This window comes from Aythya marila (genome assembly GCF_965140915.1).
Source record: "Aythya marila genome assembly, chromosome: 1".
NCBI lineage: Eukaryota > Metazoa > Chordata > Aves > Anseriformes > Anatidae > Aythya > Aythya marila.
In genome coordinates, this window is record NC_139042.1 from 64,188,191 (window position 1) to 64,260,279 (window position 72,089).

General features: G+C 39.2%; 1 protein-coding gene across 2 annotated transcripts; it reads right to left on the reverse strand.

Annotated features, from left to right (window-relative positions):
- Positions 1-918: 918 nt before the first annotated feature.
- SLC5A7 (solute carrier family 5 member 7) lies at positions 919-28,900 on the reverse strand. 2 transcript variants are annotated; one of them, XM_082752048.1, is made up of 9 exons: positions 28,788-28,900; positions 27,648-27,870; positions 22,285-22,398; positions 18,995-19,150; positions 14,879-15,027; positions 9,685-9,828; positions 7,588-7,741; positions 6,249-6,466; positions 919-5,495 (listed from the first exon to the last, which is right to left on the reverse strand). In XM_082752048.1, exons 2-9 carry the CDS (start codon positions 27,823-27,825, stop codon positions 4,872-4,874), a joined length of 1,737 nt encoding a protein of 578 aa, XP_082608174.1. In that variant the 5' UTR covers positions 27,826-27,870; positions 28,788-28,900; the 3' UTR covers positions 919-4,871. The 2 variants fall into 2 exon arrangements, with proteins under 2 accessions (XP_082608174.1, XP_082608175.1); XM_082752049.1 differs by lacking the exons at positions 27,648-27,870; positions 28,788-28,900 and adding an exon at positions 23,085-23,146.
- Positions 28,901-72,089: the final 43,189 nt, after the last annotated feature.

Consider the following 72,089-nt stretch of genomic DNA (forward strand, 5'->3'; position numbering starts at 1 on the left):
TCAGGTCCAGAACTGCGAGGGAGACCAGAGCCCTGCAGCATCAAAGAAATGTCTGAGCTGTGCTATACTGTTTGAAATTTATAGGCTCTGCTTTGCTCCATGAGTGGGTGCCTCTGCCCTTGAAAGCATGCCAGTGCTCCTTATTTCTTCCATCCATGGGTGGATGGTATTGCCCACATATTTTTGTAAAGCAGCTGGGAGATAAAATACACCATATATTTGGCATATCATTAAAGTAACATTACAATAGCTATTGTGTCTTTGTGTACAGTAGATATTTGTGTCTTTGGACATTAAATCAAGATTTTAGTAGGAGGATAAAAGCAGAGCTTTCATTTTTAGTCAGCTAAAATTTTGATTTCTACATAATTGCATTCATAACACATTCAATGCCTATGATGACTTTATGCCCCTCTACAAAGGGCTCTTCCTCTATGTGAAGAATTGTCAAATCCTTTCTCCACTCCACTCTCATGAAAGGTGGAACTAAACCTGCAACTTCTAGGTACGTGCATTCCTGCTCCCATAGCACATTTGTGCTCCTTGTCAACCCTGCCAATCCTGTCAATCCTCATGTAGTCTAGTACAACACTTCCAAGAGAAAGATGCCTCCCAGTACACACTGTGGGAGGGAGTCCTGTTGGGCTTCAGCCCCATTTCTGTATTTCATGGGGCTCAGGGGTCTCTGCTCTTCGTCGTTGTGACAGTGAGGAGGAGATGAGCAGGGCTGTAGGGAGGCTCAACTGCAGCCCCACTGAACCCCCAGGCCAGGGCCAGATTCCTCTTGGCCAAGTTCATCTCACTTCTACTGGGCTGCACCCATGACATAAAACCTCTGGTGACGCTGAGTGATAATAAAATAAATGCCTTTATTTTTAATAGATGGACAAAACAGACCCCAAACTAGACATTATTTTCCTGAATTTCATGGGCACTATTGAATACAATACAAATGATGTTAAAACATATATATCTATATTATGCTTCTTATCTGTTTTGTTAGTTATAGTCTTTATATAACGTCTCTGACACAGACAAAAATATACTTTTTTATTTTTAACAACAGCCACAAATACTGCCCTGATTAATAGCAGACTTACAATAACTCACTGTTTAACTGCACATGGTACTTGATCAAATATGCTTGAAGGGCAGAAGGAAAAATTAGTAACATTTTTTTTTCCTACGAGACATATTTGAAATCCTAAATTATTGCACTATAAGAAAATAAAAGACTAAGTCTGACTTTTACTTTATTTGATCACTTAATGTTTACATTCAGTTCAGGTTCACAAAAGCATGTTTTATTTATAATACATATACTATCCCATATGGACAAATATAGATGAAATTATAACTTTTTTTTGACATCTCAGCTACGTATTAACTTTGATTTTATGAACACATTTCATGCAAAAGAGGTAAAAAAAACTGTCAAATAATTGTTATTCACAGATGTTAAGAATCCCAAAGTGAAATGTATGATCTTGATATGAGTATTTTATCTAGAAATCTTAGGCTCAGAAACAATAACCTCTGTGTCTGAAAACAAGCTGTTTACTTCACTAAGTAGATCCAATTTACTGCACACACTACTACTGTCTACAAATAGCAAAAGTGGAGAAGGAACATATGATGATTCACATCAAAATAAAGTCTACTTGAAGAATCACATTCTATTGGCATTTTGCTTGTAGAAACAACTTGGTTGTATTCTGTTCTCTCTCTCTCTCTCTTTTTTTTTTTTTCCTTTTTTTTTTTTTTTTTTTTTTCTGCAGCTGTCATAGATATGGCCTTTGGTTATATGATCAGCTTTGTATAAATCTAATAGTAGGATAGCTGAACTAAGGCAAGAAAACTTGAAAACAGACTTTGCATGGGTTGTTTTAGTTTGGATTGTGAAATCATCCAGTCCACAGTGCAGCCCACCAGTGCAGCCACTGCAGCCATTGTTGGACTCATGCAAAGACACCCACGGAGACTTGCCATGTAGAAAGTAGAGCTGAGGTCAAACTATGAATAGACTTCTGTGTTGCTTCTACCTTTTGCATGATAAATCTTCCATGGCTTGTAACAGTGCAATAACCTTTCAGTTTCCTTAGAGAGGACTGGAAAACCTTGTCAAAACCATTTTCTCCCAGAAAGTGTAGTTCCATCTAAACAGGAAATCTTTGCAAAATCACAGTGATCTCACAAGAATATTCAATAGGATAAGCAGCATAAATTATTCTGATTATGTTGAAAGCATCTGGGTTGAAATTTTTGGACCAACACATTTTAATTTTTCATTTGACATTTCATAGTAAATATTTCAAAAGCCTTTATGTTTTTATAGCTATGAGGGACTACAAGAGAATTAAAATACCTTAAAAGAGTCCAGCTGAATCCCCTTGCCCATTTCCCTCTCCTCCCACTCTTGAGAATTTTGAAATACATAATACAGAAATGCTGCTGACCAACATGCAGCTTCTCATAGTGAAATTTTACCAATTCCTAGACAAAAGAAAAGTAAGATAAAAAATTCAGGAAAATTTATAGGTAGCTGTAAATCAGGATCCCCTAACTTAATTTGAAACCTCAACGTAAAGCATTAGCTATGGAAACAGGTAAAACTCATTTGATATTTCCTCATAAAAAGGGATTCAGGCTAGTGGATTTGGGACAGAAATGGATAATAATTCAGCAGTGGCTCTGTTCTTCCCTCCCATTCTTCCATTAGATTCCTTCCTGTTTCTCTTTTCCATTGTTCAATAAGTAATGAACAGTCTGGGTTCGTGTCTGGTTTGTGAGATCTGCAGCACCCTGAAGTTCATCAGTATCTTGTTCACTCACCCCACAGGAACTCATCTTTTCTTTGCTATTTTGACTCTTCTAGGGTTTGGTTTAGATCTTGATTTTGTTTTCCTCCACCCAGAGCACACCCTAAACTTGTTAACACAGTAATACTGATGTTCAAAATGCATACCCAGAACTCAAATGTAGTATTATTCCTAATACAGTGTGTGCAGGAAAAAATAATATCTCTAAAATTAATTTTATCTACATATAAAATATATATATGCCATTAAAACTCCACAAAAGGAGCAAAAACATATCTAAGGATTCGACCTTGAGAAAGTTTATGTCAACACTGAATATACAAGTTGATGGCTTCTTCCTTTAGCAGCAAAACCTATTCTTACACTTTCTATCCTCCAGCATATTTCCTCCTGCTGTAGATGTTAAGAAATTTTCACCAGTGTCTAGCAAGAGGAGGATATCTGGATTTCACTTGAATGTTTAGTATCATGCGTAGATATTAAGAAGAATTACTGGAACATAACTCTTAATTGTACTAGCTATGAGATCTCCCATTGTGAAAGGCACGGTACCAATGAGGACAGACACAATCATCTCAGCTGTGGGCAAACGGAAACAAAATTGCACGTTCCCTGCTGGCCAGACCAAAGTCAGAAGAGGCTTAATCTTCCTACTTTGATGTTCCTAGCCAGCTTTACAATTTATGAGCGAAGTCTCACCTGTGCCTGACCACTGCTGGTGCTCCACGGAGGCACCAAGCTGGCCCAGGAGGATAGCTGTTATAAAGAAGTCCAGTCTATAAAGACAATGCTGTGTGTTTTGCTGTGCTTGTGGGTTCAGCTTTCCTTTCAGATCACCTCCAAGCTGCTGCTGCTTCTAGAGGTGGACACTTATAGATATGGAAAGCTCTCCACCAAGCTTCTTTTCCCATAGGAAATCATTTTTTTTTGGAGAAAAGGTGATTTTCCATGGAAAATTTCCTCTTTTCAGAGTAATCCCAGCAAGTCAAACCCAAAACACTTTTTGTTGTATTTGAGAATATATATATATATATGTTTTCTTTTTTAGTAAGTGAAGAATGGGCATTTTCCCCATGGAAAGCCCTTTAATCTTATTTTTTTTTTTTTCAAGCAACCTCCTTATTCTCTTTACTTTTCAATATTTGCTCCATTGTTGTGGTTGCTCGGTGTCAGACTGATTTGCTTAGTGTTCATTTTGACGATAAATCAAGATAAGGCTTCTTTCTACAACATTGCAAAGTTCTATTCAGTTTATAAAAATTCTGCCATTTTTCACAAGTTGAGTTTCAACTCCAATTATTGCTTTAAAATGGTTGTTATCCTCCATTGGTGACAGCCACTAAACACAGGAAAAAGAACACCTATAATTACATACTTTGATTAAGGTCATCTTGCATTAGGTATAACATCACTTTAAACTTGTGATTTAATTTGATTTTTTTTTTTTAAATGAATATATAATGTTTAGCACTCCCATAAGGAATTTATTAATATTTGCACATTTTGCTGTCTTATACAAATAATAAAATATTATATTTGTATTCTTTGAAACATTTTATGAGGAAAAGAATACCAGACCAAAAACCCAGGGAATTTATTTATCTGTCTACTCAGGCAACTAGCTCTTTAGTATTAAATCACTTATAGCTGTGACAATATCTTTTCATACAATTCCAATAAAATGTTGACTGATAGTATTTCAAAGTGACTGTATTATAATTTCTTCATATGATGTCTTAGCTAAATAACTGTTGCACTTTTCTGCTACTTATATTTTCAATTGTAAATATATATTTTTTTAATTACATAGTGTATAGTTCTGTGTGGAAAGAAAGGGATCTGAGTGTATCTTTCAGTAAACAGGCTATGATCTTATCCAACATGTCAGATAACACCAGATAAGAGTTCCTCCCATGGCTCATAGAACCAACTTAAAGAATTGTGCAGTGGTATTTTATTCTAAAGTTTTGTTTTTCTTCTGATAAAATGCCTCTGACTATTCTTTGTAGAATACCCTGCTTTGCATTGCTTTGTCTGTGGGTATAGGACTTTTTAATTATCTTCAGTGTTGGACAGCTCTGGACTTGAATCAACATAATTAAAGGCTTCCTTGTTTGTGAATGTTGAAGTCAAAGTCAGACTGTGTCGTGGATTTACAGGTGCAAGTTCGTTTAATACAATATTGTCACTTTTTACAAGAGTTGCTTTGTCCATGTGTTCTCTGCTGTACCTCGCAACCACAGCATCAAGGAAGTCCAGCTTTGGTGGTAAAGTCCCACTCTCAAATAAGTATTTGGCTATGTAGGAGACTATAATGTTGGTAAAGAAGGAGGTAAGCATTGCAAGTGTTTTAAATGGGAATCGCTGGATATAGATATTGTTTTCATCTGGATAGCAGCCAGGATAGTAGATCAAGGGCTGAAGGTAAAGGTACGGTTCTCCTCCAGTTATTCTGAGAACAAGGCCAAATAAATATCCTGCAATGGCACCGTAGGTGTTGGTTCCTTTAATAAATAGCACACAGAGGAGCTGAGGGAATATGATGATATAAACAAGGTCAGAGCTGAGGTACCACAGGCCGTAAACAGACGAAGCCAGCAGTGCCATCGCTGTTGCTGATGCTCCAAACAGAAAAACAGTGATTCTCATGACCCACACGATTTCCCTGTCTGAGGCCTGGAAAGAAATTGCAGTGTTAGGTGTTTTTTTTTTTTTTTTTTTTTTTTTTTTTTTTTTTTTATGGTAATATACATATGCTTTCATTTATTTCCATTTCTCTCTCTATGTCTTAAGCACAGAAAAAAACAACAACAACAACAACAAAAAAAAGGGGTGTGGTCGTCAAGTTATTAATCCTTGTGTGTTTGGAAAAATTTGGCAAATTTGATATTGTGTCAAAGAAAAATTAACAAGTGAGCTGTAGAATAACTTTTAAAAATAACCACAATATGGATCAACAAGAAAAAAAAAAAAAAACAAACCAAAAAACCAAACAACTCCATGTAAGAATATATTCTTCTCCATTTCCTAAGAAAACCTCTGACTCTCTAGCCCATTTTGTGCCTTTCCTCTGTGTCAAAGGATTTCCTAAGAAATCAGTAATTCAGAAAGATTCATTTCATTAAGTAAGGTAAAACTTATGGTTACAACACTAATTAAGAGCTGTTTAGAATAAACTCCAATGCCATGAAAACACTTGAAAGCTGCCTACCCTGATCTTTTTCAACTGTGTCATCAGTTACAACCATAAATATTTCGTGACTTTCAGTGCACTCAATATACTGTTAGGAAAAAAATGTTATACTTTTTCTAGTCATAGGCAGGAATGTGGAGGAGGTGTTTCATTAAGAAATGACACCCTGTGCTTTACCTAGTAAAGGTCTCACCCAAATTTTTCCCTAAAATTAAAAAATGGAAATGTAATCTCACATTTTGCCGAAATGAGAGCTGGTAAATGTTCCGAGCAAACATAGAACTTGCTGATAATATCGAAGAGTCAGCTGATGACATGACAGCAGCAGATACCGCACCAAGGCCAAAGAATGAGATATAGACTGGACAAAGGTACTGGAGCACAATAGGTAAAATCATATCCGCTTCTTTTTTAGTCATGGGGTCAGGGACACCATACTCAGTCTGATTCCAGGCTGCAACATGGAGAACAGTGTGTTGTGAGAAATGCTAGTAGTCACCAGCTACAGTACAGCTCGACTTCATATACAGTAAAATATTCATACTGCCACATTTTCTTTCGTATTCAGTGACTGAATTTGCTAGGGCTGGACCTAAGCATTTGAGAGAGGCACAGTCTCACTGATTTCGTTAGACAGATTTAATTCTTCTGCTCAGCATTTTTCCTTACCGCTAAGCTAAGTTTGACCACATCCTGTGGTAATGCTCTAGAATGTGTAATATTAAATCTACATGACTCATAAACACCATTTTCCTCAGTAAAACCAACCTGAGATCCAAGTTCATTTGTGATGTGTTTAACTACTCTCTTGAATTATTACTGGCTCAAAGCTCAAAGCCTGGTATTAAACATTTTAATAGAGCATTTCTAACAGCTGAGCTACATGGTCACTGCAATAGGGACAACTCTCACTAAGTCAACAAAAGTGACAAGGGTGTTTTGATCAAGACAACAAATTCCTGATAAACGACTTCCCTAAAACAACTAGAATAAAACCACAGTCACTTTACACTTATTACTGTTATGATGAAATAAAAATACTAGAATCTCAAGAAAATGTGAGAGAAGCAGCCCTGCAGGTCCCAAGGTCAGTGCAGCAGGAGGGCTGGAGGTGCTCCAGGCAGGCAGCAGCAGTTCCCCTGCAGCCTGTGGAGAGGCCCCTGGTGGAGCAGGCTGTCCCCCTGTAGCCCATGGGTCCCACATGGAGCAGATCTCCACGCTGCAGCCCATGGAGGAGCTCCCGGTGGAGCAGGCGGATGTGGCCAGGAGGAGACTGCAGCCCATGGAGAGCCCCTACTGTAGCACTTCTTGGGGGAAGATGTAGAAGAGGATGGATGAGGATGGGGGAAGGTATTTTTAGTTTGCTTTTAGTTTCTCACTGCTAGTCTGCTAGTGATGGGCAACAAATTATATTAAACTCCCTGTCCTGAGTCTGTTCTGCCCATGATGGTAACTGTTGAGTGACCTCCCTGTCCTTATCTCCAACCATGAAATTTTTTTTCCTTAATGGGAAAAACTTAAAAATGTAATGGGGTTTTCACACATTTATTATACTACACATTTTTAATTCTTTACCTGTGGATGCTCCAATTGCACCAATGAGTACTGCAGGAAGAGCCATCACAAGACAGCCAAAAGCAGCCAGAAATGACAAAACTTGAGCATATGTGGCAGATGATGAAGAAAGAACCCGCTGGAAATATGCTTGCCATGGGATTCCTCCTAATGTCTGCAAAAACAATGAACAACATCCTGTTATTGAGGGCTGACACTGGATTTCTTTGCTATCATCACATAGAGAGCAAAGAGAAACATCTCTTGAATACTGAAAGCTGTGATGCTGCTCTTTCATTTATTTATTGAATACATGTCAGTTAGTAATAGCTGTAACTTGCATTCTTGCAAGTAATGTTAAACCTTTGTAAGACTACTAAAATCCCACTCTTTTAGGCAAGTTTTCCTTTGTACAATTAGCAACAAGACTTCACATTTGTGTAGTTCTGCAATTTCAAGGTACTGTGAGCTGCATAAATATTTGATAAAGCCTTACAAAAAATTATAAAATAGTATTGGTATATCTCATATTTGGAGAACTTGGCTTCCAGCACCCTTCTCTCCTCAAAATTAGATTAGTTGCTGATAGGATTTGAAAGCAAAATTTTATCTTCCACTATGAATACGTGACCATCTAAACAAGGCAACAAGATATGTGTACATTCAGCCTGAGAATCTGAAAATAATTTTTCCACTGTCTTGATCAAATATGATACCACTATAAATTATGGGCAAAGCAGTAAAAGAATATTTTGTTTTATGGTGGTAACTCTTCTCTTGTTTTGGGTATATATAAATGAAAATCCTATTTAGACTTAAAGTTATACCTGCAAAATATGATATGAAGGAAAAGTTATGCCTGCAAAATATGATATAAAGGAGTCTTATCAAAGGCTGAAAAGCGAGTGCTAAAATTCTGTCTTCAGAACAACATTTGAATAGTGTCCACTAAATAAGTGGACACTTATTATTATAAGTAAATAATTATTATTATTATTATAAGTAAATAAGTGCCTATGACTAAACAGTATGGAAAGAAAATAAAGCAAATTGCTCACTAAACATGAACAGTCCAGTTCTAAACACTGAATGAGGCAGGAGGCATTTGGACCTAATAGTGTGTATCCAGGTGTTTTATATATGCTTCATGCACACACAGTGATCAAATGAATGTCTCACAGGCAACTCAGATTTTGGCATACTATTTTTGAGTGCTTTCCTTTGTGGTATTAATAACATTCCCCTAACAAAGCTTTCAAAGTATGTGTAAATTTCCTGAGCTCTAATAAAACAAACAAGATGAAAAGGAAGTGTGTCACAATTTTGCAACATCAGAGCTTTCCTTTGTTCATCAGCAGAGATGAAACCTTCAAACTTTCAACACAGAATTCAGCTACTTGTGCTAATGTCATACACCTGCTCTCTGAGAATGTTTAAAAAAAAATAAACTGAATAAAACAATGCATTTTACTAACTCTATTGTTAGAAAACGCTGAAGATTTTTGGCTGAGATTGATTAAAAAAACACAAACAAAGAAATTGCAAACTAGAGTATGATAACGTGCTGTAGAGTTGCTCAGGGACACTGAGAATGGAAAATGTTTTCTAATGGAAAGCACTTAATAACCACCAATCCCATGTGTAATATATGGGTGTTAAATAATGAAAACCCTCAGTTCATTCTGGCATGCGTGTGTATGAATTCATCCATCCATCTCTGCAAACCTTCTTCTACATCGCCTACACCTTAAGGAATATTTAATCATTTGTGTAATGTATTTATTGCCTTCTGCAATGTATAAATTCTTTTGCCAAGAATGACAACAGTTAAGTATTAGCCACACACTTTTAATTAATTTTAGTATAAATCAAGTCTTGCAGCCTGATGATATTTAAATTGCATTCCTGGCACTGCTGACTTTGACAGCCATGCTACAATATTGTACTGATATTTCACTGAACTCATTCAAATGTGCAGAAATATTTAGCAGGAGTCAAGAGGTTAAGAGTTTTCAGGTTTCTGGAAACACAGATAAACTTTTTTTTTTTTTTCAGCTGTAACAGTAACACAGTGTGAGCACTTAGATGGTTCATTCCTTCACACAAGCCATCACTTACCAGTAAAAGAAAATTGTCCAGCCATGTGTAAATGTCAAGTGAGTTGATAGATCCGAGCCAAGGTGCTTGGTGCACCTGGTGCACAGCTGTGAACCCAATGTCTGTTACTGCAGGATGGGACATCGCAAAGGGTACACTGATCCACTGTAACCAAAGAGAAACACTTTGTTCAATTGTAATGTAGGCATGATAAACCCATGAAATTATATTAAATTTGGTTTGTTTCTCTTCTTCTTGCATGCTGCTAATCAAATTACAAGTTGACTTGCAGAACAGTCAGACTATGTGCCAGAGGAAAATCTCCAAAATCTGGAGAGTTTGGTAAGAGATGGCTTACCTCTGTCCTGAACAGTATGAGTGTAAGGAGAGGATTAATCAGTGTAAATCATACCACCAGCAGGAAAGACACATTTATATATTTTCATTACGTTTTCCCTAAACTCCGCATATAGTCTTCACACCCTTTCCTGGACCACACTATAGAGCAATATCTACATATAAAAGCATGCAAAAGCATCAGGATTTCTCAGTATAGGGGGACAAGACATCACAAACACAACTGAAGAATTGGAAATTTGTTTCTAATTCAACAAAAGCTGTATCATAACAAGAGAGGGGTGCTTTTGGTGAATCCCCAGATCTCCTGCTTGGAAGGGACCTCAAAATCATCTAGTTTCAACCCCCCTGCCATGGGCAGGTTGCCACCCACCAGATCAGGTTGCCCAGAGCCTTGTCCAGCCTGGCTGTGAATACCTTCAGGAATGGGGCATCCACAACTTCTCTGGGCAGCCTGTTCCAGTGCCTCACCACCCACTGAGTGAAGAATTTCCTCCTAACACCTAATCTAAATCTTTCCTCTTTAAGTTTAAAACCATTCTCCCTCATCTTGTCATTATCTGTCTGAGCAAAAAGTTTCTCTCTATCTTTTTTACAAGCCCCCATTAAGTACTGAAAAGCTGCAATGAGGTCTCTTCAAAGCCTTCTCTTCTTCAGGCTGAACATCCCCAGCTCTCTCAGCCTTTCTTCATAAGAGAGATCCTCCAGCCTTCTGATCATCTTCATGGTCCTCCTCTGGACCCTCTCTAATAGATCAACATCCTTTTTATGCTGGGAGCCCCAGACCTGGATATAACACTCCAAGTGGCAGAGTGGAGGGGGACAATGACCTCCCTTGACATGCTGGCCACTCTTCTGTTGATGCAGTTGACATTCTGGGTTGCAAGCTTGCACTGTGTGTCGAGCTTTTTGTCCATCAGAACTCCCAAGTGCTTCTCTGCAGAGCTGGTCATAATGAGTTCTTCTCTCTGTCTGTACTCATGTCCAGGATTGCTCTGACCCAGGTGCAGTACCTTCCACTTGGACTTGTTGAACCTCATTAAGTTCACATGGACCCCATTTTTATAGCTTGTCCAGGTCCCTTTGGATAACATCTCCTCCTTCTTTGCTATAACTGTACCTCTCAGCTTGGTGTCATCTGCAAACTTGCTGAGGGTGCACTTGATCTCATTGTCTATGTCATTGATAAAGATATTAAACAGCAAGGGTCTCAAGACAGATCCCTGAGGAACACCACTTATCACCGGCCTCCACTTGTACATAGAACCATTCACTACCACTCTCTGGGTGTGGCCTTCAAGCCAATTCCTTATCCACCCTTCAAATCAAGTTTGGCGATTGGGATGTCATATGAGACTGTATCAAAATCCTTACAGAAGTCCAGGTAGATGATATCAGTTGGTATAAATACACACACACACACATATAAAACACACACACATACACATATAACATATAATAGTACAAGATGCGTTACAGCACTTTTGTACCTCAAGAACAATTTCAGTCTGGGCTATTCACTATTTTCAGTTTCTCTGTTTTTGATCTGGGCTAAAAAATCAGTTGTGAAACTCTTCCCGGAAACAGTTTCTGCCAGAAAATGGGTTTCCTTCACCAACAGACTTTTTGTGCAACTCAACCTTTTCCAACTCATTTTTCAGTGGTATCTCAGTAACTTATGTTAAGAACATGGTAGTTCTTAACTGAAATGAAAACCAGTCTTTATGTTCTCTGGAACAGACCATTGCAAGCACAGCATCCTTAAGCCTTCAAAGATATCCAAATACAAGCAGATTACCACAGTCCTAATGATTAGATTTAAGTGTATGGAGGTGCAAGGAGATGGGAAATCAAACATCCTCCTCTTCTTTGTTGCTCACTAATTGCAACCACTTGTGATGAAGGCATGAATTATTGCTATGTTTTGCAGCTCTGCCTATTAATTGGGATGTTTATCAAGTACAGTTTCTCAGTTACATTTAAACTTTGCCAGTTAAAGCACTTGGACGGAAAATCCAAAATCCATCCTTTCTCAATGTCTGCTTAGGCTTTTCTGGGAAATATCACCAAAATGTTTCAACCAAGACATTTGGAGGAAAAAATAAATATATTGCCAAAATGATGAAAGGATGCTTTTTTTTTTTTTTTTTTTTTTTTTTTTTTTTTTTTTTTGAGAAATTTAGAGCAAACAAGGATGTCAAATGGATTTATTGTTCTTTTTGAATCTTAAGTCTCATACATGTCAAAGTGATGATCTTCTGAGTAGTTTACTCATACTCAGATGAGATTTTCATGAGGTAAATTTCTGAAGGTCCATATGCAGCCTCCATGTCACAGCCCAGGATTTAATAGGGACTGTATTGCAAACACATTATGAGCTTTTGTAATCCATTCTGGATCCTGACAGCAACATAGTTCTTGGTGATCTCAAGGACTACTTCTATATTAGAATATATAACAAGTCAAGGCACTTTATCTGGCCCTGCAGTTCACTGTCAAGTCACAGCTCACATCTGTACATCTAGGTTTCCTTTCCCTGCTGAAAAAGACAGCCCTGAACTGCTCCTGGGAATTGCCTGGGAAAGCACTAGTTGGCATGGGTCAAAACAGTACCAGAACTGTCAACAATTAAATAGATGATCTTGTATTTTTACCTAGGCACTCTTTAGCTTGCTAACACAGACATAATCCTAAATTCTCTTCTCTTGCCCAATTTATTCTTTGAGCTCTTTCTAATGAGAGTAGGAAAATCACTTTTTTGTGATTTTGAGCAGAAATAAAACAACAGCTTGTGGAAGTGAAGTAGAAATTGGGACTTTATGTTGTGACTAGGAGCTCAGGGGTAGAAGTAAAAGGTAGCTAAGGACTTGGAACTTATGGGACTGAAAACACAGAAAAAAATGGACTTCTACATGACAGCTAGGAGTTTAGAATGGAGAATTAATAATATAGGTGAGATGAAGAGGCAGTAAATAATGTGGGTACAGCACAGAATCAGGGAATGACTGACTAGACAAGGTAAAGACACAGACTGGAGCAGAGAATTGCAGTTGTGGGTACAGGAGAGTGAGAAGGGAAGGAGAGAAACTACATGGGGTTGTATGGAGAAAACCAGGGAAGTACATGGGGTGCCTGGGATGGGCCAGTGTTTACAGCGGCATAAGGAAGAGGCTGTGCCTGAAATGAGGAGACAGCATAGCTAACAGAAGTGATTAATAACAAGCATCGCCTCTCTGTTAAGGAACAGGCAGTAGAGGAATAAGCAGTAAAGCTCTATGCCAGTGGGAATACAAACTGCTCCAGAGTCTGTAGGGGAACCTGGGACATTGAGCCTGTAACATCTACTGTGACACTTGCTGTGAAAGTGTCCCATCTCATATAAAACCATTATAAAACCAAAAGCATGACCATTTAGGTGCTATCTGAAGCTTCCAGCTTCTCATGACTCCTACGGTAATGCATGTGATTTCTTCTACATGACGTTATTATTTCATATTTTAAATGGGAAATTACATATAGTGCCCAACCTGGATTAAAAGAGCACTATTAAAGCTACAGAACCAACCATATAGAAGACTGCCACACAGCCTTTGTTTGTCTTCCCTTCCCTGTAAGGTTCATGCTGCCTTTAATTACAGGATCTCATGTTATTCCCACAGGATGAGGGTCTTTAGTAGTGCATGAGTGATTTACTTTAGTTTGGGAATTTATGTAATGTACACCATCTGTGGAACCTGAATGGTTTGCAGATATTAACATGCACGTTAGGGAAGGAGTCAGTATTCTCCCCACTGTACAGGTGAAGAAAAGAAGTGTGAGAGAAGAAGCTCTGGAATAACTTCTCATCAGAGGTGGCCAGCTGGAACTTGGATTTGTTTTTTTCAGAGTATTTAGCACCATTCCCATGCAATCAGTTACAACTGGGAGTGCTTAGCACTTCTGCAAATAAGGCCACAGGCCTCATGATAAGACACCACAGAGTGAGGACTCACACAGGGTTGGCTACTGGCCACCTGTGCAAGCAGTGGCTGAAGCAATTTCCCTAGGGCTGCCCAGGAACTCCAGTGAAAGCAGAGAAACAACCCTGGGTCCCCCAAGGCAAAATTCACCTTGAGCCACCCTTTTATTTCGGCCTGTCACAGTTCTCTGCACAACTGTGACAATCTATTACTGGCACTGGCAAGCAAAGACAGCAGCTTCTTTGATTGCAGCCTTATGATCTGACCCCTGGTTGCATTGCTATTTTTCAGAGTAGAGTCAAAGAACAGTAGTAAAACAGGAAAAGGCTGCCCACAAACATATCATTGATAACTGATGGACAAATCATACCATCATATTTGAACAGCAAGGTCCTCTGGTGAGACTCCCCAGACCGTGGTCTCCAAGGTCAGTGGAGAGAAATGAGAGAAAAACCCAGTAGATGATTTAAAACTGGAGATTAACTAAGTTGTGTGAGTAGGTGACAGCAACAGGAAAGAGAAGTAGGAGAGTATCAGCTGCACGGGTCCAATTCCAGTGTTTCTGGACTGTTTTACTGACTGTTCTCTGCATCTGATGTCTCCTTCCAGTGCCTGTGATATGGTCTTATAGGCAGATAGGGAAGGAATCAGAACCATTACTACTCTGAGTTAGATGCTCAGCAGGAAAATTACCTCTTGCCAGCAGTATTGTCAGAGTATGGGCTGTACTTTGGTGTAAATACAGATTCAAAAGTCATTGCTCTGTGAGTGGAGATATTTTTTCTCTGCACTGTCAGTGAAGACACAGTTCCAAAATCTCTGCTGGGCAACAGGTCTCAGTATTTGTCATAATTCTCAAGGAAAAATCTTCAACAAAGGGGAAAAAAAGCCAAACTTACCAGCCCCAGGAAGATGCAGAATAGCTGAACAACATCGGTGTAGGCCACAGAATAAAGCCCACCCACAAGAGTGTACATAGTTGCAATCAGGGCAGAAACAATGACTGATATATTGATATTAATGTCAATGATCACACTTATGGTGGCACCTGTGGGGAAAAAAAAAACAACAAAACACTGTGTTAGTGTATGTCACAGAATGATGAGAAGGTTCACCTCTGTCAGGTTGTGTATACAGGTACTGGTCTGCTATCCATTCTGACACTGCAAAAGCATGAAGACATAACCCCCTCTATCTTCTGAACATCCCTCTGCACCTTTGATAGGAGTGAGAAAAGGAAGACTCCTGTTGGTCTAAATTTAAGATCTATCACTTTGCAGGTTCTTACCAAATGGAGAAGGATCCCAACAGCTTTTCCTTACAGAACTGCTCAAGCTCTGCAAAGACTACAATCTTCTGCGTGTGGAAAAACCACATATAGACACTGGAAGCCTCCCTGGATGAGTTACAGTTGCATAGGAACAAGTGTATAAATGCAGTAAAGATACTGTTTTGTATCTCACTTGTGCTCTGAGCTGTCCCCTTTTGACCAGGGAAGAATCATTCATTGACTTTTCTAAAGTGTCTTTGAACTATTTACATGGGAGAAAGTTGGGTTTCTTTGCAAACTGGAGAATACAACAACCATAGTTGACCTAGAAAACAAGCTTTTCTGCAAGTACCATCAAATAAGATTTCAGTTGTAGAAAACAGACCACAATGTTGAGCTTGCCAGTCAGTCTCCACAAAACAGCTTGTAGAATCAACTTCATTGCCCTCTAGGACTTTCTGGTCCTTCTCTTAAAAGTTGCTTTCCAGCTGGTCAGTGCCCAGCCTGTACTGGGGCATCAGGTTGTTCTTCTCCAAGACTTGGCGTTTCCCTTTGCTAACCTTCATGAGCTTCTTGGCCATTTCTGCAGTCTGTTGAGGTCCCTCTACATGGCAGTATGACCCTCTGATCTGTCAGCAACTCCTCAGAGTCTTATTTTCTTCAAACTAACATCCTAGTGAGGATGCACTAGGGCCAATCATCCAGATCGTTAATGCAATTATGACAGAGCACAGGACTCAGTATTAAGACTTGAGGAACTCCACTGGGTGAGTGGCCATCTCAGCTGGATTCTCAGAAGTCACAGACCTCTGAGACTGGCAGCTCAGCTACTTTCCAGTCCTCCTCACTGTCCACTTTCTTACTATGTACTTCATCAGTTTATCTATATTATGGGAGACAGTGTCAAAAGGTCTTGCTGGAATCTTCAAGATGCACTGCTCTCCCTTTTTGGATCAGGCCAGTCAGCTCATCATGGAAGGAATCAAGTTAGGCATTTTTCCCCTTCATAAATCCATGCTGACTCCTCCCAATCCTCCTGTTACCCCTCATTTGTTTGGAAGCATTTTCCAAGTTTGTTTGCTTCATCACCTTCTCAGGGATCAAGATGAGGCTGACCAGCCTTTGGTTCTCTGTGCCCTCCATCTTGACCTTCTTGGCGGTGGGAGTGGCATTTTTTATTTGTATTTCTTCCAGTCTTCAAGAACTTTCCTGATCACCACAATCTTTAGAATATTACTGATTGTGTCCTGGCAATGCCATCAACCAGCTCACTTAGCAATGCATCTTGTGAAGTCCCACAAACTTGTGTCTGTTCAGTCTATTTAAATGTTTCCTAACCTGATCCTTTTCCAGCAAGTCTTCCTAGCCCCGAACTTTCCTAGGGTTTTCAGGGTCTGGATATTCCTGAAGGTTGGTCTGAACAGCAAAGAACGAGGCAAGAGGCACTAAGTACCTCAGCCTTCCCATATCCTTTGACCTCAGGTCTCCTGTCCCATTCAACAGCAGGCCTACATGTTACCTAGTTTATGTACATTTAGGAACCATTCTTATTGCCCTCTATTGTTAGATTCAAATGTGTATGGACTTTGGTGTTTCTAAACCCAACATGCTCAGGTAACATTTCAGTATTCCTTCCAGGTAACTTCTCCTTGCTTCTGCATTTGAATACTTCCTTTTTATGTCTGATTCTAGCCAGAAGCTCCTTTTTCATCCATGCAGGTCTCCTGACACCTTTGCGTGTTTTCCTGATCATCAGGGTAGACTGTGCATGGAGGAGGTGATCCATGAATATCAACTGGTTCTCCTGAACCCCTGTTCTCCCAGGTGTCATCTCCCATGGGATTTCTCCAAGAAGAACCCTGAAGATACCAAAATCTACTTTCCTGAAATCTGTTGCTGTGATCCTGCTTTTTGCTTTGTTCCTTCCTTTCAGGACCCTGAATTCCACCATCTCCTGAATACTGCAGGTAAGGCTACCTGCAGCCTTCACATCCCTAACTATTTCTTCCTTGTTTGCAAATATCAGGTTCAGCAGAGCAATGCCATTCATCGGTTCCCTGGTTATTTTTGCCAGGGAATTGTCAGTGTATTCCAGAAATCTCCTGAATATTTTGTGTCCTCCAGCAGTGTCCTTCTAGCTGCTATCAAGGTGTTTATACACTTGCCTTAGATGTATTAGCTATTTCAAGTGATTGAAGTCTTTTAACACCATGTTTAAAATTCCCTCTCTTTCTAATTAGGGTACCTTATATTAAGTGCTTAGCAATAACTTTAAGTTCTTGCAGATACGGCAGGTGAATATTCTTGACCACATAGGTGGAAAAGTTCTGGCAGTACAACACAGCATGATGTATGGTATATGAGAGTTGCAGAGAGCCAACAGGCTTTTTGTTCTACATTGAGTCTTCAAGATTCATGTGTCATAGAATTACAGACTTGAACTTCTTTCACAAACTGAAAGTCCTGTCTTTCCCTTCTATAACCCTGCCAAGCAAGGAATCATGAGAATCAACAAGTGAAGAGTACTGGTATTAAACATTCATCAGTGAGGACAGATGTGCAAATCAGGAGATATAATATAAATACATCTATTCAGATAGTTAAAATTTTCAAAGACCTTTATTGTCACTGATAGTCTTTAGCTGTCAGCCGTTAATATAAAGCAACTAGAAAGGCATTCACATCAATTGCTTTGAAATATCACAGATTAGCTTGTCCTCAATCAAAAAAGAAAGTATATTCCAAATACTCAGAGAGTTCTTCAAGCTATTCAACTCCTATCACCTCAGCATGTAGTTTGTTCTTAGTCCTTTAAGGGTTTTGTGATGAAATTGTGGTAAACAAGCTCCCCATTGCTTTGCAGTTCATCAGAGCACAGTTGGAGAGTACCTTCAAATTTTATTTTCTGTTTAAAATAGCTTGTGCTAGAAAGCATTGCCACATGCATGTGCACTATGAGTATGATTAGCTGGTAAAAGTCAACTGCTGGTGCTTCAGCTCAAGGGCTTTCTCACTTCTTGAAGGGATTGCTAAATTCAAACCTGAAATATAATTAAAAACCCTGGAAACTGATTTATTTTTCAGGACTGGATGAGAAGTTACATGATTTTCTATTGAGTCATAGTTCCACTAATTCTCTGTATCCTTTCTTGAATCATAAATATTTTCTTCATTTTGTCTAGTAGAAAGCCATGTCAGCAGATAGAATAATATTTAAATTTATTTACCTGCATCTTGATTTACTTCTATTATTTGTGCTATGGAAAGTTGTCTTTTTTTTTTTTTTTTTTTTTTTTTTTTTAATGTAAAAGATTATTTTGTTTAGATGCATTGTCAATGGTGTTCCACATTTTTCAGGGAAATTTTAGCTTTCTCTTGTGGTCTCAATGGTATAAAAGAGAAGCTCAATCAGCTTTGACATAAAAGGTATACTTGCAATGACTCATGTCACCCTCACTGTTAAGGGAAATTTGTGTCTAAATCTTTCCATGCTGCTTTGAGAAGGGACCACTTAAGGATACCTGAAAATGAATAGATATCTTGCATGTCTTTCCATTACCAAAACAATCAATGGAGTGCCATTATTAGTTTTGACTACTGGTTACCATAGGACCAAGACAACTTCCACACTCTTCATCATTTAGTTAGGATAGTTAGCATTTGAAATCAGGCTTTTTATATATTTCTGATTTTCTTAATCATTTACAACCATTACAAGTTATTTTTTATAATGCTAATTCCTTACCTAAGGCTGAGAAGATGGCAGCAGCCCAGAACATTTCTCCCATTAAAGCTGGAATAAACAGGAGACCTCCCATCCTTTTTCCATAAATCTGTTGAAAAGGGTCTAGCATTGTCACATAGCCTTTGGATCGCATGGGTTTTGCAAAAAACAGACCTCCTACAAAGAAAAGTAGCAGAAGGCTGCAGTGAAGAAATGTGTTGCTATTAAAGGGTAAAACATAGAATTTGAATTAAAGGTACAAATATATATATACACACATATATGTATTTAAGAAATAGGTACAATTAAAATATCTGCTGGGAACTCTAACTTTACATCTATCTACAGAGTTACATAAACAAACTCACACTATTCATGTCTATAGTGTGATAATGAACAATTAGTGTTTTAATTTGCCTGGTTCAGTTTACTCCATCTGCCACTATGGATGCTGTCAGGGTTTTGTGTAATTTTGTATCAGCCTAAGGAAATGTTTTTTTTCTACCTAATTCTGTTCATACTTAGAGCTGAACCCAGCATGACTATGGGTCTGATTTCTTTACATGAGGCTACTCTAAAAATAAAACTGTCCGGGATTCCTGGATCAGAAATATGAGTTCACACATGGTATAGTATGCACACAGCAAGTATGATTCTTCCAGAACAATTCAGATTTATAATGTATGCTTAAATCAACCCTACTCCACCTGGAGGGTAGGTCAAACGCCTTCTGGGCTCTGCAGGTGTCAGGCTCCCTGAACATTCATCATTCACTTATTTCTGTGCATGTTCAGAAATGTTGATATATCACAGTTCTTCTCTGCCTGGCTTGCATATGCGCTGTATATGTACATAAATGTATAAAGTCCGCATATTTCTAACACATTTCTAATATACAATCTACAAATTCCTTCTGGTTGGGAGTTAAAAAAAAAAAAAGAAAAAAAAAAGGATACATCTCTGAAAAGCTGAAACAGCCATTAATCTGTCTTGCTAATACTTGCACGTCTACAGCTAAGTAGACTTCTCTCACAGTAAAACTGCTGAAATACAATATATAAACTACATTTAAAAAACTATAAGATGAGGGAGATCCTAATAAGATCAACTGTCCAGTATTTGGAGACCTTTAGTTAGGTTCTTCATCACAATATATGTGATCCATTGTATTGTCCAGAAGATTTTCTGAATTTCTCTGTCATACCTTATACCATTGATATTTCTTCATTTCATTAAGTTCCCTGAACTGAAGGTACTTGCTTACCAATCACAATATATTTATACCCCTTGTGTTACATTCTTTTTAGACAGGTAATTTGCAGGCAGAAAACCTCCAGTTGTTGGTTTTTTTTGTTTTTTTTTTTTTTTTTTTTTGTTTTCTCTACTATTGTTGCATTGTTCATGAATCCCATTCCTATTCTACTTGTTATATCATCACTACAAAATACAGCTAAAACAGGAAAAAAAATCACTGGTAATATAATCTATTAGGCCATTCAAACATCTGTCAAAGGTAATAGGAGATATGTTAACCTTTAGAATTGAATTGGTTGAAAAATTAGAAAAAAAAAGTATACAGCAGAGCATTGAATTACCAGGAAGATTGATTTAATCTTAAATCCTTCAGTCTGAAACAATAATATTTCTTCTATGGTTCTATTCTTGTATTTATAATTTTTTAAAGTGTAAACAACTCTTCCTCCTGCCCCTAAATTTTCACGTACAGATCATACCTACAGATATGCTTTCTTTGCTGTGCTCTGCAAAGGGATGTGTGGTCACATGATGCAGACATTTATTTTTTTTCTCTGCAGTGGCCTACACTTATCAGTTCAGGGAAAAAAATATGGATTTCATTAAAAAAACAACAACAAAAACAGCTGGAAATGCTGGAAATGCAAAAAGGGAGCGTCTAACTCACCCCCTATTATTAATTTTGCCAATTCTACAGAGGTTATGAGCCTGGAAAATGCTCGCGGCTATGATCTTAATGATCACTTAATGACACAGATCGATCATGACCCTCATGACCTCAAAGTGACATCAACTGATCTTCAAGCAGACATCTACCATTATTGTTTGCCTTACAGGAAATAACGCTGCTGCCAGGGATGGGAACTACTGTTGGAACTAGAGCTGGCCTGCATACACCAGGGAGGAACATGCATCATGTGGAAGGTTTCTGCCTGGGAAGAGAGGAGAACCAAGACAGGCCATAGGAAAGCACTTCCAAGGGGAAAATGAGTTGTACAGGAAGAAATGATAGGGGCAAGAAGAGCTGGAAAAACAACTAAAAGGAACATAGGGACAGACTAGCTGGGAGGACCATGAGAAAAGGCTTGAAATAGACTGAGAGGCTAAGTATTGTTAAAAGTCTAATATACCAGTAATATTAATAGAAGATGAAAAGCAAAGGATCATTTTGGCAAACATATTCTTTCTAAGCAGTTGCACCAGCACTTCCCTTAGGGACATGATCTGTTCACAAACAGAGGATACACTTGACAGCTTTGTGGAGCATTCATCATGGCTTACAAGGCAACATTTCTGTTGTGAGCTGCTCCATGCAGTTGAGACATGATTAGAGATTTTTTATTGATATTAAGAAAAGTAAAGAAGGTCTGAGACTAAATTTGGGGAGTTACAGAACACAGCATTAAAATTACAATGTTGCCTGTATCTTATACACCAACCGTACACACAACAGGATTCAGTATTTACATTTTGGCACATGATTTGGAGTTTTTTACTACAATTAAAAGGACATTTAACAAATTTTAATGCAACAAGCTGGTTGTGCTCCAGGCTACCTGCCTAAAATTAAGTAAGTTATTTATACTCTCATTGAAGATTTAAAGACGTAAGTAGTTCTGTAATATGCAAGTATATTTGCCACTCTTGAAGTCCAAGATTTACAATATTATCTGATAGTCTGAAAATCAGTAATCTGATATTATTTTCCAGATTATATAGGCTCTTAAAGAAAACATGAATATATAAAACCAAGCACATATAACTAGCACATGCCTAAACAAACAAACAAACAAAATCCCTTTCTTATTTTGAACCCCATAGATCACTATGGTGGTCATAACCATCTAGGTCTTGATGAGACATTCAGGGTACTGGAGATATCGAACTACTCAAAGTGATTTCCCACTTGTCCTTTTAATAGCCTAAGCCTATCAGCAAAAGGGATCTAGTTTACCTCAGTGTCCTTATATCAGACCCTAGTGGTGTCATTTCAAATGATGGTCTTGTCATCAGAACTGTTTAAAATCAGAGGCTGTTAGCTTCAGTTGCTTGCTTACCTAAAACCAGACTAAGGGAATAACCAATAGGTGCCTGAGCCCAAGCTAGACCATAGCCTGGGACATATACAGCTTCTGCTGTCCCGTTGATGTAACCTCCTCCAACCCATGTGGCTGAAAAAGAAGAAAAAATATTTAATGCCCACAAAGAAGGAAAACCTCCCATGTTGTAGAATGAAATCATCATCACTTATAATATTGCGATTTTTTATTGTGTGTACTGTACAAGTCCCAGACACGACAACATTATATAGAATGTAGTCCTAATCCAAAATTTTATAACTTAAAACATATGAAAGAGAAACCAGATGGACTCTGCACAGTCAGTGAAAATGTGAGGCCCGAGTCCCTCACTACTTTTTTTATAATGAATGAAGCATATCAACTCATTAATCATTACCATTTTCTTTGTGTTAGTCCAAATGAAGGAGGGAGAGCAGAGGAAAAACAATAAACAAAAAGAAATGACAAAGTCATTCCAGCTGAGAAAACTCAGAGCATTTAAACTAGACAAGAGTTTAATTCATCCATCTTTTAATAGGGATTTTATGAAAAAAGTGCCTTTAAAATCTTACTAAATTTTAAGTTGTGGCTACATGAAGCATGTTTATTAAATTCTGATTTCCCTGAGTAGAGAAATCCTTATATAGAGCTATGATGGTTTTGTACTGCTATTTAAGTTCTGAAAGTTTTCTCATTTATTTTTGTGTTCCCTGAAGATATATTCCAGAAGTGAATTGTACGATCTGTAGTATTTGTGAACATTTGTCTAAGAAACAACATTATTTTAGAATACTGACCTCAGACCCTTAATGAATTGATCCTCTGCCTTCAAGACAAGTTTCTACATTTGAGAATTTTGGATCTACAAAATTCTGGCTGAATTTCTGGTCTGTAAGAAATTCTCAAACACAGAAATTTATCATGGTTGTACTTGCAAAAATCATTCATAATTAATTCTGTAGTGAAGTAATTTTCAGAATTCTGTGTCTCAGATAAAGAAATGGAGTTGAACACAAATGATGAAGAATTAATTAGAATTTCTAAAGAGCTTTAATGGCAATCTAGCTGACCATTCTTTTCCACTTAACTGTTGTACCTCTCTATTACTACTTGATGCTAACTGCACCATGGCTTTAGAATCAAAGACCTCTGGAAGCTGCAGCATTGCAATTGTCTCCCCTCCTGCATTTTGAAACAGGAATAGACAGAACTGTTGTTGGAAATACTGTAATGGACTTGTACAAAAAATGTGTATGCAGAGAAAATCTGTAACAAAAGGAGTGACGCCATGCATTGGTAGATGTTTCAGTATTGAGACCTGCTGCACATTACAGAGACAAGTGAGTGATGCCCATGTGGAATCACATGGAGAAGATGGGTGACCACTGATCCTTGACAGGAAGATACAGGGGTACAGAATCTATATAGAAAATCACGAGACATTTGGGATTTTGTGCCTCTTAAGAATGCGAATCTACTGAAGTAGGTGGGAATATGGGTTACTGAAGTCAATATACACATGGGATGTGTGTTGCCTATTGAGTCTCAAGCAGAATATACTTTGAGAATATGTTTTAAGCACCTGCACGCTGTAGCAACTTACTGAATAAATAATTAGAAAAATATTTGTATTTGTCTCCCTCCCTGGAAAAAGTATGAACATGAATACTGCATGAATGATACCCACTTCCAGACAGGAAAAGATACTCCATAGCCAAGGAAAAATGTTTAGCAGATCTGCAGCTGTGGTGCAAGAAGTCTTCAGCATCCAGCATTGATTTGCCTGGTGCAAACCACTGAAAGGGTGTGTGCTCTCCAAGGAGATCTTGGAATGCTGTACCCAGCTCCCTAGCTTTGGCCTGGAGGGGACAAAGACACTTCAGTTCTGTAGGATTTTGCAGGGGTCATTGCCCTTCCATGCCTGGGGACAGGAATGCCACCCTATGGACGGGTAGGTAGGTAGGCTGGCACGGAGGATTTAGCTCTCATTTTCTAATTGATTGACTTCATTTATTGATTGGGAGTTTAAAAATTAGCTGCTGATCAATTTTTGTGTGCACTTTACTCCTCTGGGACACTTGCCAAAGACCCCAGAGCTTTACAAAGGTGTTACACAGCTTTTTGTCAGGGGGTTAAAGGGTATACTTTTATCAGTAAATATATTAGAAAGAAAATAATGGGATATGATAGGAGGGGATTTCATCCCGAGATATTAATGTTCTGATCCTCAGTTTGCTAAGCCACATTTTGGTGAAATTCTCTTTTTTTTTTTTTTTTTTTTTTTTTTCATTTATTTTTTATTTTTCTAAATCAGACAAAAGGAATATAAAATTTAATAATCTATAGAAACACTCATGTGGTAATCCATTTTAATCCTCTCTGCCTGACATCTGAAGGACCCCAAACCACAGCAAATACCATTTAAAATAAACACCCTCAAAAACAATCAGGCAAATACTAATGATATGCAGTGTAATTCTGCACTTAGTTCATTTGGGTAACAAAGAAAAGAATCTCAGAGTTCTTTAAATATATTGATATATATTAGCAGGTCAGATTTTGTGGTACTTCTTTGTAAATGATTGCTTGTCTAACCGTTCAAATTATTGAATCAATTGTCAAGTTCTATAAGATGAAATTCCTGATCTAGTGATTAAAAAGCCCCAAAATATTGATAATATTAATATTATTTCTTTTATTCTTGTGGAAGAATACAAAGCTCCATCCAAGTAAAATGATAATTACATTAATAGATTATGACATTTTTAGTGGCACTTGTAAGGATTTTAATTATGTCATTTCAAATATTTCCTTTGGGGTTTAATCTCAATCACCAAAATCAGGATAGACTCAGATTTGTCACAGGCACCGTTAAAGAAATTCACCCATACAAATTAAAGAATGCTAATATTTAATCCAACGTTTTAATTATATTTATGTAAAATTATCCTCATGTAAAAATGATACACAAATTAAAATCATGCCTATTGCAAAACTATGTTAGATCATTTTAATATGAGCTGTTGTGATCCATCCAGAATTCAAGATTTTCCCTCCTGTTTTGATAGCTGCAGATACACTCCACTTTCAGTCGAGTGCCAAGCAACCTCCATGTTTAAGCATCTTAGTGGGTAGCTGGTATAGCTGTTTCTTCAGGATCATAGTCTGAATCCATGTATGTCCATAGCCATTATTCATAGGGAGTACACTTGCTTTAAGGCTTTTAAATGCCATTTAGAAAACAAACTAAATACTCAAGAGTCTCTAGTCCATCCTATGAAGTCATGTTCCTTATGCTCTGAATGTTTTAAATGTATAGTCTAAGTCCTGTCATCCTCCCTTCTAAGTATAGAACATGGTAGAGTTTGTCTCAAGCAAGAAAGACGGAATTAATCGTAATCTGAAGTGTTTCACACATGTATAAATAATATCCTTTCTATCCTTCTTCTCTTTAAAAAAAAATCTAGTCATAGGTAGGCATTGCTTTTTAATTCTTAGACAACTAAAGCTGTAAAATATCACAGTGATTTTGTTATAGCTTTACAAACTATATATCGCAATCACTCTCACTGAGACAAAACTTTAACTAGCCTCTGATTCCATAGGCTTGTGTCCACACCTGGATCTACGTGCAAGTTGTGGTTCCCCAAAAGTGAAAGTGGAATTTAGTTGGCATCTCAAGCTTTAATTGCCATATTTATGGAAGATGGAGGTGAGAAAGTGTGTAAACCCTGATGTTTAAACCAGAGTGTTTTACCTGAGCAAGGACTTTAGGATACTCTGATATTCTACTGCAGAGATGATATACTACATAATTTCAGGAGGTTGCATGAAATAGAATGAGCATGTGTGTGTGTGAATTGTGGTAGTTATAAAAGTTGCCTCTTATACAGCAAGACTAATATCAAGTCTCATCTCTGCTTCAGCTGTTACTAAAACTATTCCTGTAAGGTTGGATTAAGGAGACCAGAATTTGTGTTTTCTTCCACTGGCAAGGCTCTTAGTTACAGCCACCTGTGTGGGGAATGTCTTGTTTCATCTCTACTCCCCCAATTTAATGATTACGGTTTTGTGGCAAGCAATATCTCTACAAAATATTCTGGTTTTGGTGCTCTTGAAAACATTTAATGTGGCAGAAAACAGTCAAACCAGTTTCTGCTGTAAGTAGAACCTTGTCATATCTAATGCCTCAGTAGCTGATGGATATATGACTACTGAAGCATCAGATGTACTCCAGGGCATTATAACGAAGTGATAACAGTAGAACAACTGCCTGGCTTCAAATGTTAACAACTTTTACAAACATCCTTTACTCTTTATCCAAATATTTAATCTTTCAATGAGGAAAATAACTCTATGAGAAGATGGGGATTACTCCCGATTAAAGAACACAGAAGTTTGATTCAAGTTTTTATGCAACTCTTCCTTATTAAGTAAATGTGAAACCACTACAGGGCAGAATGAAAACTCCCATAACCTAATAAATCGAATTTGAGGATTGAAAGGGCTTTGCCAGAATAGAATTTAGAATATCAAAACAACGAAGCATGCTTAAATAAAATTAAATTGCTTAAATAGAAAGGGTGGGCCAATTCATTCTTCTTATAATGTAGTTTTGTTCTGATACCACCTGTTAGCTGCAAAACTTGAGATTTTGGATCACATTGTGAAACACTTGTTTACCCACATACTTTATCTGGTTCAATTGGCTCTGGGAGTCAGACTGCACTGCTTACAAAATTAGTGAACTCATTCTTCACCGAGGCTTTTCCTACTGATACTACTATTCACAGCAATGTCTTATTTTGTCAAACTGTTAAAAAAAAAGAAAATCCAAAAGAATCCACAAAGTAAGTTTGCTTGTAAGTCAGTGGACATATGAATTTAGATTTATGCCAATTTCCTTTTAGAATCTTATTCTAAATTGATGCTGACACTCCCTCCCTCCAACCTTTTTCCATATAAACTTTGCCTTACTCAGATTAAGCAAAAATAACTCATGAATTTGGATGGCTTCAACAACAATAACAATGATTTTAAAACTGGATTTCTTATTAATCTATAGAACTCCTATATTTCTGTCACAAACATATCTGTTCTACAGATGAATATAAAAACAATGAATATGAAATATAACATGTTCTTCCTGTACTATTTTAAACAATTTGTTGTTTTTATCTAGATATTACTTGGCTGTTCACTAAACAATATCAGCAGCAATAGGAAAAGAAAGTATAGATATTTTCTCCATTTTGTATTATTTAACATACAAATTATAGTTCTCTTTCATTCAGATGGAAAACTGACAAACTGCACAGTGGTTGGAAAAAAAAAAAAAGAGAAAAATAATTTTTACATACCAGTCATTGTAAATCCGCCAACTAGCAAGCCAATATCTCTTCCACCGACTATAATAGCTTCGCTGCGATCTCCTTCGCTGCCGGTGTTCTTGGTTTTCCAAGCAGCCCATATCCCAACTGCCAGGATAGCCAGGTAAAATACAACTATGGCCACCAGCCCTTCCACATGGAAAGGCATGTTGAAGTCCTGACTGTTTCCTTGATCGCTATTTCATTAAGACCTCTGGAGAAAATGCAATAATACATCTGCATTTAACAAATCTGCTAAGATGCTTTTTAGAATCAATACACAAAGAAAACTCAGTTGGTTATTAAAGAGGCTGTTCTGGTGAATTTATGAAATGAGTCTTTCAGATGTAATTGAAATTAAGTTTACGTACCAATTAAAACGCCTGTGGAGCAACAACCAACAATTGTAACCAGTGATTACGATGGAAAATGAATGATGTGGCTAAAAGCTATACTGGTCTTAGAAATCAGTTAGAGAACTCAGAATTCTTTTAGTCACCAAGTTCCCAGTGCCAGGGAACTCTTCAGTCAATAAATGGTACATGGAATAGGATAGAAGATTGTGGCCATGAGGGCTGTTATGGAAGCCTCCAGTTAGAAGACAAGCCACTGAGCTGTTTCGAGTGATATAAGAACTGTAGAGAAGTAATAAACACAACAGCAAAAGACGTCTTTGGAGTCTATGTGTTGGGATGCCGAGTCTTTTCCTCCTCCTGACATCTCCCACATTTAAAAATCTCCGCTTTCTCTTTGGTGATTTTCCAGCGGGGAAAAAGTATTAATCAATTCGCGCTCGCACTTTCAAGTGGAAAGCGTGCAAGCTGTCGAACAGCAGAAAAAGGCGAGGAGGGCGAACCGCGGCGGGGGCGAACCCCGGGGCTCCCCTCTCCCCGGAGAGCCCTCAAACCGGAGCCCCCTTCACCTCTCCGCTCCTCTCCCGCTGCCACCCCGCGGCGCCTCCGAAACCCTCCCGCACCCCGACGGCTCCGTGCGGAGCCAGCCCTACCTGCCGGGGGGCTCCGCGAGGCTCCGCGGGGCTCCGCATCGCCCTGCTCGGCCGCGCACCCCCCGCCCGTCCGCCCCTTCCCACCGCGCCGTCGGGGAGCGGAGCCCCCCGGCCGCCCGCCCCACCTGAGCTCTGGCTCCGCGCTGCCCCGCAGCCCCTCGGGCACAGCCGCCCATCCCCGCGAGGTGGCGGAGGGGGTGAGGCTCGGGTGGCTGTGCCCCCGGCCCGGGTTTTGCCGCGGGGGGGCGAAGGAGTAAAGGTGGGAGCGTCTCTTTCCTTCCCTTCCCTCCCCACCCCGCCCCCGGAGGTGCCGGCGGTGCACCGAGAGCTGAGGCTGCGGCGGGGGGCTCGTGGATTAAAAAGAGGAAAATGTCTTTATAAAGGAGGAGGGTTGAGTGGGGTGAGAGGACCGTGTCCGTCAGAGCTGGGGGGAGGAAGGGGGAAAGACGTCAGAGTGCTAGGGGACGTTGTGGGTAAGTAAGGATGACTCAAGGGAGAGTGATTGTCGTGCCATGGCAGGGAAACAGGGTCAGGAAGTAAAACTGGGGTGAGAAAACAAAAGGGAATGAGGGGAAGATGGGAAGTAACAGGATCGTGTGGAACCAAAGGGGAAGAGAAAGAAAAGAAAGCTGATCAATAGAGGCATGCTGAAAAGAGGGATGGAGAAAGGGGAGAAAGCAGAGATAGGGAGAAGGAAGCACTCTGTGCTCTCTATGCCCTCCCTGGCACCCTTCCTGCACTGCCCTTGGACCCAGCATGGGGCAGACTACAGGGGGCTGGTTGCAACCATTTTTCCCCACAGTTCCCTTCCAAACCTGTTTTGCAGCCATGTTTCCCACCAACAGGACTGCTGGTACTTGGGGGTCTCCCATTTTTCCATGCCTTTTTTAAAGCCCACCTGCAGAGCAATGGTAATGTCAGATATTCTGTGAAAGACCACTTGGCCTCTGTCTCCAAATGATGTCAGATCAATGGGCTCCTAAGGGCTGAAAATGAGGGTACACATGGAAAGAGGACCTATACGTGCTGTTGCCCCAGTTTTTACCAAGGGAAGGTCATGTTGAACTTCACCAGTCGCTATCAGCCTGTGAGAGGCAGGTAACATGGTTTGTTGGCCCAGGCAGGATAGAAAAGTAGAGATGAAATGTCCACAGGAATAAAGAGCTGAGAGTGGTTCAAGTCAGAGCTAATATCAAACAGACTGTATAAAATCATCATAGACTCAAGAAGGAAAAACATGATCTGGGAAGATACAAAAACAAGAGGAAGGTGGCAGACCAGAAATGCTCAGCCCATGGCAATGAACGACATGAGAGCTGGCTCTTTCCTGCTCTCTTCCAACAGTATGGCCAGCATAGAGTCAGCTGCCCGCTCACAGGCTGGTGAGCCCATCACGACAAGGAGCATGTTAGCCCCAGCCATTTACTATGTACATTCTGTGCAAAGAATTAAGATTGCATATTTGTAAGGTGTGCACGTAATACTGCTTTCTGATCTCTTGGCTTGGTTGAAGAAGCCCAAATAAAGGTGACCAACAAATCATATGCTATAAAAGTTACTATATTTGTCAGCCAATCATCTCATGGACTGTTGAGTGACGCTAGTGATGCAATGCTTGCTTTGGGAGACTGCAGTAAAAACTCCTCCCTGCAAAAGGCAACAGAGATGCACTTTAGACACAGGGGAGCATCATGGCACCTTCTCAACAGATTGTAGGCAAACATAACATCAATAATAAGTAGAAGTCAGAGACGTTGAAAAAATGCTAAGGGTGTCTCAACTAGAATAATAAATGATAATTTAAGTAATTCAAGTAAATACATGAACTCCAGCAAGTAAAAAATGGAAAATGGTTGGATGCTAAAATGCTATTATTAGATTAAATTAGATTTATGGAAAGGATTAATTACCTTTTATGTTGTTTTACTGCATCTCAATACAGAGAAACACATGACAATACAAGAATGGAAAATTCTAGGAAAATGTGTTAGCCAAAAGTCTTTCTTAGGCACATTCAAAAAATGCTATGTGATGACAAAATAGATAAATACATAAATAAATATTTCTTAGATTGAAGTCTAGCTTCAGTCTTCACTGAAGAGTATGGTAGAATACCCGTTGTCCTTATTGTGCTTAATTGACCACTATTTATGGGACTGAAGTATGAAACATTATTTTTTATTCATTTCTAAAAATTAAATAATTTAAATTAATTACCTTTCAATGAAATTCATTAAAATGAATCCTGAAAAACTATTTTTTTTAAAAAATTTGCAATGGTTTACAACCTTCCAACAATGAATCAACTGCAGTAGCCAAGTTTTACCTTACACCTGTATCTATTCCTGTAGTGATTTAACCACAGATAAACTAAATCATACATTCTCTCTCTCATGAGACATTCATTTAAAATACAATTTCCTTAAGCTGATATGGCTTTGAGTTTTTATGCTGCCGTTGCCTGGATTTAGCTTGGAAAGGCTGAAACAATCATTCTTGGTGAGATGTGAACATGAATTGATTTAATACTTGAGTATCCCTTCTTTGCTCTTCAACTAGTACCAGGTGCTTATCTTAGGGAAGGACCCTGTTACACTGGATCCCTGTTTGCATTATGCAAGCTGTACCCCACCAGCATCCATCAAACAGAGCCATACGCAAGGTTCATTTCTCATATCTGAGGGTATGCACAAATGGGTTCCAGCAAATTTTATGGCTTTTGGGAAAACATGCACTGAGGTGCCAGACTTACTAACTTCCATACTACACCTGACCACATTTCCACATAGATTTTCTTCTGGTATAGAAACACTTAGATCTGAGATCCTATTTTCCAGGAAAGAGAATCAGGCAGTCCATTGGCACTTTGTTGTTTTTAAAATAATAATTCCTTGCATGAACATTTTTTTTTTTTAATATACCTTGCAAAACACACTATTCAAACAGAAATCTTAAAACTTTGTTTTCATAGTTAAGAAAGTTGGCCTATGTTTACTCATTTCACATCACATTCAAGTCTTTCTATCCATGTTGGTGGTTTGTAGCTGCCCGTCACCATAGGAAGCCCCTGCCCAATGCAATAATCCTGTTTTGAACAGTGACAGCACTGAACTCCAGCATGGGGCAGTCCAAAATTGGAAGACGGGGTGGGTTGGCAGATTGCTTACTGCTCTTTCCTTTCAGGTTAAGTTAGCTGAATCAATGTGAAGCACTGAAGAATATGCTGATGAATATGGTTATCTCAGCAAACTTTTTTTTTTTTTTTTTCTCAAATTGCTTCAGTCTACTGCAATCTTCCAAAGTCTCATTCTGTGCTGGGCTATCAGTTTTACCTTCTAGACTCTTTTAAACACCAGCAAAGGGCCAGATTTTACTTTAAATAGTCACAGTGCAAACCTGGAGCAATGCAAACTAAGTTACTTGAATGCACTTGAGATTAACCAATTATTATTATTATTTATTTATTTTTTTGGTGGCAATTTTCTATCGATATGGATATGGAAATGGATATTTACTTCAGTGACAGTCAAATCCTTTGGATATTTTTCTGGGGAGCATGTACAGGGGCAGAATAGCTATAAAGGAGCAGAAGACTAAAGGTATAGGGCCCTACTAAGATTGTTTCAGAACTCTTTTTCATCGCAAATTAGATGGCTTGAGTTTTCAGTTTTTAAGTCAATCCTTGTTACCCATCTGTGTGTCATGCTCTTTCCTCCTTCATTTCTTTACACAGAAAATGATGGAAGTTAGTTTTCATGTACACTGTCATTTTTTAAGCAAGCATGTTACAATATTTCCAAAGATTTCCTCAGCCTACATATAGTTATTTGAACTCTTGGTATCAGCAAAGATTCCATTACTGAGACTTTGCTTAGAAAAAGATGAAGTTGGTCCTATTAAAAACCATCTGGTTATGGCCAGGGAGGCTAATCGCCACCTAGTTTATTTGTCTTAATGCTTCTTGCTAGTTGGTCTTTGGGAGAAGTCTGAACACTGGGAAATGTGAGGGACAGAACCTGAAGTCTAACCAGAGTGAACATTTATGATAAGGAAGATAATTAATAGTATTTGATCTGATGCATGTTTAAGTCATGATATAAAACCTCTAAGAAATAAATATCTGCTTGTCTAAGCAGACTTTTGAGGTAAAATTATATTTTCTGGCAGATTTCTATGTTTAACTGTTGCGTAGTGTAATGATGTCGTTTATAAAATCAGACTACAAAGTTACTTAAAAAAACACACTATCTTTCTTAAAAAACAACAACAACAACAAAAAACAACAAAGCAACAATAACAACAACAAAAAAGCACAAGGTTTTGATAAGAGTTTCCTTAGTAAGAAATCTTTTGCTACAGCTTGGTGTAAACCCCGTAATAAAAGCTTTTCTGAGACAGACACTACAGAAAGGTTTATGGTAAATTTATTTTAAAAACGGGCCTCACAATGAGTTTGTGGTTTGAGGGATAGCATCCATCTTAGATTCCCCTGTGCAGCTTCTTTATTAACCATGGAGTCCCCAAAGAAATTATCCATCTATTTGCTCAACAGCTCAGAAAAACCACCTGGATGAGAACTCTTTTGGAAGATATATTTTGAAGATATTAACAGTCTCTTGTTACCCTGAGGGAAGACACAGATACAGCTGCAGTTTTGAGATTTCAGGATTCCAGACAGTGCAGCTCACTGCTATGACAATTTTGATTGTGAACTGGATAAAATGTCAAAGAAAAAACTCTTTTTCCTTCTGTGGTGAATACCATATGCGACATACTATTTAATAGTGTGGCTTAGTTTCTGTTAATCTATAGTGTTTAAAAAAAAAGAAACCACACACACACAAAACAAAACAGTGAAGAGTGACCAGACTGCAAAGTTAAGTACTTACAAACACTAGAAAAGTAGAGTTAAGATAATGTGTGAAATATTAATACAGTTCTCTTGTCTTAATGATAGTCTTTAACTTCACGAGAATATACTACTTTTTCCCTGAGATGACTGTCTCTTTCAATGAGAATAAATCTTCACAATTTTAATTTATCTTCTTCTTTAATCATGTGGCCTTACATATTGCACTTCATTCAGACTTTATAACGAAAACAAAATTGGTGATTTCCTCCAGGTGTTTCTTCAGTGCATGGTATTAGTGCTTCACAGATTCTGATAATTTTATTTACATAGTATGATAAGGGAATGGGTGGCATTTTTATAGTGTTATATATTTTAAATTTGGTTCCAGTCAATTTCTGTTACTTCTTTACTCCATGTTTACACCAATCTCAGAAGTAACTAAAATTGTTTTTCCTGAAATGCTGAAGAAAAGAAAATCAATATTCAATCTAAGTCAGACATCTGGCATGAAAAATTTCAGGTGGTAACCTGATCCCTGGCAAAGTTGTATGCAGTTAAAAGTAAGGCTTTAATTGTGAGAAATTTCAGGCAACCTGAAGTAAACTAGCTTTTCAACACCTGTTGTAAGAAAGCTATCATAAAAATTAGAAATGAAGAAATTAAGGGATCAAAAGAGAAAGCAGAATGTGTTCATTTTTTGTTTCATTGTCTTACACCAGCTGTACTGCATTTATTTTTATTTTTATTTTTATTTTATTTTTATTTTTATTTTTATTTTTATTTTTATTTTTACTTTTATTTTTATTTTTATTTTTATTTTTATTTTTATTTTTATTTACCTTAGAGTAAATAAGAGTGAATCAGATCATCAGATCTGAGATATACAGTGCCTTATGGTAAACCGTTATATTTGAACTGTGCAGAGTATATGATTAAAGAGAAGCAAGGGAGGAAGCTGTATATTGTTATCATTATTTAATGTTGATATTGCCAGCAGTCCCCAGAAACCAGTCACATCAAAGCTCCATTGTGATAAGTACTATGTAAACATACGGTGAAGGGAAGAGCCTGACAGAGGAACTACATCCTGTAGGCCTTTCTGCATTGTACATCAGCACCAGTGAACCACATGAAGAGTAAGAAAAATAAAATAACTGTAATGAAATAAAACTATAATACAAATTAGTGATTTTTAACATAGGACATAGTACAAAATAGGTATTTGGCAAGCTATTTGGATGCAATGCTTGTCATTCTTTTGATTTTTGGAAAAGATGCTGAGCTGGGACCAGGAAAAGGGAACAGATATACCAAGGATCCACCTTTTTGGGGGTGTCTTGAACTAGGTAAGACCAAGATGATTGAAATACTTATTGGATTTCTGGGAAACATATTCCTGAGCAATAAATCTGTCTGAAAGGAGACCTACCTTTTGTTAAGCTTACAGTAAAAGGCCTTTGAACTTGTGGACAGTTGCATAGGAACACACTCAGCTGGGCTAGCACTTGTGCTGTTTATAATTTGAGTTGTATGATGACTTATAGTGTATCAGTGGCCACATACCTGAGAAGGCAAGAGGTATGCCTGCCTGTATATTATGATCTTTAGACGACATTAGAGCCTCATATCCACTTAGAAAACAGAAATCCAGATATAAAACAAAAGCTGAAAAAAGTGCTTGGTAAATATCCTGGAAGCACAACACAGCCCTGAGAAAGCAGTCTAGGAGGTTTCTGGAGAGCGTGGAAGATAGCTTCCTGACGCAGCTGGTTAGTGAACCTACCAGGGGTGGTGCCCTGCTAGACCTTCTCTTCACAAACAGAGATGGACTGGTGGAGGATGTGATTGTTGGGAGCTGTCTTGGGCAGAGTGACCATGAAATGGTGGAGTTCACTATTCTTGGCGAGGCCAGGAAGGGGACCAGTAAAACCGCTATATTGGGCTTTCGGAGGGCTGACTTTGAGCTGCTCAGGACACTAGTTGGTGGAGTCCCTTGGGAGGCGGTTCTGAAGGGCAGAGGGGTCCAGGAAGGCTGGGTGCTCTTCAAGAGGGAAATCTTAATGGCGCAGGAACGGTCTGTCCCCATGTGCCCAAAGACGAGGTGGCGGGGAAGAAGACCAGCCTGGCTCAACAGAGAATTGTGGCTTGATCTTAGGAAAAAAAAGATTGTTTATAGTCTTTGGAAAAGTGGGCAGGCCACTAGGGAGGACTTCAAGGATGTAGCGAGGCTGTGCAGGGACAAAATTAGGAAGGACAAAGCTCATCTGGAGCTCAATCTGGCTACTGCCGTTAAAGATAACAAAAAACGTTTCTATAAATACATCAACACAAAAAGGAGGACTAAGGAGAATCTCCATCCTTTACTGGATGTGGGGGGAAACTTAGTTACAAGAGATGAGGAAAAGGCGGAGGTGCTCAATGCCTTCTTTGCCTCAGTCTTTAGCGGCAATACTGGTTGTTCTCTGGATACTCAGTACCCTGAGCTGGTGGAAGGGGATGGGGAGCAGGATGTGGCCCTCACTGTCCATGAAGAACTGGTTGGTGACCTGCTACGGCACTTGGATATGCACAAGGCGATGGGGCTGGATGGGATCCACCCATGGGTACTGAGAGAACTGGCAGAGGAGCTGGCCAAGCCACTGTCCATCATTTATCAGCAGTCCTGGCGATCGGGGGAGGTCCCAGTTGACTGGCGGCTAGCAAATGTGACACCCATCTACAAGAAGGGCCGGAGGACTGACCCGGGAAACTACAGGCCTGTCAGTTTGACCTCAGTGCCAGGGAAGCTCATGGAGCAGATCCTCCTGAGAGTCATCACGCAGCACTTGCAGGGCAAGCAGGCGATCAGGCCCAGTCAGCATGGGTTTATGAAAGGCAGATCCTGCTTGACGAACCTGATCTCCTTCTATGACAAAGTGACACGCTGGGTGGACGAGGGAAAGGATGTGGATGTGGTCTACCTTGACTTCAGCAAGGCTTTTGACACCGTCTCCCACAGCATTCTCCTCAAGAAACTGGCTGCTCTTGGCTTGGACTGGTGAATGCTTCGTTGGTTTAAAAACTGGCTGGATAGCCGGGCCCAAAGAGTCGTGGTGAATGGAGTCAAGTCCAGTTGGAGGCCAGTCACTAGTGGCGTCCCCCAGGGCTCGGTGCTGGGGCCGGTCCTCTTTAATATCTTCATCGATGATCTGGACGAGGGCATCGAGTGCACCCTCAGTAAGTTCGCAGATGACACTAAGTTAGGTGCGTGTGTCGATCTGCTCGAGGGTAGGAAAGTTCTGCAGGAGGATCTGGATAGGCTGCACCGATGGGCTGAGGTCAACTGCATGAAGTTCAACAAGGCCAATGCCGGGTCCTGCACCTGGGGCGCAATATCCCCAAGCAGAGCTACAGGCTGGGAGAGGAATGGTTGGAAAGCTGCCAGGCAGAGAAGGACCTGGGAGTGATGGTGGATAGTCGGCTGAATATGAGCCAGCAGTGTGCTCAGGTGGCCAAGAAGGCCAACGGCATCCTGGCTTGTATTAGGAACAGTGTGGCCAGCAGGGCTAGGGAGGTGATCGTCCCCCTGTACTCAGCTCTGGTGAGGCCGCACCTCGAGTACTGTGTTCAGTTTTGGGCCCCTCGCTACAAGAAGGACATCGAGGTGCTTGAGCGGGTGCAGAGAAGGGCGACGAAGCTGGTGAGGGGCCTGGAGAACAAGTCCTACGAGGAGCGGCTGAGGGAGCTGGGCTTGTTCAGCCTGGAGAAGAGGAGGCTCAGGGGCGACCTTATCACTCTCTATGGGTACCTCAAGGGAGGCTGTAGCGAGGTGGGGGTTGGTCTGTTCTCCCACGTGCCTGGTGACAGGACGAGGGGGAATGGGCTTAAGTTGCGCCAGGGGAGTTTTAGGTTAGATGTTAGGAAGAACTTACTTACTGAAAGGGTTGTGAGGCATTGGAACAGGCTGCCCAGGGAAGTGGTGGAGTCACCATCCCTGAAAGTCTTCAAAAGACGTTTAGATGTAGAGCTTAGGGATATGGTTTAGTGGGGACTGTTAGCGTTAGGTCAGAGGTTGGACTCGATGATCTTGAGGTCTCTTCCAACCTAGATATTCTGTGATTCTGTGAAATGGAGGATGTCAGAGCTCTACCCCAGTTAATAAGGTCACCAATTCATGTGTGAACTGATGCAGAAATGGGCCACACGTCTGTTTGGAGACACTCAACTGCCTTATTACACCAAAGATAAAGCCATCAAAGGAGGGTGAGCAGCTTCAGAAACACATTTGATGTTATTACTGACTATACAAATATTCTTAACATGTGCAGAAGATGGTCTGTAGTCCTAAGTTTAGCACACAAGAAAAAAAATATTTTTTTTTTTAATGAAAAGATTAGCAGGTGCGTTTCAACCACCTTCAGCTGTGGTTTCAAATATGCTATGTTGTCCCAGTGCCAGTCATGAAGGATTTGTATTAACTTGTCTGAATTCAAATCGTTTATTATTTACCAGACAATTTCCTGTTGCTGTCCTGGTAAAAAAACACAGGAACTGAGAAAGGTTTTCAAAAGCATCCAGTTTACAAATTTCATTTTAGAAAGGATTTCTCTCTCTGTGTGTGTGTGTGTGTGTGTGTGTGTGTGTGTGTGTGTGTGTGTGTGTGATAGCATGGAGATGGTCTTACAAAGGCAGTTTCAGAAAAATTTACAGGTATGATTTTTCTGTACCATCACTGAAATAAAACAACAACCCATCTTTATACTTCTCAATATTTATTCTAATAGAGCTTCAATATTTAGAGGGAATCTGTGAAAATGTTTTGTAATTCTGATTCCTTTCATAGATCTGCCACCTTCTAATAAGAAATCAGAAAGCCAACTGAATTCAATGCAAAAAATATAGTAAAGTTGATGAGCACTAAATGAAACCACACATAAATTGCATTTTGTTAACCATGAACTGAAGATATACTTTAAGTTTTACTTTAAATGATACCATTATTAATGGGTGCGGTGCTTGATATCTTACAAAAGACACTTTTAAGGAACGTTTTTTTTTTTTTTTTTTATTGCATAATTTTGACCAAGTAGGAACAGACAAAGAACATGGAAAAAAAAAAAAGAAGAAAATCCCCTTGAGTTTTATTAATGGGAATTTCCTTGAAAACATCTAATGAAGGCAATGTGACTCATTACCAGTAAGTGAAACTAAACAATATAAATTATTTTATCTATGGCAGTGGGTAGACTGATACATCAAAAGCTGGTGCTGTTTGGTTTCAACTTCTTTACACTCATGCCCATACATTTCAGCTAAAGAATCAATGATTTCTTGATGGGAAAAACTGAAAATATTGACTTGACTCTATAAGGATTTTAGGATAAGGTAAATCAAACTTTTCTTTTTTCTTTTTTTTTTCTTTTTTTTTTTTTTTTTTTTTTTTTTAACTCATTAGGCATGGTATCTCAGTGCTTGTTCATACTTCTAAAGCTTTCAGAATAAATGAGACCTGTCTTCTGCAGAGTTTTAAAATTTATTCTGTCTTGAAAGTTATCCAGTATCTCTTTAAACAGTATTAGAGTATTAGTTCATTTGCTCCCTGTTCCTTTCCTTTAGGAAAATTATTGTATTTTCTTATCAGTATCTTAAAAAGCACACACAAGACATAATGTATGGGCAAACAGAGGAGAATCAGAATGGTAATCCTTATTGTAGAAGCCACTCATATTACAAAAAAAAAAAAAAAAAAGTGTCATCTTCTCAGTGGCCAACCAGATGCATACAGCCATCAGGACACAATTCAGTCATTTTCAGAATTCTGTGATCTAATTTCTAAATGATCTATGAGAAATATAATTTAGTCTTTTCAAATTAAATCATCTGGCTACATAAAAATGGAAAATATCTCATTTCATTATTGTTAAGCCAGAGAACTTGAAATAATATTTACAGCTAAAATGAAAACAAAAAGTAAAATGATTCTGATTTTATCCTCCTTGAAGTCATCCTTCTCATCACATTCATCTGATATATGATTTTATAAGCACATCTACTTCTCTCAGGAATTTGCAAAGAGTGTTTGTAATTAGTGTGGGAAAAGAATATCATGGTAGATATATCCTTGGAGGAATGTGAAGGAAATGTGGTATTTAGAGTGTTTAGGAATTTATAAAGGCACTGTTTAACTATAAGTTCTACAAGAGTTAGATGTTAGAAAGATACCTTAAATTTATGTAAAACTGTAAAATTGGAAAACTTGCACATTTAATGACAAAATTCACAAAGCTAATACTTCTAGTCTAAAATGCTATCTATTTTCAACAGGATAATCTTTTATGACCACAAGTTACTATTCTGTGATTGCTGAGTGATCTAAAACTTTTCAGGAGAAGTACATTGGTTTGTATTGTTTCTTTTACTAATGCACATTCATAAATGTTGTCTATCAGACTGTCATAACACTGGGCTGAAGCTGAATGGAGAATATCCATTTCTTTTAGAACGTGTTGGGTGAAATTCATGAGGTAATAAAAACAAACAAAAACACACCTTAAATTTCAAGAGCAGAAAAGTGTTCCCTTTGAATTCATAGAGTAATTTCAAAGGATTTGGAGCAGAATGGGGAGACAACTGGATTACCATGTTTTATTTATTTATTTATTTTTAATATACAATGTAAAAATGTTTATTTTAGTTTAAGAGCTTCAGTAAACCTTAGATACTACCTGGGCTGGGCATTTTGTAGGACCCTGTACATAGATAAATTTGGCACAGAGCATAATTATTTATTTATTAATCACTTTGTTATTTTTTAAAACTCTTTACTGCTTCCTTACCACATCTTTGTTTAAACTAAATATTATTTCTGTGTTTTGGTGTCCATTACTGCTATTTATGAACCAGGCTCTGCTATCAGTTATTCAGATCTTCCTATGGATATCTAATTGTTAATCAGGCTGATCCTGTAGATTTCAGTGGTTCCAGTAATGGGTTTACAAATTTTAAATGAGAAATTCAGCTACTGCAGATATTTGAAACCAATAAGTCAAAGCTAACTAATACTTGCAGTAGAATGTTCTTAACAGTTGACAAAAATATCCTCTTTATCTTGAGAATGTTTTTATAAAAAAAAAATAAATGATTTTTTTCACCCCTTTATTTCTCTGATCTAAGCTAGTACCTTAAATGCAGGCAGAAAATATTTGGCATCCAAATCTGTATTGATAAAATTCTGAATAATGTCTCTTGTAGCTTCTATGTATCAGTAAGTGCATAATCCCAATTCAAGGGGGCTGCTTCAGTGCCTGGCAGAATTATGGTCATTGACTTCAGTGAAACTTGGATCAGTATGTAAAAAATGGGTGAATTAAAGAAAAAAAAAAAAAAAAAGAGTCCTCAAATGCTATAGATTTATTACAGGAGTCTTAGTCTGCAGAGCAAAATGTAAACGGCAAAAATGATTCCACATTGTGAGATACTTGATAAAACTGCATCTGATCACAGCAAGAAGGGTTTTGAAAGAAGACTGTGATTAGAATGTCTAATACAAATCTTCTGAGGTACCTTTGAAGCTAATAGGATAAGATCAAATATTGGCCCAAAAAACCCTTTATACCTAGAGCTACTCCTTGGTTGTGTTTGTAAGGCATTCTGGGGTCTCTGTGTGCCTTCATGTCAAAATAGAGCCCACTTCATAGTCATAATTGCTGTCATCTTAGTATACTCAAGAAAAGACCAGGTGAACTTTTAAAATCTATGGTTCCTGCAAACCTGAGTCACAGCAGCACAAGTAAGTAGAAAACTTGCATAGACATGCTAAAACATGTTTATAGATCTGTAAGAAGCTTAGGTCTCCAATTTAGAATACGTAATTTTTACTAAAGCAAAAATGTAACTGACACTAGCAGAACAATTTTCTTTGACAGTTTTGAATAATTCATATTCTAATTAGAATAGTTACTTCTATTGATTTATTTATGGAAAAAAAATAACTATAAATAAATGAGTTCACATTTGTGAAATAATCCTTAAGGTATTATTGTTTTGACATATTTGGGAGGCAAATGCAATAGCATGAAATCTGGTGTTTTTCAATGATTTTTTTGTTGTTCCTTGAACTTGAAACTGGGAAAATGTGAAATTGAAGTGAACCTGGTAACAGTTCTGTAGATGCATTTGACTTGGGGAATTTACTAAAAAAATGTGCTTTGGAGCATAATTTTGGAAAGGGCTCATAAATTAACAGAGGTGAAAAATTAAAAAATGAGAAAAGAAAAGAAGCTAGGCTTCATTACCCCTTACATCAGCAGATTTATTGAGAAGTCACACTCTCAGCTAGTGTTTTTATAACTTAAACAAATTACAAGTAAACATCATATTTGTATGTGACTTTTCATAAAAGTAATGTTTCAAAGTAATTCATTATTTATTACATGCTCTGTGGTTTACAGGCTATCCATCCTGCACCTCTTAGATGTAATGAGAACAAGAAAAAGAACTTGTGTGCTTTAGTAGAAGATAGCAGATCTGAAGCAATTTTTTGGCAATATAAAAACAACATTTCTGCATATAAAACTCATGAAACTTATCTCAATAAATGAGAGGTGCTTCTGAAAATCAGTAGCCCTTCCCACTTGCCTCCTTACTGACTTAATGCTTCTTTATACATGTTTTGTGTATATATACTTGTTTTAAATCAATCTGCATGTAAGTATTCAAAATGCAATCTCACCCTCTCTGCTTAGACTAATGTACTGATTTGGTATGGGATAGAGTTAATTATTATGCCTCTTCATATCTTCTGGATTTGCATGACATTGTGTTGATAGTACACCAACATTTTAGTTATTGCTGAACAGTGCTTACACAGCAAGATTTTTTTCTGTTTCTTACAGTGACCAGCCCCAAATAAACTGTGTGTGTACAGGAAATTGGTAGTGAATGCAGACAGTTGAGTTGACTCAAGCTGATCAAAGAGATATTCCATACCATATAACGTCATTCTTGGCACTAAAGCTGCATGAAAGAAAGATGTGGAAATGGGGGAGAACATCACAATGACTGAGGATGGGTGGACATTCAGAGTTATGGTGTTTGTCTTCCCAAGTAACTGTTGTGTTTAATGAAGCTTTACTTTTATAGATGGCTAAACATCTGCCTTTCTATGGGAAGTAGTGAATGAATTCTGTATTTTGCTTGTGTGCACATCTTTTACATTACTTATTAAATTATTCTATCTCAAACCATGAGTTTTCTCACTTTTACCCACCTGATTCCCTTTCTCCTTCCACCAAGTGAAGGTGAACAAAGAGCTCTGTGGTGGTGCTTAGCTTCCTGGTGGGTTAAATGACAACAAGTAATAAGAAGTAGCCTGTAAAAGAAAACTGAAAGACACATATTTATCTTAATTTATGATTTTTCTTGATTAACTTCTTTTCGTAATTTGTAGAAGGGTTTTGGGTTGTAATTTCAAGACATATAAATTGGCAGGAGGGATACGTTAATATTTATAATATATGAATTATTAAGCATTAAATTAATTATTAATTATGGTATTTATAATACAATAATTAGTATTAGTGTTTTAAAATTTAATTTATGCATTTAATTCCCCATAATTTCATTGAGTTTCCAGTAAACCTATTATTTTTGCTTTTTTTTCTCCCTGTTCTTTTTACAGAAGCAGTAACAGGAAGGCTTCTGAGGAGATCAGCACCATGGACAGAAACTAAGCTGCCTCCTGATGCTCAAATGCCACCCGAGAAATCTGAATGTGTAAATGCCGAAAACCTCCCCAAAGACTGATTGCCAAAACAAATCCTAGCCTGCAGCAGAGCCTATCACTGACATCATATATCAGCTTCAGTCTCCTGATTATCCCATTTGGTGCGAGCAAGCATTGAAAGACATCAGTGTATGAATTTCTCCTGTGTCCTAAGACCTCAGAATACACACAACAGTGAAAAATGAAGTAAATCATGCTTTACGAGCTAAGTAAAGCACTTTAACACTGCTAACTCTTTGAAGTAAGGACTGTTTTTTTTGTTTGTTTGTTTGTTTTTTTGTTTGTTTTTCAGGAAATGGCTGGTGTATTACATTCTTGAAACGTGATAGGGATCAGTCTTTGAAAATAATGTTCACAGCAAATAATAGTCATGACTCACTACTTGTTAAGTAGCAACTATGAAATTACCATGGTCTAGATGGATAGTAGGCCACTGAACCACTAAGTTTCCTGAGCAACATCAGACATGTTAGTCAAATTAATGGACTTTTTTGTTCCCTCCCTCTCTTATCCTGCTGACAACTTCTTTTGGACAAGAACAACAGTGGAGGGTCTCACAGAGAGGTGAGCTAGATTTCCAGGAAAAAGAAATGTCAAAGCATACATCGTATGTGGTACTGTATTTATTAAAACCAAATCAAACCAATCCAATACAAAAACAAACAAAAATCCCACACAAACAATTCATATTAATGTCACTACTTTATACAGATCCAAGAATGACTTGAGAAATAGTCATATTTTCCATTAGGTGTGTTGAAAGCCTGTGTCAAAACAGGTACTGTAGTGGCAGTAGACGGTGTCTGTGGTTCATTTTTGACCATTTAAAACACAAAAAGAGGTCTTCTCACCTAACTTCAGACACCAACATCATAGACATCTTCTTGTAACCTAGTCACCCCAGATTTGCTTATGGTCAATGAAACGTGTTCAAGTGAAGAGAAAGGTTTAGGTCAGCAGAATATGTGGAGACATCTCCTAAGGAGCTGATGAACAGAACTCTGATTCTCTCCAGTGGTTTAAATGGGACATTGGGATAACAGCTTCAGAAGTAGGCACATCCACCTGCCTGTTTTTATCCAGATAGACTCTTTGGACGCTGACACTAAACAGTATACAGGTAACTTGGTGAGCATCCAGAAATGTGAATGTTTTGGGGAGGATTAAGTATGTATGGGTAGAAGGCAGCTGGAAAGCCACACACAGCCCTACACTTGTTTAGAGGATGTGCCATCAAATGATGGATAGTATCTGAGTTGTTCAAATTCTTCCACTCATACTGAAAAGCAACCTAATGGCAAAATTCCACAAACTGCCACACATTAAAATTCCTCTGTATGCAATTTATACCTCAACAAGTATAAGCCTCTGAAAAAAGTATTATATATCAGTCCCTAAGTAATTTAGCCTCACATTCTTCACACTATCTTGGATGCCGGTTATACTTCACTAGTCATTCGATTTTTCAACATCCCTCCCACTACAAAATTTCAATCAAAACAAGTGAAACGATTCAAGAGACACTAAAAGCTGAAAAATATGTCTCAATTCCAATACCCTATTTTTGAGATATCTACTACTGACACAGAAAAACAGTGAACAGATAGAAGTAAAATTTATGTTATAGTATAGAAATGATTAAAGGAAAGTAATTTTGAACCCCTTTCTTTGGATTCAGGGTCTGCTTTGAATGAAACCTCTTCTTTCCAATGGTCCAATGAAAATCAAATGCAGAAAAACAAACAAGCAAGCAAGCAAACAAACAAACAATAACCACCCAACAATGCAATGTTGTCCTCTCAAATCTCCAGGTAGCCTGAAAAAATAGTTCTGCTTCAGGAAATAGGAAGAATGATCTAAACACATCTGATTAAAAGTGTGACTGATGAAAATTTGAGATAATGGTCTAAAAAATGCTACCCAAGTTTAGGCATCTGATAGAGCTACTTGAACCAAAAATTTATTTTTTCCTAGGCTTGCATGTGACCAAGGAAGATAGATGATTTCCTCTGGAGATGGACTGAAACATCTGCTGAGATCTCTCTGTCTTCCTCATTCTGTTGACTATGGGGAAAAATTCATATGATTAAGCTCTTTATGTAGGCACCTGCACTTACTGCTAAAAGTTACATAGGACACACTCCTTTCCACCCACCTCTATGCCCACCTCCATCTAAATTAGTTAATGAAAGATGATCTCAGTAGATGAAGATGAGGTGCTTAACCCACAGTTCCAGCCTGTTGACTAACCTTTTAATATACCAGAAAAGATGGCACACAACTGCTATAAGCTTCTCAGCTTTTCCTCTGGTGAGAGAGCAATTTCCCTGATGCACTCATCTGCGTCTCTGATGTCATCAGTTTTTGTTTAAAACCAAAAGAAATAGCTGAAAGAGAAAAATGGCCGGTACTGTATCTCTACACTGACTCATGGATGGTGGCAAATGCGCTGTGGGGGTGGCTGCGACAATGGAAACAGAACAACTGGCAGCACAGAGGTAAACCTATCTGGACTGCTACCCTGCGGCAAGATATTGCTGCCCAGGTAGAAAACCTGGCTGTAAAGGTACGTCATGTAGATGCCCACATGCCTAAGAATCATGCCACTGAAGAACATCAGAACAACAAAGAAGTAGATCGAGCTTTGAAAATTGAAGTAGCTCAGGTGGACCTGGACTGGGGACATAAGGGTGAGCTGTTTGTAGCTCAATGGGCCCAGCTAGCTCAGTCGGTAGAGCATGGGACTCTTAATCCCAGGGTCGTGGGTTCGAGCCCCACGTTGGGCGCCATAAAAGGACTGTGGTGGTTCTGCTTGAGTGGGCAGCCAAGCTCCACCACAGCCGCTCTCTCACTCCCCCTCCTCAAAGAGGAATGGGGAGAAAATACGATGATAAAGGGCTCAAAGGTTGGGATAAGGACAAGAAGATCACGCAGTAATTATTGTAATGGGCAAAACAGACTCGGCATAGGGAGATAGTAAGATTTATTGCTTATTACTAACAAGCTAGAGAAGTGAGAAACAAAGGAAAGAAACCAAAAACACCTCCCCCCCCCACCCCCCATCCACCCTCTTCCACCTCCTCCTCCCGAGCGGTGCAGGGGAACGGGGGAATGGGGGTTATGGTCAGTCTACAGCACTTCTTCTCTGCCGCTCCTTCTTGGTCACTCTCGTCCCCTGTGCTGTGGGGTCCCTCCCATGGGATGCAGTCCCTGATGAACTGATCCAGCGTGGGCTTCCCACAGGCAGCAGCTCTTCCAGAACTGCTTCAGATATGGGTCTGTACCATGGGGTCCATCCCTCAGGAGGAAACTGCTCCAACCTGGCTCCCCCATGGGCAGCAGCTCCTGCCAGGTCACCTGTGCTGGTGTGCTCCTGTGTGGTCTCCTCTCCACAGGCTGCAGGTCCAGCCCGGAATCTACTCTGTCAGGGGTCTTCCACAGGCCGCAGCCTCTGTCGGTGCAGGGCCACCTGCTCCACCGTAGTCTCCTCCACGGGCTGCAGCGTGGAACCCTGCTCCACCGTGGTACTCCATGGGCTGCAGGGGGACATCCTGCTTCACCATGGTCCTCACCACAGGCTGCAGGGGACTTCTGCTCCAGCTCCTGGAGCATGTCTCCCCCTCTTTCTTCACTGACCTTGGCACCTGCAAGGCTGTTCCTCACTCCTCTCACTCTCCCAGCTGCTGTGTGGCGCAGCGTTTTTTTCCCTGTCTTAAATATGCTCCCACAGAGGTGCAAAACAACATTGCTTATTGGCTCGGCTCTGGTCAGCAGTGGGGCCCTTACAAAACATGGGGCAGCTTCTAGATCCTTCTCACAGAAACCACCCCTATGGCCCCCTGCTACCAAAACCTTGCCACGTAAACCCACTACAGAAGGACTGAAACCTGTATTGCCATGTGTAGGCTTTTCCATGGTTGCTATCCTCAGGAACACTCATTTATAGTGCTTGATGTTTTAGTATTGTCTGTGGTATATTAAAACTGGGAAACCTGAAAATCTGATGACAACCCAAAGTGCAAGAAACACTGATTTATTTTAACTATTTTTTTTTAATGTAAAAGGAAAATTCCACTGTTCCAGTTGATCTATTAATAAATCTCACATTTTATACAGGAGAAGTTTGAAAAAGAAAGTTACTGTAGCATTTCCATTTTGTTACCCAGGGCACAACCACAGTACTTGTCACAGATTTTAGATGCATTTGACGACATACTATTACCAGGTGTCATGGAGCAGAATCCTCTCCTCTCCTCTCCTCTCCTCTCCTCTCCTCTCCTCTCCTCTCCTCTCCTCTCCTCTCCTCTCCTCTCCTCTCCTCTCCTCTCCTCTCCTCTCCTCTCCCCTCCTCTCCTCTCCTCTCCTCTCCTCTCCTCTCCTCTCCTCTCCTCTCCTCTCCTCTCCTCTCCTCTCCTCTCCTCTCCTCTCCTCTCCTCTCCTCTCCTCTCCTCTCCTCTCCTCTCCTCTCCTCTCCTCTCCTCTCCTCTCCTCTCCTCTCCTCTCCTCTCCTCTCCTCTCCTCTCCTCTCCTCTCCTCTCCTCTCCTCTCCCTTTCAATAGTATTATTTGCTCTTATTACAGGATAGGGCCTACCTGTGCTATAATAACAGGATATTAAGAAAAAACAATGGCTTGAATAGCCACATTTTGGTTCTCTGCTTCTACATTGTTTCAGGGGAAATTGTGACAATCTCTATTGTATGTCTAGACAACATCTTACTCTTAACTGACAGCCTATGCTGAGTGGCTATTTTCTGCCTTTTCCCCCTTCCACCTTGTTCTTCACTCTTTTTTCTCCTAGTTCACTCAGCAGATTAGCAGAACCCAGAAACATTCTTATTTTATGTGACAAGGCCCACAACAATGTGAGCTAATTTAATGAAGTAAAATATTATTATACTTTCTTATATTGCATTATGTAGGTGCCAGATATATACAAACCAAACAAAAAACAACAACAAAACAAAACACAAACAAAAAAACAAACAGGCCAGCTGTTTATTTGCAGGTTTCCTAAATATTAACCACAGCAAAATAAATTACAATTTAATGTCTTACATAATATATGGACTAACATATTGCTACTCGGGGAACAGAATACTTTTTATTTAAGCCTGTGAAACTCACTTTTGTTTCACACTTGTTAGACTTTGAGTATGCAAGCTGACTGAGGTCAGTGCAGATGTATAGGTGCCACACTGGGGCACGGTGAAAGGAAGGAATCCCTCCTCAGATGGGCACACTTCCAGTCTGTCTCTGGTTTAGTTCATATTTGCTAACCATCCAGACAAAAAAGAGAAATAATATGCTCTGATAGTTGGTGCAAGGTATGTGCTAATTTCTTCCCTATCCTCCTGGACAGAAGGGGTGATCAATAACTTCTTACCCTGGCACCCCAGCCTGTGATATGTGGAGGTGATACAAAACTGTGAGAGTGTCCTGAGCAGGCAAATGGTCTGGGCTACAATCTAGCACACACCCAGCAGTTCTAGAAGGTCCTCACTGCAGGCTATGGCAAACAATGTTGGTTATTCAGGAATAAGGTGGCAATAATATTGTCAATAATATTAAAAAAAAAAAAAAAGGCCAAAGAAGTGGGAATATAATGACTTATTTGTTTTTTGTAATTTTCAGTGCATTTTAATGGTTACTACAAAATTATATATTTTTGTTTTGTTTTGTTTCCTGCAAAAGAGAAATACAATCTCAGTATTTCCAGATTGAAATAAAAATAAATTGCAAGAATGAATCACTGAAGTATGACCTTATAGGAAAAATGAAATGCATGTAACCAGGAAGACAATGATTTTTGGAAAAAGAGAGAAAAATTACTGTCAGCAAGGAAATTACTTAGTACAGATTTGACACTGACTTTTCAGTTTTCTGTCCCTCCCCAATACTCTTCTCCATTTTCATCTCATTTGAAAGGGTTATGTGGAAAATGTAGCTCATCGTTAAATGATCTGAGAAAACAGTGAGAAGAGAAAAAGGCAAGATAATTTCACTTGTATAAATGAGCAGACATAAAGACAATAACAAAACAATCAATTGAGCAAACAGAGGCTGTGGTAGTAACTCAAATGATTATGCATACACCATTCTCAAAATCCAAGATGCAAACAAATTTGGTGGGGAGACATTAATCAAAAAATTACTCACATAAGCTTGCTTATATTACGATTTCTATAGTTGCAAACTACTGAAATATTAAACAAACAAAACACCACGTAGAGGAATGCTATTCCTCTATGTAAGATTTGTAAATCTTAACAGAGCCCCATTTCCCTATTCAACTACAGTTTTAGATCTTCTACTGTTCTTAACTACTGAATTTCCACAGCATTTGTGGTACTTTATTGATGTATATTACCTGAAGTCTGGGTTCTTTGTATGTGATTGGGTTCTTTAATCATGGTGAAGATATCAAATAGGAGATTAAGTCCTATCTCTTTTCAAGATATGAACACAGCCTGAGAAATGCAAAATTTCCTGCATCATATGAAGATGTCAAAAGGAAGCAGCCAGTTTTAGAAGTAAACATAACAAGATTATAGTGTATTCCTATTTGTAGAAGTGGTTTTACAAGAAGGCACCCCTAGAAGTCTTTTAGTCTATTCTCTGTTCTAGTTCAGTTCATGGCTTCTGAATTTGCAGGCATTTTCTGTTAACAAAAAAAGTTCAAAGGAATTCAATTATTTCTGAAGTATGGCATCTACCAAGGTTGTTTGATGTGCTAGCACATCTGGTCAAAGTTGTTAGCAGCTGATCTCATATAGTGTTCTTGGAAACTGTACTGATTAAAGCAAATTTTCAAAAATGCCCCTTGATATTGAATGCTTGGCATCCATAGATTTCTAAATTCATTCACTTTTTCAAGGTTTGATTCAACTCAGGAAACCATTTAATGCAAAGTAAAGACCCAGTGAATCTAGTAAATATTATGCTTAGAATTAAGAACATAGAATCATAGGAAAAACTATGGCCTTCCATTCCATGCACTACTACAAGATAGGGTTAATTCTACTAGATCTCCTTCAAAAAATATTTAGGCAATGTTTTCTTAAAGATCTGTGAATAATTTGACAATCTCTCCATGCAATCTATTCAAGAGCTTGTCTTACTATAACAATCTGTTCTTTAATGTCTAAATATCCACGTTTTTGATATTTAAACTCATTACTGCCTACCAGTGAAGAGGAGCTTCTTCCTTCCAAAGACAACTTTTTATGTACTGTAAGGTGATCACCTCATTCTTTTATTATTGTTTTAACTTATGTTTGTTTTCCTCTTAAGTAACATCATATGACTTTTGGTCATTCTCTACCGTTTTCTCTGTGATGGTTCATATCTTCCTCGAAATTTTGTGTCCAAAACAAAGTGTCATACTACAGTATGGTTATTATCTGATGAGTATGTCAGGAGGATTGTTTCAACATGTCAGAGGTTGTAATCTTGTTTTCATATTTGCCAGAACTGTGCTTGTTTGTATGCAGCTGCATCAAGTGCTTATACGACTTGCAGTTGGTTTATTATTTGAATTATTTTGTATTTTTCTACTTACTTTTTACATTTTTTTAACAGATAAAGATGTTAAAAATAAATATTTAATGTGATGAATTCTGTTTCTTTTTTTTTTCTTTCCCTTTTTTTTTAAAAAAAAGTTTTATTTAAAACTTTTTTAAACTTTTAAGTTTAAAAGTTTTTAAACTTTTAAGTTTATTTTTAAATAAAACTTTAAAGTTTTATTTAAAACTTTTTTATTTAAAACTTTTTTAAAAGCCTAGAATTGTTCAAGATAGCTCAAAGTAGGTTGATGATAAGAACATTACCTTCAAACATGATAAAATTTAAACTCTTTTCTAATTTGTTTTTCTTAGTAGCTGTAAAGTACTGTACATATTTGCTATTGCATTGTATTGTATTGCTATTGTATATTAAGTATTTGCTGCACTTTCTACTAAATGTTTGAGAATTATGTTTATTAGTAGCACATACATACATTTCAAAGAAATCTACTCATATTTATTTAGTAGCTAGATATAGTTTTTCTAGATATACTTTCAAAGCCACCAGATGTCAAAAGAAGCAAAGTAGGTACAGCCTAATTTTAGTAGAAAAAAATCATGAAAGTTGGACTTAGTTGCCTGAGATCAAGAGCAGCGGAGTTGTGAGACAACAGGAGAGCATCAGTAATAGTTAAGCAAACTGACCTGGTGACTGTGGCAGGAAGGCTCAAGTGACAAAGGATCACAAAAAACCTGACAAGTTATAATTGTTTGAACATATAGAAATGTGAAAGAGGCCCATTTCTAAAACAGACTCTCACAAAAGCATTTCCTCTAGTGGTTAAGGTATACTTGATGATTCTCAAAGTCTTTGAGATATCTTGTTCTTCACAATGAAATATGCCTGCTTCATGTCAGTGAGATTGAAAATCAATAGAAACACACATCAAGTTATATATCCAAGAATTGATTGTGGTGATCTGTTTAATTCCAATTTAAGGAAGCATTATAAGGAAATGCATTTTACGACAAATGGTCTGACTTCCTGGCATCTATTAACACTTACCAATGAATAAGCTGTACACATTGAAATGGCCTTATGAATGTTTAAGGGAGATGCTCTTATAAACTTTGAAACAAATACAGGAAAGTTTCCATCAATCACCTGAGTGTTAGAACTTCAGAGCTGCTTAATATCTGACTCAACTTCTATCCCATAAAGAGGGCTTACATTCAGCTACTAGCATGCACTATGCTTGCTCACATGGTATGACATTGTTTGTTTTCTATTACAGTGATGAACCGACCAGTTAATATGACCAATCTCCTCTGGGTAATGCCATGCTTAATAAGATGCAGCTAATGAGCAATATTGTAATGTAGATTTTAGAACAGTTGTGAGAACAAAGAATCACAGATGAAGTTGAAAGCTTGTTTGTCTTTTTAAAAATTACCTTTGAGTCTTCAGCTTTTTAATATTTTCTCTCTTTCTTCCAAAGGCATTTTGTTCAGGAAAGCTGAACACACTCCTGTTAGCAATGTGTTCAGTCAAGAGAATCTGGGAAAATATATTGTTGTATTATAAAAAAACAAATAAATATTCCCACATATGCTTTGTAGGCGATAACACAGAGCATCTGTACTGCAAAACCTCATGCTTTGCAGAACGCAGTCCATCAGCAGAGACATGTGTTTTGGTTCATCTGAGAGAGAGGACTATAAATCACCAGGTGGTAATAGGCATTGTCTGGGAAAGCTCTGTTCAGCTGCAGGAGGAGCGTGGTAGGAGAGCAGCTTCCCTGCCTGCCTGTCACTCCTTGTCTGTGCCCCTGCTGCCATACACTCACTATTTTATCATCCTACCCCATTCAGGCCTGCTCACCCTGCCCTAAACTCTGAATCCCTCAGCACAGCTCCCACATCTCCAAACAGAGATGACTTTGCTTCACTTCAGTCACCTTTGCCTCAAGCAGAAGTGCTCCCCATCCCTTTCCTACCTTCTGCTTCCCTGAGAAGGCTGTGGAGTACTTTATTTACTGACACCACATTAGAGAGCTGCCTGACTGCTAATAGGTGTGATCTCATCAGTGGAGCACCCCTGAAATCATCATTGCTTTCCTCTCATAGACCTGTAATGCTCAACATAGGTGTGAATTAGTTCCTGGGTATCATAAAATGATTTCCTAATAGAGCTGCAAACCTTGGAGGTGGTGAATAGGATTTGACACTGGATCCGATTGTACATTGGCTTTATATTAACAGAGGTGTGAAGCTGCTAAAAGAGGTGTGATTAGCTCCTAGCAGGGTAAATGTAGGTGCCTTCCAAACTCCACTGGGATAATTCAGCTGCCTCAAATTTCCAAATTTTCTGGAAGTTGATTTTTTTTTTGTAGCTATGTGGTGACTTTTTCAGCATTTGTTTGGCATAGAGAAGCAAAGATGTTCATGAATCTTCCTTCCTTCCTTCCTTCCTTCCTTCCTTCCTTCCTTCCTTCCTTCCTTCCTTCCTTCCTTCCTTCCTTCCTTCCTTCCTTCCTTCCTTCCTTCCTTCCTTCCTTCCTTCCTCCCCTGCAGTCCCCTCCAATACTGAAGTCCAGTCAATAACATCTAGTTTTGCATAGTGTTTCTCTTGCTGATGTTTTCTAGAAAAGTTGCATTATGAACAAATACACAGATCCAGTCTATTTTGTCTTATGTTCATGATAGATAACCCAATTGTGGTCAAAGAATCCTGATGTTTTAGTGTTGTTAAGATAGGACACTGGGTGTTAGATGTTTTTAGAAATGCTGATCTACTGCAGTAAAAGTACTGAGTAATATGAAGCGTTTGATGTTTGCTCTGAGATACTGAAATTTGATTGCAACAAAGAAGGGATAAATGGATTGTACTGAAGTGATTACTTTTATGGCTGTCTGTCTTTAAAAACATTTGTGTGTTTCAAGCATACTCTCTGTGAATTATATATGTGGATTGTGAAATATTATATTTCTGTAAAATCTCTGAGATAATTCTTTCAGAATTGTTTCAAATCCTGGCAGATAAGGCAGATGCAACTGGAAATGCTGTCACAGATTGTTTTGCCCTGCTGCTGACTTGTATTCTGAACTCCAAAGATTTCTGTCAGTACAAGAGGCCAGCTGGGGTTTTGTACACTATGTTTCTGGGAAGTAATGTTGCAGGATGATGTCTGTAGAGATCAGCTATACTTTTATGGTGTTGGACCTGTGGTCAAGGCAGGTCTGTTACCAAGGAATACACCACTGCATCTGGCCACATCACGAACTCCGGGAGTAGAAAAAGAAAGCAGCACTTGAAAGGTACTGTGACTCCAGACCTTATGTGTGAGAAGAGACACTTGAGACTAGTAAAGATTACAGCTGAACTTGTGATATCTGCCAGAGTGTGAAAAGCCTGGGCTTAGCTAAGGCAATTACTCACCAGCAGCACCCACAGCTCAGGGAAGGGGAGCTGCTCCCTCAGTGTCACACCTCCAGGAGAGCCTGTGTGGAGACAAAGCACTCATCTCCTCAGCATGTGGTGGAAACAGGGTTCCCTTCCCCTGAGTGAGGGTAAGGGGCCACAGGTGGGAAGTTCATGCTTTAGTTCTCTTGCCAGAGATCACAAGATAGCTTGGCATGACTTCTATTGCTTGGCTCATTCAAAGGAGAACAGAGGGAGGAAGTTTTCACTCCCTCCTCAGGCCTTTTATTTAGAAGACGTGCTATAAGAAATAAGTCATGTTGTCCTGATTTTTAAGCCCCTTATCCTATCTAGTACTGGGATAACAAGATCATAAAGGCATGCTGTATTATATCTTTCTTGTGGGATAATCAAGACGATGGTATACTGGTATATCTCAAGATTGTGGGGATTCTCTCATAGGCAGCTCTTTTTGCCCTTTAAACCCTGGTCCTTATAAATGGGAAGTACGTAACAAATTGTTGGTTGATTTACGAAAATATTATGAAACTGAGAACATAGTTAACTTAATGGCTAGTGCACACAATGTAATTAGTTAAGGGAAATTAATCTACACCTAATTACAAGTGTCCTTTTATTAATCTGTATTAGAAATGTATACTTGGCTGGACAGAAATAACAGAAGATATAACCACTCTTGGGACTTCGGCAGGATACCCCATGAAGTTATCAGTACAAACATTTTATTTATTCTGTATTAGTCAGTTGGCAAGTGCTACTACAGCAGCAATATTGTAAAAGGACAAGAAGACTGTCACTGTCCACACCTGAAAGTTTACACTCCGGGGAAGCTGCGAACTCCCTTGACGTATATTTCCTTTATTAGTCTTTTTTGAGCTAAATATACTTCCCACAGCAAAAAAGACATCTTTTGGAGCTGCAGCCCAAGTATTCCCAGCTGTCCCTGTATGTCACTGAGACTGGTCTCAGCACCTGAAGGGTGTGAACATGCTTAGGCTTCCACTTCTGGGAGCAGACATAAGATATATTGTCTGTGCCAGGAATGAACACTTTGTCCAAAGAAGTTTCTTTCTAGCATACTGAGCAAAATCTCTTCTGTAGTGGGCTCCCCAGTACAAGAGAACCCTGGACGTACTGTAGAGAGTCCAAGGGAGGCCACCAAGATGATGGAGGGCCTGGAGCACCTTTCCTGTGAGGAGAGGCTGAGAGCTGGGACTGCCCAGCCTGGGGAAGAGGAGGCTCAAAGGGATCTCATCAATGTCTGTAAATACCCAAGGGGAGGCTGCAGAGAGGGTGGAGCCAGGCTCTTATAAATGGTGAAAAGTACACCAGGCAGCACTTCCATACTGTGTGGTTGTTGGAGCACAGGCTGCCCAGAGAAGTTGTGGTGTCTCCTTCTTGGAGACCTTCAAAAGTTGCTTGGACGTGGTCCTGAGAAGCTTGCCCTGGGTGGTTCCTCTTGAGCGGGTGTTGGACCAGATGGCCTCCAGAGGGCCCTTCCAGCCACAACCATTGCATTAGTCTATGATTCTTTGAAATCTTTCATGGTGACATCATTAATATACATGTATGTGTGAACTCGGCAGGGAAAGCTTCTTCCCTAATAATGTTTCCATGGTTGTTACAACAGTACCCAGATGTTTTGTTTGCTGTGCACAAGTGCCTCAAGTGAAATCTCTAGCTTTACTTGTTGTTAGCCCAGCCTTTCACTATTTCCATTAATAATAATTTTGCATCTCACCAAATATATTTCATATCCACAAATGGAAATGCAAAAAGGACAGAATAACATTATTTACATTGTCCTCTGCCTCCAAGCCTAATGACAGAAAACAACTATTTACAACAAAATAAGCCAGAACAAGAGATAATTGAGGAAAACTGTTTTGCTTCCAATTCACAATTCAGACTAAATGTGGGTTGAAGTTATTAACATATTGCCAAACACTGGGTGGCTGTATGAATGGGATGATGCTCTCAGTGTAAAATTTCACTGGCCCTGGAACAAAACTACCACTGTAACCTGCTACTGAAGACTGGCACTTACTTCCAGCTTAGCTTAGACACTGGTACATTTCTAATCATCAAGGACTTTATATGTGTCTCAGAAGGTCTTTACAGTCATGGACTTCACATTCAGGAGGAAATGGATTTACTGTTAACTGTTCCACTGCTATTGCTTACTGGCATATCTTGCCTCATTCGTAGATGTGAGGCAGCCTTGTCTCTCTTTCTCTGAGGGATAAGATACCTCTTAGGTGTTTTGTGGTAAACTCAGTTACCACAGTGCAACTGACCTGTAACAAATCAATATCTTACTTTATGTAGTGGTATCCTATTCTTGTGCGCATTACCAAAATGATGTATCTGCCATCTGTCATGTGTGGCTCTTCCTTTCCCTTGAAGGTGACTTCAGTTTTGACAGAGACATCATTACTTTAATGACATATTCAAAGGATTTATCTAGTTTCCTTCATAGTGGTCTCTGTTCTTTGTTTACTCAGAATATCTCTCTCTGGAGTTGAGGAGTTTTTGCATCAGGATAGAAGGGGAAAACTGGACCTATTAATTTTGTAGCAGAGCCATGGAAAGCACCAGATCAAAATTACACTGATGCTGCTACTCATGTTAGGCTTACTGTATGAATAAATCATATGTCCCATTTCTAATGCTGTCAGTTAGAGACTTTTTACAAGTTCAAAGCTCACAGAAATGCCAAAAGAAAAAAAAAAAAGTAGATGGAGGGTCAGAGCTGGCTATGTCAACAAACAGGTGGAAGCTAGCTGGGCAGGAAACCTGTCTATAGTCATGCTCAGAGACCTGTGGTCATTTGTAACAGGAGATAGTGGAGGTTTTCTAGCTCATTGTAATTTAATAATTTTAGTTAAATATTGAAACAACTTTTGTACGTCATGAATATACATTTTTTTCACTGAATATACATTATATTTCATTTTGATATGAGACTATATAAAGTGTACTTATATATTATGTATCATATCTATAGCTGTGGAGGCAGTCTAAATTTCAGCATCTAAAAATAAGGTGTAAGCTCATGAAGAATAATGAATAATGAAAATAAAAAAAAATAAAAAGCCTGAAACATATCTCTCATTCTTTACATTATCTGTTCTTTTGAGGCAAGCCAGGGAATGACAGGTCTGCCTGAGAGAAGAAAGGAAGACAATGGAAAGAATAGGAGTGTTAAACAGTGAAGCCCTTGGGAGTGACAAAGCTTCACAGAAAGGAGGCCAGGGAGTGGCTCCAAATACTCTTGGGGAAGCAGAGATGCAGAAGTTGAAAATGTGAAGCTAATCCATCTAGAAAAAAATTAATCTGACACACAAGTGTATGCAACGTGAAGGAAAAACTTCTAATGCAGTAATGTTGAGAGCAAAGAAGTTGTGCAGGTAAGTATTTGCAAAACTATATAGCTTAGAAGTAAAAGGTTAGTGGAGCATGCAGCTGAGTGGAGGGGGAAGGGGAGACTTGAGGCCATATATGAGGTAAGATGGTGAAGAACAACAGTTCTTTTTAGTAAAAATCATTCCAGAGGTAAGAGTGACTTATTTATTGGAAAGGAGAAAGGGAAAGGGAAGAAGATTTTCACCTTGGCTGATGAGGGAGCTTAACAAAAATACAAATAGCAAATAATTTATGGGTGAAAATGAGGAACAGGTTGTTATTTTATATTAACCAATCAAATAATTTAAAAGGAAAAACCAGACACCATCAATATTCTGATGACTTGTTGTGTTTAAAGGGAGAATAGTGAGTCATTCCCCATGGGGAATATAGAAAAAGAGAGTGAGAAAGTAAAGTAATAATAAAGGAATGGTGTTAGAAAAGCAATTGTTTTAAGCTGTGCTTAAATAAGAAAGGTGTTGTGAAAAGCGTTGAAAGCTTAGGCTTCAAAGGATAAAACTGAAATCAGTGGCCTAGAGCTCTTTAGCCAGATACTCCCTGAATCACTGCAGACCTCTGGGGGTTTAACAGGAATGACAGAAAGGAACAACGTTCACCCTCCATTGGTGAAAGGGGCTGCTTGAGAGGTAAGGGTGACTGTTCCTCTGTGAGTTCTTGCCTTGTGTTTCTCCTCAGTCAGACCTTGACCTTACACACTGGAAGTGCAGAGCCCCTGTTCTAACATGCCATCTCACATTTTGGAAAAGCCTCTTTGGCCTCAAACTCTGGCAGTGACCAGCCTTTCCTGTTGCAGAGCAGATGACCCTGTGTTTGTAAGTGAGGATGTGTTGTTGGGTGAGGGCCATGTGCTCAGAGGTTCCCTTCCCAGCTGCTATGTACCATTGTGATCCCTGCAGCATCTCCCAGTTTGACCAGCCAAACATATCCTATTCTGTGGGATCTGAGGAGGCTCTGTCTTGCTTGTTGGAAAAGAATATGCTGGAGAGATCTTTGAAGATCTTCAAAAGCCACCTGGACCTGACCCTGGGCAACCTGCTCTGGGTGGCCCTGCTTGAGCACAGGGTTGGAGTAAAGGAGCTTCAGAGGTGCCTTCCAAACTCTGTTGGTCTGTGACAGTCATGTAGCTAAGGTGGGAAAACACTGATGTGGGCAGTGTGAATCCTTTCTGAAAATAACATACAGCTTCATAGATGACCTACTTACCTGCAGGCAGGAGGGGAGAAAAAGCACACACTTGTCAAAAGAGCTTGATACCTTGTTCTGTTTTGATAGTATTACAGAACTTCATTTGCTATTGGGCAATGAAATGCATCCCACAGGAAACAACATCACCTGTCTTTTTTCGGAAGCACCTATACATCTACAGGGGATGTGGGCAGTAGGAGCAGAGCGGGCAGTGTCCAGCCCAGCCAGCACGAGCTGTCCCTCTCTGCTGCTGTCAAGCGAAGCTGTGGCAGGAAAAGAAGTAGCAGGGTTCCACCTGCCGGACAAACAATCAAACCACTTGCTTCTGAAATAGGAACGAAGGTTTCCATCTGCGGTTGTGTGTTTTTACCTGTGCGAGGCAGAGGGAGACCGGAGGCACGGGTCTGACTTGTCCATACCCAACAATAATCTCAGCTGTGTGCTAAGGTGTTTTGATTGCTACAATATCTCCTCTTGCAATGATTTTCTCTTGACGCTGATAGATTAGTATCAGAGGTTTCTAGATTTCCTAATTAGCTACAGACCTAAAAGCAATCAGCTTAAATCTATGTACTTGTGTAAAGCACACCACCCTGTCTATTCCACTGCTGACTGCTGAAATAAGTAATATTGCTCCTAAGAAACCTTATCCCTTGTGACTAAGAGGTGCTGAAAATTGCAGGACACACTGTTTATAATTAAATAAAAAAATTGCTTCCATGTTAGTCAGAGCTTACTCAAAATCCCAGCATGGAAAAATGAGACACAGTGTTTATTACTCAAATATCAAAAAAGAAAAAAACAAAAACAAAAACACACCAGAGACTTACCCCTTTTAGAAGCTGAAACTTTGAACACTGATAACAAATTACTGCTTTTTGATCTCCTTTCAAGTGTTGCCTAAAACACCACTGCAATTGGTCGAATGTCTTCCAGTTTCTTCCTGATCTGATTTGTGACCTTGCCTGTTGACACAGTTTAGAAAGCCAAGAAGCACCATTTTGCCTCTTTGTGATTTTATCTCAAGTTGTGTTCTTTGCCTTTGGACATCCTGGGGTAGATATTGCCTCAGCACTGAAAGTTGGAGCTGCTTCAAGCCCTGTTACAATTCTGGCAATGCCAGCTATGGGAATTTTTCACCATGCTGGGGTTCTTTTGAGAGAAAGAGAAGCTAAGCATATACATATATAAAACTTTATTTAGAAACTTACTATGTATACATAATGCATACATTATATTGCAGTTAATAACTTTATTTCCATGGATTTTTCACCCAGTTTCTTGCCTCCTTTGGAATATTGAATTGGACAAAGGGTAGAAGATATTGGAAATGGTGCACAGACTGCTAGAAAGTCATTGATTTCCTTTTTCTCTACAACATCCCTTTACACAACACACCTGTCAGCAGAACACACCAGCAACACCAATTAGTAAGCATGTTTCCACCAAACCTTGTGCATGTCAGGAATACACAAAGCACTAAAAAGAGAAAAAAAAAAAAACAAACACACAAATGCTGGCAGATGAGTCTTCTGCTTTTATAATACCATAACAGCACCAGAAGAAAAAAGCAATACCGATCTGTGGAATGCAAATCTGCAGAAGTCAAGGATGCCTGCAGTTAGAGTATGTAAACAGTATCTAGTTCTGTGGCAGAACTGATTAGAAGCACCACTTGTCCTTGAAAGAGCCAGATAACATATTTTAAAATCAATCTGTATCTGAATAAATGTACAGTTGAAAGGCTCATCAAATCTCCAAGCTTAAATGGGTTTTTGTTACAGGTTAACCATGATGTAAAAGTAGTATTAGACTTCCCTCATTGCCCTCTTGAGACTCACTTTCTCACCTGCTATATATCAATCACACACTTGAGCGGGGAGAGAGATGCCACCTTCTGGAACCAGTTAAGTGTTCCCTCTTGATTTCAGATTTATTATCTCTGCAAAATACTGCAATTCTGTAGGATGCAAAGATAAAACCAAACCTTCTCTGCACAGGACTGCCAGGATATGATTGACAGGCATGCTCATTAGACTAAACAACTGGCAACTCAGTGCATGAAGGAAGGACCATTCCAAAATGCAAATTTGGAGCTCCCATCAGCTGGAGATCTGCAAGTCGAGTTCTTGCTTTTCTGCTCCAGCAAGAATATTAGCTAAGTACAAGAAGCCAGATCCTGACATTGTGGAAAGAAAAGAATATGGACCTGAAGATTATACTGAGCATCTTCAGGTAGTGGTGGAAGAAATGCTGTTACATGTACTGTTTACCTGTGCTTTATTGGTAAAGGATGGAGAATGTATCATGCACTGTACTTGTTCATCAGATATGAAGCTTTAAAATAATTTATACAACCTTCAACCTTGGCTTTAAACTAGTAGGACTGCTGTAATCTGTGTACTGATGCTGTACAGCACCAGTAGTGCTGTTTTTGGGTGCTGCTGAATGGTCATATACAAATACTGTTTGCATTTTAAAGGGAAGGCATATGACTCACCTAATGTGAATTACCATTTTTGACATGCTGTTGCACCAGAAGATTGTGTCAGCAGGATGTAAATAATTGCGTTGGCTGCTGGTCCGTGTGCTGCTACTTTCTATAATACAAAATTAATTGAGATGCAGCTGACAGAGGGACCTGAATCCAAACATCCTCCAGGAACTCTTTAGAGTGGAATAACCACATCCCATTTACTAGTCAGATTTAATACAGGACTGACAGCAGCTGCCTAGATGCTATCTCCAGAATTTATTAATTCATCCATCTTTCTTAAGTTTTGCTAGGAGAACTAACCACTGAGCGATTTTTCTTTTCTTTTCTTTCTTTTTTTTTTTTTCTTCTTTTTTTTTTCTTCTTCTTTTTATTTATTTATTTTGTTAAAGTATCCAAAGTCTTGCAGCTGCCGGGAAAAGCTTTGTAACCCGTGTTTCTGTGAACAGAAAGAGTGCGGGAAGAGCAGGGGCTGGAGCCAACAAGGTTTTGCGCTGCTTCCTCCGAGGAAGAGTCCGGCCGCGGGCGCTCCGCTAGAGGGAGGCAGAGGAGCGGCGCTGGGACACGGAGCATCCTGCGAGGCCGGCGCTTTGCCAGCCCGGCTTTGTTTTCCGGCCTTTTTGCCTCACTGGAAGCATTGCCCGACGGCCTTTCTTTGGGAGGGATGCCCTCTTGGTAACCGGCTTGCTAAACTCTCCCTTTTTACCTTTGCAAGGGCCGTTGGAAGAGATGCAGAGGTGGCTCCTGCCAAAGCGTTTGGGATACGGTCAGAATATACAAAACGCAGCACCGCTGCGTATGGTATATGAATCCTTTTGGTAGGCTGGCAGCGAGCCAGGTGCTGGGATAATTTCCCCCTTATTCCTGCTAGGGAATGTATGACTGGGCATTTGTATGGTGCTCGTGAAAGTTTCTCTTCAGGCCAGGCATGGAGCAGGCATCTGCAGTTCACATTTCCTTGTGTTGTTTTGCCAATGCCATCAATCTATACCACCCTTTATAAGGGGGAGAGGCAATGTGAGAACAGTAGAGTTGCTACCTTAAATCAAAATAAACAAACAACGACAGATTAAGCTGGCAGCACAAGCTCGATTTGTTCCAGCCATGGAGTAACAACTGTCTCTTCAGACTGCCCTGCCCAAAGGGGTCTGGGTGAAGAAGGATGCGTGGATTTATGGAGGGGGTCCTGGCTTCTGAATAAAACCCCTGTTAAGAGTAGAGGAGTCCAGCACAGATGGCCAAGAGGAGTGCTGATAGGGAAAATCTGTTCTGCCATCCCTGGACATGAGGGTAGCCCCACGTGGGAAGTGCTGTGTGGTCCTCTGGGCAAGGCATGCAGATGGAGCAATGGTTCTGGGTTGTGTAAAAAGGGGGTCAGGAGAGATGGCAGTCAGAGGGGGAAATGAGGGGGTACACAATGCTCTTTGGGGAAGGAGAAAATGAGGCAATATAAACCTGACCTACAAGGGAAAGGAGAAAATAAGGCAATATCAAACTGACCTACAAGGGAAAGGAGCAATCAAATGTGTCATTGCAACCGGGAGCAGTGAGAGATTTCTTTGCCTTTATTTTTTTTTTTTTTTTTTTCAAATTACAGAACAATCAGTATTTCATTCCATTTTGAAATGGAAAGCCGTTCCTTATTCATTAAAAATGTACGTTCCATAAAATATGGATCAGCAGCAGGCCCCTTGGTGAACAGTGAGCTACAGTCCTCCCAGTTTGTACTAAATTATTTGTGTTGGTTTTACGATCTGGAATGCAAAGTCGTGTGCTCTGGTGCTTCTTTCTGAAGTTTTAAAGCAATTTTATTATAATACTTGCAGCTTTTTAATGTCTGAACAAAGTAATACATTCAGGGGTTATGAGACGAAAAGAGGAAAGGAGACCAGAAAAGCACTGCTTATAATGGAAAATAGTATTAAAAAAGCCATAAAACATTCTGGTGTAGAAGGAGGGAGAAAGGGAAGCGGGACTTAGTAGTGGAACCTCAAAGTACAGTCTCTTCAAATTCTAAGTGCTTCGTACTGAATCATTTGACTTGAATCTGAACCTACAGCTATAATTACAGGTCAGGTCTGAAACACGAAGGGCCTTGTTGCCTTGTACAGATACAGACAACTTTGCCTAAGGATCTTCATTTCAAACACAATCTCAGTTCAGCACAGTCGTGTAATGAAACTCTACTGATCTTACATGACATGCGTCATTAGTTATAGCCATGAAAGAAAGTCAGAAGAACCTGGAGAAATGGTTTGTTTTGTCACTACACAACAGAATCAAGCCCTGTCCTGACTTGATCTAGGATTTGAACTTAAAACATTTATCCTGTAGATTTGCCCAAAAATGAATGTAGAAAAGCTCTTAGGTTGTCCTGAATTGAAAGCAACTATAATCTCTGAATCTTAAATTGGAACTAAGATGTAAAAGATGCACATTTTGTTTTTCCTTTTAAATAGTTTTACTATACAGAAGTGTGCAAAATCTCAATTTCTTCATTGCAGGGGTTCTAACAAAGAAATCTCACTTTTACTCATTTATTTTAAATGTGTTGGTTTCTTTTCTCTTTCCTGCAAAAATTGAAATGATATTGAAAAGAACTCCCTTCTCTTCTAATTAATGAATGCACAAGCTTGAAATCCATCTGAAGATTAAGGGCACTGTCTTCTGTATGTAGTCACACTAAATTAAATGTTATTTATAATTTGTAGGAATGCTGAGTAGGAGCATATATAAGCTGCAATATATAAGTTTTCATCCATTATTTTAATGAGTATAATCATTCTCTAAATCTTATGCATAGTTATTTCTGTGTTGGAAGAGCACTCTGTACAGATTTTTCAGAGTTTAATGCTAAACCTCCTTAAACTTCTCTGAACTAAATTTGTTTGAGATGCATTAAAAATTACTCCATTCTTCTGGGCATTACTACATTACATTACTACTGTAGGTTCTTACCACACATATTCATAAACATTGTGGTGCAAAATGTACATTATATAGAATTATTCACCAACCAGATGTATCTGCATTTATTCCTAAACCCTGAGCTGTGTCACGCTGAGCACTCCTTCTCCAGCTGAAAATTCATGAAATGTCCTTGAACTTCAGGGTTGGTCGCTGGTGCCTGCTACAGCTGCCACTGAAGTCAGTGTGACTACTTCTATTGATTTTAGGGAGAAATGGCTTTACTTTTTGCAGCCAATACTATGGCTCTTACTAAAGGAGGACACCCATCAGACACCTGGCAGAGCTGCTCCTGAGCTATGATGCCAGATTCAGACCCACAGCCATTTGACAACCTTGGTTGGACTTTGATGTCTTTTTTTTTTTTTTTTTTTGACTATCGTGACATGAGGATGTGATACACCCTGAAGATATATCACAAGACAACTGTGTTGTTTTAAGGAATCTGTCTCAAAATCAAAATCTGAAAATTGCTTATTTGAATAAGCAAAGTATAATCCAAAACCTCTGGCAGATCCCTGAAGATATTAAGGAAAACAAACCTTCCATTAAACTCATCCCTTTGAATGTCACAGACATCTGAGAACAAACCTGTCTCATATTTTCAGTATAAATTGTAAGTCCAGTAATTGTGCTCTATGACACACAGCTATAACTTTGTCTTTTAATATTTGAGCCATTGACTCTGTGATCATTAGAGCTTCATAGACATAATATGCTTAGCATAAACCAATTTTTGTAAACAATCTACTTTCAATGGGCAAAGCTGCTAGTCTCTCAACAAGAATAATTATGGTTTCAACTTTGCTCCATTCACAGGAATCTGTAAGTTCTCTCTTCAGAATAACACCTTTTACACAGTATGCCTAATTTTTACTGCCACAGACTTCTGTTGCTGTCTCTTTGAAATGCCTCTCATTTACACATTTAATCTTCTTTTCAAGGGTTTAACACTTGGCTGTATACATTCACAGCTGTGACAAATTTCACCTCTAAGTCTTAGAGCTTTTTTTTTTTTTTTTTTTTTTTTTTTCCCCGCTGGTATTTCGCAGAAATCTGTATAGTTGTCCTTAACTTGAAGGAGTGCAGAAGCAGCAGCTTATGAAATCCAGATATTTCTCTGCATTTCTGCAGCCCACAACAGACGCCAAGGTGATTACAGTTGGGACCTCTTCCAAGAGAAGGCACAGAGACAGAAATTGCAGTGGTAGTGTTTTCAAGGTCCCTGCCAGCCCACTGAAATCCATGGGAGCTGAGGTTGTTTGGTACTTCTGATTGTGGGGAGGGGAATATTCTGCCACTGTTCCCACACTGGCTGTGTGTGCAATGACAGTCCTCTAAACACAGACGTTGGAAAAGGCAGAGGCTGCCTATCCCTTTCTTATGATGACTGGGAAAATATGTAGCCATTAAATCAGTGTGAAAGAAAATGTTCCTTGCTCCTATAAGCATCTCAGCTCCTTGTGGGAACTTGCTGTGTGAACCCCAGTTTGGCACATGGAGTCCCTGGCCATGATGGGCGGTTTAAGCGTGGGATAGCAGTGAAGGCCTTGGGCACAAGCTGTAAACAGAGTCTGCCCAACTATAAACACCTCTGTGACGGGAAATTATTAGCTGTTGAAGAAGTGCAACATGGAGAGCTGAGGAGAAATTACTGTAAGTATAACAAAGAAGAGAAGCAAAAACAAAGCACAAAACCAAGCCTGGCTGATCAACGGGGTATGGCTGCTGAAGTCTGGGAAAACAATGCACAGTGTTTTGGCCAGGGTGGAGACGAAGGCCTTTAAGGCATTGAGAAAAATGGAAACATCTTGTAAAAGCTTGAGATTCTGCATTTGGGGAGGGGAGTGGGATTGGTGTCAGGTGAGTCTCTGACTGCCTTGAGTGCCTGCAGGGACCCTGTTCCTTTTTGCTCCAGCATCTTGACTCCTGATGCACCTTTTTGACCCACCAGCCAATCTCCCAGTTGTGCTGGTGACTGTGGATGCCTGAGCATGTGCTTTCTCCCACCAGATCTGCACTCTTATTTCTAATGCTTTAAGCCCTCCATAAAGGCTGACTGCATGATAAGTAATTTTGGACTAATTATAGTTTTGGCCAGCAGAAGCAGTGTCCTGCTGAAATTATAACTGGTTAGTGTGAGGTGAGGTAAATGACTGGTTCTGCTGGGTGAGTCTAAATCACTCCCAGCACTCTCCTCTACCTCATTTGTGGAGTCTTACCACCTTTCATCCATAGCTCTTTACAAAAATGTCTATAATCCACTTCTAGTGGGTTGAGGACACGATGATGTATAAACAGCAATGAAGGTACCTACGTGTCCCCCTGTACTCGGCTCTGGTGAGGCCGCACCTCGAGTACTGTGTTCAGTTTTGGGCCCCTCGCTACAAGAAGGACATCGAGGTGCTTGAGCGAGTCCAGAGAAGGGCGACGAAGCTGGTGAGGGGTCTGGAGAACAAGTCCTACGAGGAGCGGCTGAGGGAGCTGGGCTTGTTCAACCTGGAGAAAAGGAGGCTCAGGGGCGACCTTATCGCTCTCTACAGGTACCTCAAAGGAGGCTGTAGCGAGGTGGGGGTTGGTCTGTTCTCCCACGTGCCTGGTGACAGGACAAGGGGGAATGGGCTTAAGTTGCGCCAGGGGAGGTTTAGGTTGGATCTTAGGAAGAACTTCTTTACCGAAAGGGTTGTGAGGCATTGGAACAGGCTGCCCAGGGAAGTGGTGGAGTCACCATCCCTGGAAGTCTTTAAAAGACGTTTAGATGTGGAGCTTAGGGATATGGTTTAGTGGGGACTGTTAGTGTTAGGTCAGAGGTTGGACTCAATGATCTTGGAGGTCTCTTCCAACCTAGAAATTCTGTGATTCTGTGTGTCATTGCACTCAGCTGGAAACATATTCTGATACTTCTGATGCTCATATTCTGCAAAGCAAAGAGTAGCTGTTTGTGGGTCTGTCTAAATGACATACAAAGGGTTAGCATGAAGTAATTACAGATCTGGAGACAGACTTTAGAGTTTGCAACTGAGCACCGTGGCTCACGCACATATAGGAGGCTAAGTGGTAGGTGGATGACAATGTGTTTAAATGGAATTTCCACCTTCATAATACTTATATAATTGTCCTGTTGAGATTTTAATGGCAGAAAATTGACACTGAGGTATGACCAAACAGGAAAAAAATGTGCTTACGATTGAAAAACAATTGGATAAAAAGATCTAAGCAGCTGAATCCAGCATCAACAACTATTTTGTGTGTGCTGACTTTACTTAAACCTCCTCTAGGTTATAAACAGTTGCTGGAATAGGTGTACATACGTGATGGAGAAATTAATTATAGGATTGGGCACCTGAGGAATGCAAAACAGATATAGGCCAATCTGTCTGAAATCCAGATGGTAAAGGGTCAGGTCCCAGGATCTTGTTCCCATAGACTTGTCCCAGTGCTTCACACCTTTCACTGTTTGCTGCTTCAGGAAGGAAAACAGGCCGGGATGCTTTGGGGAGAAGGATGTAGTGTAGTGATCTGCTTACACTAAAACAGAGCAGCTGTGCTCCTTAATTCAGAGCCTGTCCTGTCCAGACTAAATCCTGAGGGAGAGCTAACCTCAGGACAGCTGTGTATAACCTTAGCTATACACAGTTATACACATTTTTTTTTTTTTTTTTTTTTTTTTAGAGCTGCTCAGTTATTAACTACTATTAAAAAAGACAGGAACCCAGATGAACCAGGTCCATATTTTGGTTCAGAACTGAACCAGTCTTTGGGCTCATTTCCTGGAATTTTCTCATCTTTCTCATAATTTTGGTGAATAATTTCACCAAAGTTTTGGGTTGCCAGCATGCACAGTATTGATAACCTTCAATAATTGAATCATACCTGCCTCATTCATTGTGTTGGTGATGTAAAGCATTGAGATTGTTGATATAAGAAAAATATAAAAAATTCCCCTATTATGAAACTTGGAATGGCATCGGTAACAGCAGATATCCTGACAGTGTGACTACCTTAAAAAGTAGAGATGCTTGGAAAAACAAAACCACAGTAACATAAGAACACAACAAATAAGTTTAACAAAAATAAGTTTAACAAATATCTTTAACAAATAAGTTTGGTGCTGAAGTCAGTGGAAGCAGCCAGAGAACAGCACCTTCACACATGCAAACACACAAAAAGTCACTCCATATGTTTTCAATTGGAGGACAGTACATAAAAGAATGGAATGTGAATCTTCCTAGTGCTTAAAGAATACAGAAAGAGTGGTGCTTACTAATTATCTTTTAAATTGGCTAATATGTCACCTGATGAGTATGTGCCTCTGCTGGGCCATCTGGGAGCTTAGTAACTGCATGAGACATTAGGTTACATTACAAAACACGTAGGAATTCATTATCTGGGGCAATTCTCTATCAGACATCGAGCTATTCCCCTTACTTGGAGCCAATGATTTTACTTTCCCATGAAACCTACTCTGTATTCACTCCCTAAAATAAGTACTAATTAGCTAAAGATAACAGTCAAATAAACCACTTTAATTGGGAAACAGAAATTGGCAGTTAAACATAAAAGTGTGTATGTAAATATGCTGATTATCCTTAGTGTTTGATAAATTATCTCTTTTCTGTGCAGAACACAGGTATTTCTTCCTCTCAAACCATGAGAACTCTGCTATCATCTCAGTGTCTTAATTACATAAATTAAAAGGAAGTCCCAAATAAAGAAATTAACATTATTTTGCCTAACTGGGAGATGTTAGTCTTTATCTTTTTGCCTTAGTGATATGCTTCTTTAGGTACCTCTAGTTAAAAAAAATGAAAAGGTTTCTACTTTTCATTCTTCCTCCATGTTGTGAATTACATGTAATTTATTTATTTATTTATTTTCACTGAGACAGTTAAAAAGTGTGAGAAACATTGCCATGACTTTATTTAAAGGCTCCACTCTAAGTTTCTTGCTTTGAGTTTTATATTGTACCTTGTGCATTTCAAATCCTGATGTACTAGTTCAAATAGAGTTTTGCAATCACATTAAGCTGAGAGCTGCAAAATTATTTAAACCAAAAATTTCAGTAATTTTGTGTCAAAATCTTCAGGACAATGTCTATGTTCTTGTGCAATGTCTCGGCTCTGGGATCACTCTCTAATGGAAAAGCCTTCTACCAGAACATTTTCAACCACCTCTACACTCCAATCTTACAAGGTCATTCACCGTGAAGCAGCAAGGTCATAGAGTAATTATCCTCTCTAGACACCTTGGTTTTATTAGCATGAGTGGAGTTATTACTGAGATGCTCTTCTCTATTTTGTCACAGAATTAACATATGTAAATATGACAGTAGGTTACGTCTACTTGGACTGAGCTTAATCTGATTCAGGGCCTGATATCGAGGTCCTTGAACATGCATTAAAATTTAAATAGCACAGAATTGTCACAGCTGAACAGGCATTTTACTGTTTGCAGAACTGGTGCCATTCACAAAGCTAGTAATACTGCATTTTTGTGAAACTAATATGGGTGGGATCAGCACAGAGCATCTAGGTTTCCTGGTGGGGAAAAAAAAAGTTATCTCAAATTTTACTGTTCCAAATATGAGTTTTGTTTAACTTTTTATTTTGAAAGGGGAAATTCAAAGCATTTTCTGAAAGAAATGATGCAAATTCGTCACAGAATAAGTGACAGTTATCTCCAATTATACCAATGAGCTTAGGGCCAGATGAATACCAAGACTACTTTAATTTGAGTGAATGGTTGGTGACCTCCAGTCTGTCTTGCAATAACCTGGAAGGCTGTAGAGATTTCTTAGGACCTCTATATCCCCCATTTGGGATAGACTTTGGAATGTTCAAAGACCTCACTGGAAGAGTTCCATGGAATACAGCCCTGGAGGGAGGAGGGGTCCAGGAGAGCTAGATAGATGAACAAGGAAATCCTGATGAAACTTAGACATAAAAATGAAGTGTACAAGAAGTGGAAGCAGGGACAAGAGAGCCAGGAGACATAGGAACACAGTCTGAATGGGATGGGGGCTGATCTTGATTACACCAAATCTAAACTGGCCTTGAGCCCCTGCAGCCAAACCACCAGGAGGAGGGATGCTCCCAGGGTTCTGACACAGGAATGGGGTTTGGAAAGACATGTCTAGGCAGCTTTTGAAGATCTCCAAGGAGAGACACTCCAGGGTAGGAGACATTGTGCCGGCACCAGCTTGCAGAGCAGCTGCAGTCCTTGGGACATGTGCTCGTAACTGCCCCTAGAAAAATATCCATTAGAAACTATAGAACACTGAGTATAAAATACAGTTTTTTGTTTATTTATTTATTTATTTTTCCCTAGAATACCAGCTGCCTAAGAGGTTAAAAATACTTGGAAAGTTACATACTCTACAGTGTATATTCTGTGGTGAGGAGACACTGCTGGAATGAATGTGGCTATATTTTCAACTATATAAACTGTTTTCCATAGATTTGCACCATTATCTGGGGTCTGCACTCCTGTTTCCAGTTATAGCTCTTTATTTTTCCTCATTCCACTGAGGGAAATATGTTTCCAACATCAATGTCACAAGTAGAGTTGATTAAAAGTTCCAAATCTGGTGTCAATTAAAACAGGAAAAAATAAAAAAGAAAGAAAGAAAAAAACCCACCACAGAATGGATTAAAAAAGAACCTTCTGTTTTTGAGCCAGCTAGAGAACTGATTAAAAAAGAAGGGAGATAATGTTTGAACAGACTATGTTTTTCAGCTTACTCTACTCTGGACATCAATGACTAAATAAGGTACCACAGATATCAATTGTTCACAGTCATTAACATATTGACCCCTTCTGCTTCCCAGAGAACGTCTGAAGAAACATGTGATTGCAGCAGCAGGGTTTCTGAAGTCTATAGCCCCAATCAAGAGAGAGAGGCCAACAAGATGTTATTGCTAGTGCTAATGTGAAGGCAAAATTCCTACCGGCTGAGTTAATTGGACTATCAACTGATTAATCAAATCCATCTGGTACTTGTTCCTATCTCAAATCCTACCACCTTTGCACCAAAAGTTATCCAACTTTTCTGCAGGCAAAGACACCTGCAACAAGGAGAAATTCTCAATTGTTGGAAGAGGTGAATGAAACTGCAAATACTACTAGCATTGTTGCACAAAAGGTGAACAGTTCACACACTCTCCCAGAGATTAAAACAAATAAATAAAAGTCTATCTGCAGAGTGGCTGTGAATCCTACCTCCTACCACTAGGAAAAGTTCCCATACAAATGTGCAGAAACGTGTCAGTGACACAGCGTGGCAATGCAGAGTGAAGGAGTACACAAAATTTTCACAGATCACAGAATTTCTAGGTTGGAAGAGACCTCAGGATCATCGAGTCCAACCACTGACCTAACACTAACAATCCCCACTAAACCATATCCCTAAGCTCTACATCTAAATGTCTTTTAAAGACTTCCAGAGATGGTGACTCCACCACTTCCCTGGGCAGCCTGTTCCACTGTCTAACAAACATCATTCTCATCATCATTTCATCATTCTTTGATGGAAAAAGTGATCAGTGAAGAGGAGGATATGAGGCTGTCCTCAGCCAGTTGATGTTACAAACCTGTTCCTGGTGGATGGCCCCAGGCTCTTGAGCAGGCAGTAAGGAACACCCCTTCTGCTGGAGGCAGGCAGCTAGGAACACCTTCCTTTAGTGTCTGAAAAAGCTCATGGAGAGCTGTCTTTAATAGGCCTCAGCTTTTACTTGTGTCCAGGACCCCTTAGCATCAGGCTTCGTGTATGGGCATAACACAGAGCCAATTAGTGAT

What these genes read in the sequence shown, in the direction of transcription:
- SLC5A7 (XM_082752048.1), bottom strand. Translation starts at nt 27,825, where the DNA reads ATGCCTTTCCATGTGGAAGGGCTGGTGGCCATAGTTGTATTTTACCTG. An exon ending in TGGCGGATTTACAATGACTG is followed by an intron (nt 22,399 to 27,647) that starts GTATGTAAAAAT and finishes CTTCTTTTTCAG; the next exon opens with CCACATGGGTTGGAGGAGGT. An exon ending in TGCAATTGGAGCATCCACAG is followed by an intron (nt 6,467 to 7,587) that starts GTAAAGAATTAA and finishes TCCATGTTGCAG; the next exon opens with CCTGGAATCAGACTGAGTAT.